The sequence below is a fragment of the Oculina patagonica genome, chromosome 12 (assembly GCF_052425735.1).
Source record: "Oculina patagonica isolate OP01 chromosome 12, crgOcupat, whole genome shotgun sequence".
Lineage (NCBI taxonomy): Eukaryota > Metazoa > Cnidaria > Anthozoa > Scleractinia > Oculinidae > Oculina > Oculina patagonica.
The window spans coordinates 14,858,152-14,922,447 of record NC_135769.1 but is presented as its reverse complement, the minus strand read 5'-3'; the positions used below and the strand labels follow the sequence as shown (position 1 = coordinate 14,922,447).

General features: G+C 39.7%; 3 protein-coding genes across 4 annotated transcripts; 2 read left to right on the top strand and 1 right to left on the bottom strand.

Moving 5' to 3' along the window:
* Nucleotides 1-8,224: 8,224 nt before the first annotated feature.
* On the bottom strand, nt 8,225-23,321 carry LOC144632727 (oxidized purine nucleoside triphosphate hydrolase-like). 2 transcript variants are annotated; one of them, XM_078491446.1, is made up of 4 exons: nt 23,128-23,321; nt 22,617-22,806; nt 13,499-13,644; nt 8,225-8,531 (listed from the first exon to the last, which is right to left on the bottom strand). In XM_078491446.1, the coding sequence occupies exons 2-4, from the start codon at nt 22,766-22,768 to the stop codon at nt 8,359-8,361; spliced, it is 471 nt and encodes a 156-aa protein (XP_078347572.1). In that variant the 5' UTR covers nt 22,769-22,806; nt 23,128-23,321; the 3' UTR covers nt 8,225-8,358. The 2 variants fall into 2 exon arrangements, with proteins under 2 accessions (XP_078347572.1, XP_078347571.1); XM_078491445.1 differs by lacking the exons at nt 22,617-22,806; nt 23,128-23,321 and adding an exon at nt 18,119-18,385.
* On the top strand, nt 22,842-31,898 carry LOC144632688 (uncharacterized). Its single transcript, XM_078491392.1, has 3 exons — nt 22,842-22,970; nt 26,651-27,718; nt 30,350-31,898. The coding sequence occupies exons 1-3, from the start codon at nt 22,898-22,900 to the stop codon at nt 31,159-31,161; spliced, it is 1,953 nt and encodes a 650-aa protein (XP_078347518.1). The 5' UTR covers nt 22,842-22,897; the 3' UTR covers nt 31,162-31,898.
* Nucleotides 31,899-36,375: 4,477 nt separating this feature from the next.
* LOC144632676 (tectonin beta-propeller repeat-containing protein 1-like) lies at nt 36,376-61,376 on the top strand. Its single transcript, XM_078491366.1, has 19 exons — nt 36,376-36,841; nt 38,165-38,305; nt 39,110-39,232; nt 39,459-39,581; nt 43,015-43,192; nt 43,645-43,760; nt 44,126-44,248; nt 44,756-44,942; nt 45,047-45,327; nt 46,209-46,885; nt 47,496-47,672; nt 48,187-48,243; nt 48,493-48,661; nt 54,546-54,681; nt 56,211-56,300; nt 56,794-56,900; nt 57,252-57,341; nt 58,206-58,584; nt 60,360-61,376. Exons 1-18 carry the CDS (start codon nt 36,569-36,571, stop codon nt 58,461-58,463), a joined length of 3,306 nt encoding a protein of 1,101 aa, XP_078347492.1. The 5' UTR covers nt 36,376-36,568; the 3' UTR covers nt 58,464-58,584; nt 60,360-61,376.
* Nucleotides 61,377-64,296: the final 2,920 nt, after the last annotated feature.

The following is a 64,296-nucleotide window of genomic DNA, read 5'->3' as shown; positions in this document are numbered from 1 at the left end:
AAGAGAAGCCTTTCCTCCTTCGCATCATCCTTCGCGTCTTGCAATTTTTATGTAAGAGACGACTGGGGACGAGTCAGCACCAGATTGGCCTCCCCACTTGATTTTTGCAGGGGCAAGTCTCGGCCGGGAAACTGGTGGCCACAGATGGCCTCGATAAACAAGATGGCGTTGCAAACTGTGCTCAGAAACATTTTGCTTGAAAAAAAGGGCTAAAAACGTGTGGCCAAAAATGTCATGCAGAACATAAGATGGTTATCATCCAAGGTAGCAGAGTTATCTTCAGCCACCGAATGTCATAAAAAGAATGGAAATTGAGTAAGTCGATGCGTAGTTTCGTACGGAGTTCGTCGTGTTTTCCTGCGTCTGCGATTGTATGTTACACAAAACTACAAATTGTTAGAATTACATGCATCGAGCGTGGGTATGATACGAATCAAAATTGTTTTATCACTTCTTCGAATTTGTGATATAATTATCGTTATTGCCAGAAACACTAGACGTTTTGACGAGGAAATCGTTGTATATGTATATAGGAAATCACACGATTTCGAGTGCAATACCCGATTCCCTCTATAGCGCGCGCCTGCAGGGAATCACGGTAGTTGTATTCATCAAACCATGCGCGAGACTCAGCAACGATGCACGTTGCTGAGTCTCGCGCATGGTTTGATGAATACAACTACCGTGATTCCCTGCAGGCGCGCGCTATAGAGGGAATCGGGTATTTGGGATAAATCAGCACGAGTAAATTTTTCAAAGGCTAACAAAATTGCACAAGCCCGTAGGGCGAGTGCAATTTGTAGTCTTTGAAAAATTTATGAGTGCTGATTTATCCCAAATTGTACGAGAAAAATCATGTGATTACTTGTTAATAATACACATACAAAAATTTCGCTCGAAGTGGATGACAAACAAAACGCATTCAGCTGTGGCTTACCTTTCCGATTCGTTCTTAAACATAACGGAGTTGCCAGGCTTCGTAAAATCCAGATACCGCTAAGGAATTTTAAAGCTCTCTGTCATGCATTATCAGGTGCTTTTATCCTTATTCAGTTGTATTGTTTGGGCTGAAATTTCCACCTTCAATTCACGCTTGTAATCTTTCTTCTTTACGAGCCGTAAACGATTTTCGTTTACCTATAGTGAAAACAAATGCTTTTTACATAACGGTATTTAAAAATCAAACAAGATTTATTTTTACTTTGCTCGTTCAACGGAAACAACGATAACAGCAGCAACAACAACGACAACTAAGACAAAGTTAACAAAAAAGCAACAGAAACATTAACAACAACAGGTTTGAAACTAAACTGTAACATTATTATCTTAAAAAAACGATCTTAGCATTACTTTGAATTTAAACCTTTCCAATAGATCTTGGATATGAAAAACCATCCATATCCTGCTGCAATGAAACTTAACCAGGCGAAAGCCCATTTAACACAGTTTATGATCTCTCTTAAACGAAGAACGACACCGCTGTTTTTCCCTTTTAGTTTCATAATTCTTCGCACACTCACGTGCTGTATATCTAGCATATCATTAAGTTCTGGAAGATAAATCATTGGCAAGATTAAAACGGATTAAAACTTTCAAAATTAAAACGGATTTTGTTAAAGGAAAGTGGTATCTTACATTTGCCGTGCGTAGGTTTCCTCGAAACAGTGTAAAATGTTCTTAAAATCACTTTCAAAAATGGTCTCCATACTAAAATACCATGTTTTTGCTGTATTTTTAAGTTCAAAACAATAGTCCTTCCACTTGCTTAATGCTCTTCATTTTAGGCTTAAATTGTAGGTACATCATTCTTCTTCAAAAAGCCGTGCGTAGGTTTTAAGATTTTGACTTCAAGCGCCGAAGCAAGTTTTATAACGCTACTTGACCAATTTGAGTCCTTTCTTCTCTTATTGTGTGCGCTCTCGCATTCAAATTTGCCGCTTCGTGGATTATGAATAATTAATGATGTCCACGCATTCTGCCCTATGTTTTAAATGATCTTGAAACCACTCGCAGTGCTTGACGCATATATGGATACAAATCTAATGTTTGCTGAATTATTTCTTCGAAGCAGTCAGGGGTTTAAGTAGGGCCCATCCATTTCCTAATTTCCGTCCATTTCCTGATTTCCTTCCATTTCCTCTAGTAGTGGTGTGTCGCTATCCATAGGTGTGTCGTTATCGCCAGGCAAAACAGGTGCAAGAACAAGATTGTTCACAAGCTGTGGTTGTGTCGCCAGTCCAGGCAGGCTCGTTTTCCAAGCATACGTAATGTTCTCCAGCATTCTCTGCATAATGTCCCAGCATAAAAGTACAGAGTGGGTTTGAATCCATTGGCGAAAGAGTCGCCGTAGCACCGGGTCCAAGGGATGAAATTACGACAAACGCAATATTAAATAAATTGGACGCAGCTTGAAGAGTTATATGATCGCCGAATGTACCATTTCGCGACATTTCGGCTAGATATTGAGGCCACAGAAGATCGGTGAAATTTTGAAGCGGGGTCCCATCACTTGTTGAAGGGTTTGCCTCAATATAATTTTTCTCCGCAATGTTTGGTTCGACCTGAAAATTCCTATTCCCTGAAGTAAATTGCTTATCGCCGAAAATTGGCAATTTCCGTCCTTGGGAGGATCGTAAGAAATTACGTAATGGGCTGAACCAGAACGATCTTCAAATAAAGACCTGTCGTCTTCATATCCTTGCAGATATTTCTGCTTATGGGCCTTTCTTTTCTTCTTTCTTTCGGCCTCCTTCAATGTAGTTTTTCTTGTCTTTTTTTTCTCTTTCCATGGTAACACTGGTTATATCATTTACAGGGATCCATTTATAGGTTAATTTCTCCGAGGTAGGTGATATAAATGCCACCTGATACTTCTGAAGGCGTAAGTTTCTCTTGATAATATCCGCCTCTAAAATATGCCGTTTACTTACAACTTTCTTTGCAGGAGGGTAACGAATTAGAACAGTCTCTCCAATATCGTATACGGAAGGAGGGTTATTTCTCACGTCACGTTTCACCATGCGGTCTGCACACGCTGAATGGGCCAAATTCCTTAACTTACGAGTTTTTCTGGCATGATCTGTGTAATCCTTTGAGCGTGGGTGAATCATTCCCTGATATCTGTTAGAGGGAATATCCCATTCTGGCACAGGCTGGTTTCCTTTTGTTTCTAATATATTGGGTTTGCGCTCATAGTAAATCTCGAACGGAGACTTCCACGCTAGCTCCTCTTTGGGATCCAGATTTAGAGCTCTTTCATATTCCGGTAATGACTTCGCCCAGTTTACTCCAGCTTTTTTCATGACAAGAAAATCGTACAATATTTTCTTTTTGAAGGATTTGTGTGATCTCTCAACTTTCCCCTGTGATTAGGGATGATAGGGGCGACCTCTTATGACTTTTATGCACAGCTTTTTACATAACGCGGCTACGGCTCCAGCAAATTCAGTACCTTGATCATGTTGAATGACCTGCGGTGCTCCATGTTGTTGGTAAACACGAACAAGTTCACGTGCTATCTGGGAGCTCGACTTTCTTTCTAAAGGAATAAACCAGTGGTAACGACTGAAAACATCAATGATCGATAAAACATACCTGAAAACCTTGCCCTGCCCTTGCCTTGTCTGAACAAAAGTTTATTTTTTTCTAGCATCTTAATCATTCAAGAAAAGTTTCGACAACTACAGACAGCTACTTAGATCTACTAAAGCACTTAGCTGGCTTTTTCTAGGAAATTCAACGAGGAAAAAATTGCTGGCCGTAAACAATGCATTATATTCTGACTAGCCGTTTTGATGATAACTGCGATAAACTCGCGCTATTAGAGAGAAGCCTTTGATTTAACAGCAAAGCAGAGTCGCCAAACTAAAATGTTCACTGATAAACAGAACAGCAGCTTGCACGCACGTTTTCGGTCTTAGGGTAAGACCATTATTTTCTTGGAGGGGGGGGGGGGGTTATGAAATATTTTCCTCTAGAAACTTTTTTTAGATTATGCACCTCTGCAAACATTTTTTTAAAATTCAAACTATTGTTTGTTTTACATATTGTGTTTGCAAACAATTTTTTTCAATATTTTTCACACCCCCCCCCCCCTCTCACCCCCTCCAAAAATAATGGCCCGTCCCTTAGCCGTCTTTTTGAGAGGAATATCGCAAACAAGCTCACAGTTTTTAAATCAACTTCAACTTCGGAAATCTTCGGAAGTACCCGAGTCAACTTCGGAAACTTTTGCAAGTGTTTGGTTCATCTTCGAAAGTCTTCAGATTGACTTTGAAAAGACAAGGGAGTAGAATTTGGGATAAAACGTACTGCTCTCGTCAAGTCAGAATCCAAAAATTATGTTGAGTGAACTATAATAAGAGTTATTACATTTTGCGTTCTTACATTTTGCTTTAGAAAGTTTATTACATTTTGAAAGTTCTTACATTTTGCTTTAGAAAGTTTATTACATTTTGCGTTAAAAAGTTATTACATTTTGCGTTAACAACTTTATTACGTTTTGCGTTAAAAAGTTATTACATTTTGCGTTAACAACTTTATTACATTTTGCGTTAATTTTATTACATTTTGCGTTATTATTACATTTTGCGGCGATTGTTATTACATTTTGCGTTAGTATTACATTTTGCGGCGATTATTACATTTTGCGGCGTAACAGGGTTCTCAAGGAGTATGCGGACTTTCTTGCTGACCCCGTGTGTTCAATACTAAATTCATCGTTTGCTGAGCAAAGGCTCCCCTCGCAGTGGAAATATGCTGATGTCACCCCACTACCCAAAGTCAAGCCTGTTACGTTCGTCTTGAAGCTTATAACACCAACTTTGCTAACTGCTGCTCTGTCAAAGGTTGTTGAGGACTTTGTTGTCCATGCTTATGTTAGCCCTGCTATTTTGGAGATTGTTGACCCCAACCAGTTTGGCGCCATACCGAAGTCTTGCGCCGACGCTCTGGTTTCCATGCTGCACACCTGGGCACAAGCCACAGATGGAACAAGCGCTCAGAAGAATTCAACTGGACTACAGGAAGGCATTCGACTTGATCGATCATCAAATACTAGTCAATAAAGTCTTGTCTCTTCGTATACCACGTGGTGTCGCCCGTTGGGTTTGTGATTTTTGATGGACAGACAACAACGTGTAAAACTCTGTACCGACTGTTTCTCAGAATGGGAACCCGTACCATCTGGCGTGCCTCAAGGCACCAAGCTTGGCCCCTGGTTATTTGTCCTCATTATAAATGATCTCAGCCCCTCTGATGTACAGACTTGGAAATACGTCGATGACACTACCCTTGCTGAAGTGATCGCGAAGGACGGTGAAAGTAGCATTCAGGCTCGGTAGCTCTCTGGTCGCGCTGCAACAAGCTCCAACTTAATGTGGACAAGTGCAAATAGCTAACAATACTGTAACAATAGACTTAAAGAAAATTAAACAGTCTCTTGCTCCTATTTCGAATACGATACGTTACAGTGGAATAACCACGTTACGGAAATCATAAAGAAGGCAAACAAAAGACTATATTTCATCAAATTACTAAAAAGAGCTTGTTTCCTAAAAAAGGGTCATTCTTAATTTCTATTGTGCATACATAAGACCAGTTCTAGAGTATTGCGCGCCGGCTTTTCACCATAGCCTTCCCGCCTACCTAAGCGACGATATAGAACGTGTACAGAAACGCGCCCTATTTATTATCGATCCACACGCATCATATATTTCAGGATAACCTATCATCTTGTGTAACCTAAGCTCCTGCACAAGAAACTCTTCAATAAGATCATGCTCGATAGTAGCCATAAATTACACAAGTTGTTGCCACAGGAAAATGTAAATACCCATAACTTAAGAAGTCAATGTCATTTTCAAGCATATAAGGCTCGAACCAATCGTTTTAAACATAGTTTTTGTCCTTCTATGGCAAATTTTTAATAGTTATAATGATAGACAATCAGTTCTGCAGTTCTTCGTCAACAGATACCTGAGATAATCCACTGGCCAGAGGTAATAAGAAATGAAGAACTGTGGCAAGAGCCGAACAGAAGAGTATCAACATCCAGATAAAAAGGCACAAGTTGAGTTGGATCGGGCACACCCTAGCAATGTCACCAGGCATGCACTGAGGCGGAAACCACAGGGGAAGAGGAGACAAGGCCGTCCAGGAACAGCTGGCGGAGAACCGTGGACGATGAGATGGGCAAGGCAGGATACACCTGGAGACAGATCGAGATATTAGCCCAAAACAGATCGAGATGGCGGGCGGTTTTATACTATATCAGCCTTGCTGTTTTTCGTTAACAGTGAAGTGGGCCACGGGCCAGGGGTCTGCATATAGCAAAATTGTTCTAGGCACTCTTTATACACCATCAGACGTACTATCATATGACCCGTGCGGCCTTGCGCGCCACAGGGAGCCCTCAAATCAAACTGGTGTCTCTCTCCTCCGCAGAGGCTCCTTTAGTGGAGGAAGGCGAAAAACACACGGGGAGGAAGACGAAAAACACGAAAAATGAAAAATTGGGGGAGCGCGGGGCTTTCACCTCTCCCCATTTCCCAGCCCGTACGAAACACGAAAGAGGCCTCTGCGGAGGAGAGAGAACTGGTGTGAGAATATACTAAACATAATCTTACCTGCTATTGACGCGTCTCTTGTTTTAAATCATGGAATTAAATTTTTAAATTACAGTATTATTACACTTTTTTTGAATTTTTTTTTTGAATAATTTAAATCAAAATTGAATACTTTGTACGCATTTCGTACATGCAGTTCTCTGGCTCTACTTTTTAGCTCTCAATTTAAGTAAATTATTCAAACCTGCCGCATCCCCAAGAGTATTTTGTAATTCTAATGAAAATCCAGCTTTGCTTGCATTTGTGCATTTCTTTGTGCAATGAATGTCTTTGAGAGCAAAATACTCTTGGGAATGCGGCAGGTTTGAATAATTTTCTGTTAGGTGAGGGGTTTCCAAAGCGCTTTAAACTGAAAGCATAGTCGAGAGGTGGCTATCTTGACGAGCCCAATTCGACGAGTTTCATCGAGACTTCACGCTCGAAACTAGATAAGAGCGTTTGTTTATATGTTGGATTTTTGCATACTAAAAAATAAAAGAAAAAAAATCGGTAGTTTTTTTTTTAATTGAAAAAAGATTGAATATTTCTTAGTTTACAATTTACGAACCGTAAACAACTTATACTTCATTTGTTTATAACTTTTGCAGAGAGTTTCCGATCGTTTCAGATTTTTCAGCAGTGTTTTAGGTGGTATGGAGCTTTCAAATTACAGAAGTGATCTTAGCATTAATTCAGCGTTGTTGCAATAGCTGGCGAAAATACCCAACAACAATATTTTGATGCGAAAATTCAACAGTCAACTGTAGAGCACTTTCTACCCAGCCGATTTAGTTGAAACTTGCTCACACGAAACCAAAATTTCAAGCTTTCAATGTTTAAAATCCTTAAACTCGCCATTTCGGAACTTATTTCGGCCTCCGCCATGATTTAGCAACCCACGTTGACTCACTGGGACACGTAGCACGAAATCCAGGTTAGAGTTCAAATTCCCCACCCCACATGCGTTGTGATCAAATTCCCCACCCCCAGGGACGGCAAAGGCGTCAGATGCCCGAGGTATGCCCCCCCCCGGGGGGGCATACCTCGGCATCCCCGGGGGGGATGTTGAACCTTCGATTTGACTGATACATAATAGTCATATTAGGGCAATCGGAATCCTGATAACAGTTTATGCTCTCCTTGCCTTGCAAGTAGTGGAGCGTTTATTGATAAGTCATTAGAAAAGCTTGGTGTAAAAAGCACCGAGATTAAGCTACTGCTGACCAGCTTGCATGGTACACTGGATTGTTGGAGACATATCCAGAGTCTACTCTACGTTAGACACATTCCAGCGACCAAGAATGGCAAGATGACAGGCCTAGACCTCACCCCACACAACCCCGAACTTTCTTTTTTCCCGGTTTTCTTTTCCAAAAAGAAAACCGGTTTTTCTCCAAAAACGCTTCTTTAGTAGTCGACTAGCTTACTTAGCTGGATCCTCGTGTTGTGTAGTTTGTTAAGAAGAAATCTTACAGTGGCTCCAGTCAGGCTTACAAATGTGAATGATCAGTTAACTGTTGGGACAACATAACCAAACGAAGTGCTATGTACGAAACTGGAGTAAAGTCGGTGAAGCCACCAGCATAGAAACAGATAGACACATGATTACAAAAGAAAAGTTTGGGTACCACGTCGTTTATTAATTGAAGTTATATCTTGTACAGATTAATACGCCTTTTTTATTTTAAAATATTTACTAAACACGTAAAATACCGTGCATCGTATTCAGCAATCTTGAATAATAAATTGTTGTTTAATCTGAGCTGGATGGCTCCAACGTGTAATCAATTATTTCTGAGTGTCCTTTGAACTTAAAATATCCTGAAAACCTCTGTCCTTTTAACAGAAATGGAAACCACAGAATGTCATCTGGCCACATGTCATCAAACGGAACCTCCGAGATTGGAAACCACTTAGGCCTCATTTCTGAAATAAGATAAATGACAAGAGGTTACCACTTAAAAAGGCTGTGAATAGTAATAAATTAAAAGTATAAGAAATCAAAGTCTCTTCGAGATATCGACGTTTTTGCATGAAGTATAAGTCGAAGGTTTATCCTGTGCATTGTTCTTCGAACTTATCATTACAGTTTCTTTGTAGTTTAGTTTAACAATTTCCTATCTTCGCGGAGGAAATGCAGCCATATAATTTTGTCAAAAATGGCTCGTCCGCGCCGGGTATTTATACACATATTCCTTAACATTACACAAATAAACAGTGCAAGTTTCACCGAGATCTGACAATTCTATACTTTAAAATTGCAAGGACCTTTCGAGGCAGTCGATTACGGCAGCGAAATTAGCAAATGAAACAGCAAAATATGCGTTTGACGCTTTGTTTTTGCGACGCCATATTTGAATTGTTATAGACCGCTGTTCAATGTGTTCAAGGCCGTATCGTTACGATTGCTCCACGAAAAAGCACGAAAAAAATACGGATATTTCCGACTACTGTCGGAGAAAACATTGCGCATATATTAAATTGCGGCGTAAACAAATCGTTACACTCAAGCTGCGTTTTGTCTAGGCTCTGCGAGGGTCGGATATCAAGACCCAGGATTAAACAAAAGCCATATATACAGTGAATGCTTTCGAATTATATTTGAAGATGAAATACGAAAGAATTTTGCTGTCTTTGACTGAAATTCCACTCGAACTGCGTAGATACGATCGCATGTTGTAAAGCCGATTCATGCAACATTGCTGTCATTCCCTGTCAACGCGAGGTCACGTCCCTAACGACCTAGGCTGATGACGAAATAGAGTTGCGCTTGCATGTAGCGACCAAATTTGGCCTAAATTTTAACCGCTCCTAAGCTAAAAGAAGCCCCCATCTCTTGCATTTGTTTAAACTTCAATAATATCTTTAAAAAGAGCGAGTTTTTTGGTATGGTTTATTTTTGACGTTTGTAATTTTTAAACGATGTAAGTGCTAGTGATTATTTATTCGTGTTTTAGTTACGCAATCAATTGTTTGTGCGACGCTTTTTATAGATCGCCTTTCAGACACACGTGCGTTGAGATAAGAAAGCTGACATGTCACTTTTAAAATTGTTATATAACGTTTGTAAATGTGACAAGTCACGTTTTTTTCACGAGATCGCAAGTGATCACCCACAGCGGAAAGTAATCCCTTGAGAAATTAAAACAGTCCCTTGAGAAATTAAAAAAGTCCCTTGAGAGTTTACAAATATGTGGTTCCAAATTTTGTTCACATAACCCCTATTCTACGTTTTTAGCTTGTAAACAAGCAAAAACGTCGAAAAAATGAATATATAACTAGATTGATATTTTGTTCTTTCCTAACTACTTAGCGTTCAAGTACCGGTAGGTATTTGAATAATCGTCAAAATGTTGAGAACTTTCCCCTTCACTTCCCCTCGTCGTACTCTCCATTTCCTACTCTCCCTTCTATTTTCCGTCATCTCTTCTCTTTCCTCTTCCCCTCCTAATGCCCCCTCCCCCACCTCTTCTCTCCGCCCTCTCTCACCTCACACTCAACTCCACGGAAGTGCTGAAACTCTTATCCCCCCTGGGTATCCTCTGTGCCACCTCCACTCTACTTCTTTTTCGCTCTCCCGTCTCTCCTCTCTCGTCTTTCCTCTCCTCACTGGTTTTCGCGTCGCAGTATCTCCGGTCGCTCTTCTCCTCTTCTTCTCCCCGCCGCCCCCCAGGGGGCGCGGCTGGGTGTTTCTTTGTCTCTCCTCTCGTCGCTTCTTTCCCTCGTGACCGTGCTGCTCGTGCCCGGGCGTCCTTCTGCGGGGTGCGTGGGCTTCTTTGGTCGTCCTTTTCTCTTCCCTCCGTTCTCTCTCTCTTTGGGTCGTCCAGGGGTGGTACTGAGGTAGCTCTGACGTACGCCCCAACCGCACCGTTTCTAGTCTCGTTGGGTCCGTCCTCGTGGGCCTTGTGCGCGGGTTCTGGGCTCTGGTTGACTGGGTACTGTCCTTGCTCTCCGTGCTCTCGCTGGGTGCCTCGGGCTCCGTCTGCCCTTTTTCCTCTTTTTCTTTTTGTCCTTCGCGCTCTGTAGCGTCGCCCTCTTGTGCGTGGTTCGCGGGGTCCGCTCGAGGTCGCCGGGTGTTCGGTCTTTTTTGTCTTTTCTCCTTCCGCGCTGCTGGGCCTTCCACCGCTCTCACTCCTCCTCCTCTCTGGGTCGGCCGGTCTCCTTTGTGTTTCTTCTCGCGGTTGGTGACGGCGGCTCTGGGCCGGTCCCGGGGCTCAGGTTCTTGCGGCTTCGGCATTGTTGCCTTCGCTGACTCTCCTTGGACTGTCTTCTTTTCTGCGGGGGTGTTCCTTTCGCGTCGGTCCGCTCTCGCTCGGGTCGGTCTGCTGGGACTGGTGCTGTTGGTGCATGGGTCCGGGGTTTCGTCTGGGTGACGTTTTCTGGTGGTCGTCCCTCCGTCGCACCTTCCGGTGTTTGGCGCGGGTTCCTGTGGCTCTTCGCTTTTTGTTCGACACTTGCGTTTCGCGGCTGTCAGTGTGTCTTCCTTTTCTTTCTTTTCTGCACTGTTGCTTGGCGTTGCTGCTCTTCGTCGGGTTGGCGCTCTTTCACGCTTTCCTGGACTTCTTCTGTTTCTTGTTCTGGCTGTCTTCTTCCCTCTGGACAGTGGTGCCACTTGTGCAGCTTGTGTGGCGTCCTCTTCTCTTCGTTCCCTTCCGCCTGACTCCTTCCTTCACTCTTCTGTTTCTGCCCAGCTTCATGCATTCACCACCGCCTAGCAGGGGCGAGGGGCAGCCCAGGCACGCGTGACCTGTGTTCCACTTCCGAGGTTTCGTCTCCATGACGGAGTGCATCTCGTTCACTCTCTGTTCGTCTGTGGGCTTTCTTTTTCCGCTCTCTGGGTGGCTTGCGGCGTCCATACTTGTTCTGTGGCGGTCCTGAGTACAACGTCGTTCGGGCGGAGACTCGGCGTCGCTCGGGCGGGCATCTCTTCTCATCTTGGTGGTTTCGGCGGACTTGCGTTACGCACTTGTGAGGGATGTGAACTCTTTCTCTGGCTGGGAAACAGGGGGTGCTTTTTCGTCTCCTTCTCAGCTGCTCCTGAATATGGCGTCGTATTCGACAGTTCTTCCGTTGGAGTTTTCTGGTTAGGTTCTTGTCGCTTGGGCTGCCTTCCTTGTTTGGGGCGTGGTGGTGATTGGCCTTCCGGAGGTGGTTTCACCCTCTTCGCGCGTTTTTTTTCTTCGTCACTTTCTGGTCTTCTCTTCGCCCGTCTAGTTGCTTTCGCTTCTGGGTGCGCTAACTCTTTCCCAGGGACAGAACATCCGACTTGGTGAGTTCCGCTTGGGTATTTCTTCCCTTGGTTTCTTCTTCTGCGTTTCGCACCACGTGACCGGAGAGCGCGTTCTTCTTTCTGTGGTACTTTCTCGCGCGATTGGGTTGTCTCTCTTTCTTTTTCTCTGTGCGTGTGTTGAGTTGTTTGTCGTTTCTGCTTTTGTGCATATTCTTTTTTCTTGGTTCGGGCTGCGTTGCTCCCGGCTCCTAATCGTGGTGCTCGCACTTTGCCATTACTTCTATACGTGACGGAAACAAACCTTCTCGACTTTTTGTAGTCAGCACCCCTCTTGTAGGTGTTGGCTGATTAGTTTCTTTCTGGGCGTATCAAATGACGTGTGGTGACGCTTGTGGCATTGTTGACAGGCGGATTTGCTGGGACAAAAGACAACGCGATGGTTTCCTGTGGTGCAGTTGAAGCAGAGACGTTTGTTGGGAGAATTTGTCTGCGATAGATTCATATTCTTTTGGTCTTCGCCGCAGTGCGCAGGCCCCACGTGGTTTTGATCGGCGCCAGCGACTTCTTCTGGCGTCGTTCCTTTCCTCTCCCCGTCCCTTCCTCTTCTCGTCATCCCATCTTCTCCCTCTCTCTGTAACTTTCTTTCCTCTCGGCGGTTTTTTATTTCCTCGTTTGGCTTTGGGGGATCATCTTGGCTTTGCGTTCTCTCTTTTTTTCCCGTGTTCCCTCTCCGTGAGGGCAACGCCTCTATCTCGTTACTTTGGTCTAGTAGTTCTCTGGTGGGATTCGTGATCGGTTGGACGCTTTGCTTTGCCCCCAAATTGCCAGTCCTGTGGTACCATCGAACTTCGTGATCATCAGTTGGCAGCTTGGCTTGTATGTCGTTGGCGTGTCGTCGCTTCTTGGGGGTGTGGCGCAGCTTGGGCTTGCATCTCTTCTTGCTTTGTAGTATTCTTCTTCTTGATCTTTTCCCTTCTCTTTCGGTCTTTTCCTGTCGCACTTTTCCCTTCCTCTCCTTTTCCTTTGCTCGTCCCTTCCCCCTCGTGGTGGCTCTCTTCCTTTTTTTCCTTCCTTCTGTCGCATTCGTTTTTCTGGTGGGTCGTGATGAGAGTCTCTCGCTTCGGCTTCCTCTTCTGTGGTTTCCTTCCTCTCATTTTCAACTGTGTGACCTTGATCTCTTCGTCGTCGCTTCATCTCCGGATCGGGCTATTATTTCGTCGTCTTTCCTTCTCTCTCGTTCCGGAGGTGCCACTTCGCGCCCCGTTCACTAGGGTTTTCTGACGAACTAACTAAGACATCTGGTCTGCGTTGCTCACTTTTTCGTTTCACTGACACAGTTGTGCAGGCTACTCTAACATGGAAAAGAGGACGCTTGATTTTATGCTAGTACATTAAATATGATTGGTTGTTGCTAGGCGATAATCAGAAAGTCAATCAATTCTACTGTAAAGTGTTATTGTCTCTGAGTCTAGACCTACTTTTAACATCTGTCACTGTACTGTCACGGAACATGAAGTCTCCGACAAAAATTGTTGGCTTGTTAAGTCAGTTTCTGACATGCAGAAAGCGAGAACTAAACTTAGTTTTATTTTTAGTTATAAAATAAAAAAAAATCTCTTGAAAATGTCAGGTTAATCTTCTAAGAAGTTTTTGTTTAACTTACCTTCTGATTCTGTTGGTGTTCCCTCATATTTGTTCGTGGTAAATACATGAACCTCCAATATCTCTGGTTCACCAAGAAATTCAAACTTTAAAATTCCTGCCTCTTGAAGTTCATTCACTGTGAGACCTGACTCTTCCAATAACTCCCTGCAATGAAATGTATTTTAGTAAGCATGTGTCTCTCTTTGTGCACTCGTGGTTCTTTTTCTTTGAGAGAAAGGGAAGTTCCATACTAAAAACATAGTGAAATATCCAGATATCCAAGATAATGACCAAGCACATGGCATATTGTAGCCTGTTCCAGCTCAGGCAGCCCAAGTTCACTACGTGAATTAATTATTTATAAAGTGTAAGCGAACGTGTCTCTTGGTTTCGAGCGGTGTTTTGTTACAAAGTTGCGATTTATAAGGGTTTGTAGGGGAACTCATCGATTGGGTTCAAAAGGTATAAAATTAAGTATTTTATAAATAAAATTGACGTACCTTGTTTCCATGTTGTATTCTTTGTTGTTTGCCTGCGTGTCAGGTCGTTTTAAAGCGTTTTCGGCGAGTTGCGCTGCCTGGTCAGGTGTTCCACTAACAACGCTTTAAAACGACCTGAGACGCAGGCAAACAACAAAGAATACAACATGGAAATTAAACAAGGTAAGTCGATTTTATTTGTAAAATGTTTAATTTTATACCTTTTGAACCAAAATAGATGAGTTCCCATACAAACCCTTATAAATCGCAATTTTGTAACACAACACCGCTCGAAACCAAGTGACACATTCGCTTACACTTTATAAATAATTAATTCATGTAGTGAACTTGGGCCGCCTGTGGTTCCAGGCTCTTGGTAGTTGTGGGAGAGCGAAAAATGTAGGTGAGCAAGGAAAAAAAGGAGGGTGAACTATGGACTTGAGCGGCCTTAGTCCCACTTTTTTGCTCTCCCCCAACTACCAAGAGCCTGGAAACTGGCCAGGTACACTGGTACTCCAGTGATAATAATAAATATTATACAATACAGTATTACATAAATCAGACTCAATTGGTAGTGCAGAATGCAATGGAGCCGAACAGTTGAATTTCAATTTATTTCACTCTCAGTTAGACGTTGAAACACCAGTTGTATTTGTTCCCAGGTGTCTCTTACGCTTTTCTTACAACCGTAACACTATTCTTTTTTCCACATCAACATTGATGGTAGGTTGTTTTGCTTTTTATAACCAGAAAACGTAATTGGTCCCTGCGACTTGTCCCATATTTTCAAACTTCAGATGGTAAGACTTTGGTCTGCTACACACACTTTTACATGTCTGAGCTACCACTTTTGGCTAATCAGCGCAATCCACAATAGGTTGTTTTGTTTTTCTGCATGACTGAGTTTTAACAGGATGTACAATGTTGCAATTGAACTGTCGCGAAAATCGTTTCTCAAAAAGTAATAGACGGATCACACTGATGCTATCAATTTTGGTTTTTGAAGAATAAAGAATTATCTCACACAGAGCACTGCCACACCACAAAATCTAATTTAATTATCTGCGGTTTTCACTTGGCACCACAGAGTCTACAAGAATCGTACCACAGCAAAAAAATCGCACCAAAAATCCTGGTACAATGTAGTTGCTTTGCTTTCGCTAATAAAAAAAGATATAACACAGATATCAATTGATTAATGCGACTTTTCAGTTTATGAGACATGTAAGGTCACCTTTTCTAAGGAAACACTGCCGCCGTTTCGCATCAAGAACCGTTTCACATGAACCCTTTTGGCATTTAAGGGTCTAATTTAATTAATTTGCGGTTAACTTGCTGCCACGATATCTACAGGAATCCTGCTACAGAAAGAAACAAGCGATGTTCGTGAGGGTTTCAATATATAACATAGACTCATCTGCGCGTGTGTTTGGCACAAAGTAATTCTGCACCAGAGAGAATAGGAGAGCAAAGGGTTATTGGAGACAAAAATATACCTTTAATCTTCATTTGAAAATAGTGTAGATATGCTCCCAGTAAGGTCTGATGCTCCCCACCCTCTCCACAGGAATAATTAACTGATAAATTGATCTTAATCAATTTTTTTTTCACCTTTGCAGTCTTAAGAAAAGGCATGATGCTTAAGAAACTGAAGACATGATCACTTATTTAATAGCGACAAAATCAAAGGTTAGTTTAGACCCCTTTTTTAAATGAACAAGTTTTAACTCAGTTGAAGCAAAAGGAAATCAAAAGGCCACTTTGGGCTAATATTGTGTAACATCTTTTCCCCTTTTGCAGTTCACTTCTTAAAATGCCTGATCCTCTCAAGCTGTCTATCCCTATCTTTTCTGTCAAAAGTGGTGGCTAGCTAGTGAGTAATGAATTAGCAAATGCTGCATTTTTCTTTGACTACATACATGTTATCTGTTCAGACTTCTTGTTTTAAGGACTCATCTCACAGTCCTCTGTGTGAGTCAACAAATCTCCCGGATGCAAAGGAAAGTGCTTAAAACACATATTTTAACACTTATTTCGGCTGATTCTGGGAGAAACAGTAACAGATATCCTGCGATGTAAGTAGGTTGCCAAGATTTGTTTGAAGTCTTGCAAAGCACTGTTTAAAGGAGCAGTGCCACGGTATATAATGTATTTTAATATTTTATAATAGTTTATTATAAGTAGTAAGTACAGGTGAAGAGCCACTTTTTAGAAGAACTGTATTCAAGTCATTATTATTATTATTATTATTATTATTATTATTATTATTATTATTATTATTATTATTATATTAAGTCATTTTTCTGATAATTTACTTACGAAAAAAATAACCAAGAATGGCGGTTTTGACTGACAAAGAATAAGAAAGATTACAAATGATAAACTGTGAAAAATGTGCCAATATTTTCAAGATGCCTTGTCTGTGACATAGCTCCTTTTTAAAGGCCAAGTACTACGGCAACATTTTTGTTCAACTTGTGGCGCAATGTATTGTTGCACTGAAAGTTGAAATGGGTTGTTGCCATATTACTATGGCAACAGATTTCAGTTTTGCAAGTTGAAAAAATTTGTGGCAAAAGGATTAACTCAGTATAACTCGGTTAAACTTTGTGCAACAAGTTGCTGCAACTTGCAACACTGAAATTTGTTGCATGACAAGGTTGTATAAATAAAGGGTCCCCAATAGTTTTTTTGGGATCCAGAATTGGCTTATTCGAAGGCCAAGATTCAGGATTTTAGGGAAAAGGGAGCAAGATTCGTGATTGAAATTTTAAATGGGACACGTGTATTGGTGAACTTACAAGGTGGGATTCAGGAAATGAAGTCCGATAACAAAAAAGTGCTGTACTTGTATAGAAAATCAAGTTGTGATCTTTGTGAACGCTGAAAAAGCCACACAACACGTTTATTATGACTTACAGGAGGTTACCCATGTTTCCCATGTGTCAGCTACACAAAAAGAAGGAAAAAAGCTTATTGTAGGTGATCAAAGATTAAGACCAGTGCTTGGAGGGAATACACACCCACTGAAAGGCATTTTTTAATTGAGGCAAGGATCAAAAACAATTTATGGTCAGGTTGATGGTAAGCCGATAAACACCGGGAAAATTTTAGCTTGGATGGTAGGATCCCAAAACGACCCAAAACCCTATTGGGCACTCTCTAAATAGGGGCAACAACTTTTTCAACTTGCAGTGCAACAATGTTGCACGACAAGTCGAAAGAAAATGTTGCCCGCAATAATGTTGCATGTTTCGTTGACAAATTGCCGAATAGTAAATCAATTATCCTGCTCAATCTTGTGACATATCATCTGATTTTAGCCTAGTCATGATCAGCCTACAGGCAGGTTATGGCATTAATATCAGGCGATATTCCGCGTGATTTTACAGGATAATTTTAATTATCATTCTATGTAATTTTTTCTTCCTTTTCATTGGCCGAAAGCCCACCATGTGATCTGCAAATAATTGCCTACAAATAATGGTCTGCTTGTGCGCATTAGCGTCTGACAGTGATTTTGCGGTACAAATAATATTCTGCTCATGCGAAAAATGGCAACTTGTTTTTCAGAGATGAAGAAGAACGGTTGGATTTGTCTACTAGGCCTGAAAAAACAGCGAAACTACAAAGAAGGCAATGGAATTTCCTCTTATTGTATTTCGGTAATATCTGAAAGAAAGAGAATTGGATGAAGACCCGCTCGTGTTGTCGAAGGTGAAGTTACGCTTTCGTCTGCATTAATTCAGCAAGAAATAGTGCAGTTTCCACGCAGTTCCCGAAGGTAGTTTGTGCGAAACAAATTCAGTGATCGAATGATAAAACAATTATTGAACTCAGTTCTCGCAAAATATCGTGATTTGTCAGTGGCGAGCAGATCAATTATTTGCCGAAGCCGACAAATCACGATATTTTGCTCAACCTCGTCCAATAACTGTTAAACTTAAATATTTGCAGTTCAAGCTATTCAGTCTGCAAATGCAGACACCGGTGTAGTAGAAAACGGCAGAAGAGGTCTATACACGTACCCTTGTCTATTTGCTATTTTTATGTATCCTTTCAAACATCCCTATGTAAGCCCCCCTTTAGGCCTTAGTTATGTTGGCTCTGATATCATCAACCTCGTTAAAACCCAAAAGGTAAATAAAATGTGAGGATACCTCTTGGCAGCTTCCAAAATCGTTTCATCTGAGTGCACTTTCCCGCCAAAACCATTCCACCGTCCGACACCAAATCCTCTCTTTTTCATTCCAAGAAGAATATTGTCATCATTTCGGATAAGAGTCAAGGTGTAAAGCTTATTTTGAACCATTGTATAGCTTAAATTTTGCTACGATATTAAATTAAATCACGAAACAAGTACGGTGGACAGTGAACCATAACATGACTATTACACCACATACCTATCGACAACCCTCGCGTGTGCAAAACATTTTTGGGATCACTTTCTTGGGGAGCTTGGAAACCACGCTTGATTTGGTAGCCGAGCCTTCTCCTCACAATATGAGCTCGTTTACAGAAAACAGCGAAATTTTCGCAGAATATCCACTGAACCTTCTTGAGAGTATCAGATGTTTGTTTTGAAATATCAAGCGATTCCAAAAATTATTTTTGTTTTCTAGTTGACGAAATATCCGAACTTCGGTATACCACAAAATCGCAATGTTCTCGACACTTAGAACAATTTTGGCTCAGCCCGGAAGTAAGAAATATATTGAAACAGCAAACCTCACGCAAACGAATGAATAGAAGCTAATAGATGAATATCTATATTTACTTTAATAACCCAATGAGAATCTCGATGTTTGTCTAGAAATGCCAAGCGATTCTTAAAATTATTTTGGTTTCGAAGTGGACGAATTTTTCGAGGTTGTGCATACCATAAAATCGCTTCGTTCATGACACTACACCCGCTCATCTTTCGATGTGCTATAAACACGAGACGGATCGAAATCCGCCAATCACAGCCCACTAGCACGACCTTCTGAACTTGTGGGCTTATTTGCATGAAACCAACACCGGTTTTTAAGTGTCAAAAACGAAGCGATTTTATGGAATGCACCCCGGGGGGGGGGGGGGGGCACTCAAAAAAGTTTTATACGGGGAGGCTCCGCCCCGAGCTCTTACCCCTTACCCTTTTATATACCATTTTCACAGAAATTGTACCCCTTTCGTATACCTTTTACTGAAAAAAGGTACCCCTTTCATATACCTAAAAGACTTGGCATAGACTTAGAACAGGACGTTTTCTTGTCATTTTCATGTTGCGCTTTATAAATTAAAATAATACAGCCATAAAGTGCGTCTGTTCGAAATATTTTAATTCAAGGCCCTTTATAAAACCTAAATTACGGATTTACATACCCCTTCATATACCTAAACTTGTGAAATCCCTACCCTTTTATATACCTAAAGCCTGAAAAAGGTACCCCTTTCGGGCGGAGCCTCCCCGTATAGGCCATTATATGGAGTACCCCCCCGGGAATGCACAAGCTTGTAAAATTCGTCTACTTGCATTGGGAACCAAAATAATTTTAAAAATAGCGTGGCATGTTTACAGACACCAGCGAAAAGAATCGCTTGAAAACTGTTTGCTACTTTGGTTAATTTTTAAAATGTTCAAAAAACGTCCGGCAAAAAAAAAAAAAATAGGGCCCCAATGGGTCCATGTGTTTGCTGCGGCTCTTGGGAACATGTTGTGGTCTCCACTAGTCACTGTCACCCCTTTGTTCTCTTCTCTAACTCTACTCTCTTATCTCCTACCACGCTCAAACAACTCCCTCCTCCCCTCAACCCCCCACCCCCCCCCTCCCCCCCCCCCCTCAGTGCTCGCTACCCCCCCCCCCACCCCCCACCCCACGCTCACCTCCTTTCCATAGCTTCTTTTATGCTCGATAGCTCATTAGCGGTGCAGCTACAGCATGGTTTTCCTTTCGCTGTCTTGCGTGCAGTACACGTTCATACATTTTATTTTAATTGAGTTCAGAGTGTCGTTGCTGTAGCAGGGGGTGGGGTAAGTTTTTAGCGGTCACGTGCACTCGTCCTTTGGAGATATTTGCCTTCGGCGGGTTCCAAGTCTTCGCTCTTTTCGTAATGATGACTGCAGATAATTTTTCTACTGGAGTGGTCGCGCCACGTGTTTCTTTCCCAATGCGATATCTTTTATCGGTTTTCTGTTTTCCAACGTTCCAACGTGGTTCGTTCTCGCCCGTAACTTCGAATGCGATCAGCGCTACGGTTCATTGGTTTCGATTTTGTTTGTTATGGTTTTTGACATCGGTAGTTCAATTTCTCCTCTGTTCGGCACTCACCCGCCTTCTCTCATTCTGCGCCTTGCGGCTGCAGCAAAAAAACTAGGATGGATGCTCTGTAAACAAAATAAAACAGCAATGTTCGCGTTCGTGTTGTCATGACTGACGTACTGCTGTTTCTAACAGTGGAGGAGGACGTTTATAACCGCGGAGGACGTTGGCGACATTACCGCGCCGTTTATGGACTCATTGGTTATGTCAGTCATACAGCAAGAGGCAAACTGTACACTTGTTTTATTGACTTCAAGAAAGCTTTTGATTCGTTTTGGCATGATGGACTATTCTACAAACTTCTACATTATAAGATTGGTGGAAATTTCTACGATTTGATTAGAAATCTTTACTCAAAAACTAAATGTTCTGTAAAGTATGGTGACCAAAGGACTGAATTTTTCGATTAACAGAAAGGTGTACGTCAAGGGTGCATTCTTTCGCCCATGTTATTTAATTTATACTTAAATGAAATCCCTTTTTTACTAGACCGAGAAGACACAGATCCTATCGCTCTACCTAACGGCTCCAATTTAAACTGTTTACTTTACGCAGACGACTTAGTATTAATCTCTCACTCAGCTAAAGGTCTGCAGAAGGCACTTTCCATTCTTGAAAAATACTGTAACGATTGGCTGCTGTCCGTTAATCCAAAGAAAACGAAAGTTGTCATCTTCCAAAAGAAATGTAGGAAATCTTTACTCGACAAACATTATTTTCAAATAAACAATGACAAAATTGAAATTGTCAACAATTACACTTACCTTGGTATAAATTTTTCTGCAAATGGAAGCTTTAGACTGTAAATCAAACTTAAAAGATAAAACAAGAAGATCCATCTTTGCTACTCGTCGTTACTTGGATTTTTCAAAATTGTCTCTTAGTGTCACTAATAAACTCTTTGATTCTCTCTTTCTCCCTATTTTACTGTACGGCTCAGAAGTTTGGGGTATCTACGATAAAGATGATTTCAACAATTGGGAGAAAGATGACATCGAAAAAACACACATATATTTTTGCAAACAATTCTTAGGAGTTAATAAACAATGCCCACTTGAAATGTTGCAACCAGAAATGAACTTGGAAGGCTTCCTCTAAAATTAGCCATTGAAACCTCCATAGTAAAATTTTGGATTCATCTTCAGAGCTTACCAGAAAATAACATCGCTAAGCAATGTCTACAGCTTTCTAAGGAGATGGCTGTTAAAACCCATGCAGACAGGTCTAATTAATATAATGCTTAAAATTAATCAGTTATGCAATAAATACAACTCGGGCTCTATAATATTAAATGAAAACAACGGAAAACTTTTTACTTCTTACAATAAGCAAAACATTAGCAAAGCGTTAATAGCTCATCAACTAAAACTAATTAGCACAAACAGAAAATTACAATTTTATCATTCATTTAAAACAGATACCAAAAAATCTGGTTTTCTGGACGCAATCAACAATCCTCACACAGAACTGCCATTAGCAAATTTCGACTAGGGAATCACAAATTACGTATCGAAACTGGTAGACACACAATACCCAAGACTCCTATTAATTTGAGAATCTGTTCTTTCTGCCATTCGGATGAAATTGAAAACGAAATGCATTTCTTATTTTCATGCAAGCTATACGAAAATATACGTTTAAAATTCTTTAATGAAATAACCGCCAAATATAGTATTTTTAACGAGTTTGATATTAATCAGATTAATGCAAAATCTTTATTTCTTTGTAACAGCATTGATCCTGCTGTTTGTCGATCAACTGCTGCTTTTGTTTTTCAAGCAATATGTCTCTTAGACATGTATGAAACTTTATTTTCCAAATGATAAAATCGCATTTTTGTTTTATTTCAGATGCTATGTTATATATCTTTGTAATTTCGCAAGTGTAAGTAGGTAATGCCATGTATTTTCATGGAAATACCTCAATAAATTGTTGTTGTTGTTGTTGTTGTTGTCATGGTTGTTTATGTTCTGTTTGTAAGAAATCTTGATTGCAACATGCACGTGCCGTATGCAGTAGGGGGGGGGTTTTTTTTTTTTTTTATTTTAACCAGGGGGGCCCCAAAAAATTTTTTTTAAATTTTTTATTAAAAATTTTATTTTTTTACACCCTACAAAAAAAAAAAAAAAAAAAAAAAAAACCGCTTCCACCCCCGATGCAGTAAACAATGCTAGACTTTGTCCAAAAGCCTGCCAAAACCATCAATTTGTAGTGGAAATGTTCCTTTTTCTGTAGGAAAGGTTCGGTGGACGAAAATAAAATATTACTACAGCAATAACAGAAGAATATATTTTTCGGCCGGAAACTGTTACCGACCGGAAACTGGGCAACACACTGTACCAAAATCTGTACCTACCTTTTGGCAGCTTCCAAAATCGTTTCATCTGAGTGCACTTTCCCGCCAAAACCGTTCCACCGTCCGACACCAAATCCTCTCTTTTTCATTCCAAGAAGAATATTGTCATCATTTCGGATGAACGTTGAGGTGTATAGCTTAGTTTTAGTCATCCTAAAGCTTTATTTTGCTACGATATCGAAAAAAATACCTATTAAAGCAAGACAAACTATTAGCTAATATTATATATGGCTGTTACACCACGTAATTGTCTGAGGAAGCGACGCTGATCAAGAAGATCGATGCCTGTGGCGCAACAAGTAGCTTCATCCAGATATTGTTTCACTATTTACGCTTCAAATATGGCTTCCCAAGGTAAGATGCCCCTTTCGCATTTGTATAACAAAAGAATTCAGCGTGGATGTAGTATCTGCCACGTTGAATTTTATAGTGCATAGTGATGCAAATGAGAAAAGTACCGGTAGCTAAAAGCAGCTAAAAGTAACGTGCAGTGAAAAAGATATAAGCTTACAATGGAGGCTCACAACAGTTTCCAGCACTTTCCAGCTCTTATACTTTGATGGGTTAGTGCTACAAACATTTATCAGTTATTGCTACACAAATTGTATTAAACAAATACCCAATCATTGATAAACAAATTATGGATATTTTCGTGATCTCAATGGTTACCATAGCAACGGTCATAATTTTAGCTTTAAGCGTTTATAACTAAAAAACCAGCACTGTGATGCCCATTTTCTAATTATTGAATAATGATTAGCATGTTAAGGTACAACTTTTTGCAAAGCTAAAAAAATTTCTCCGGAGCGGTTTCAGAGCCGCTTGAACTTTTTAAAAAAAATTTGCTTATTCATTAAAAAAGTGCAATTTGTCAAAAAACCCTTCACAGGTTTTCATAGCAAAATGGAAGTTTAAAAATATCTCCACAGCAACCCTAAAAATAGAATGTTGAATCTGAAATCTGGAAAACGGAATTGGGCTATAAATAAAGTGCCTAATAAAAATAACGGCGATTTCGATTCACCATTTTGAAACAAGAATTCTCTGGATTTGGAACTTTTACAATGGTAACAACTAACAGAGGTCATCCTTTGACTGAAGGTACCAAAAGAGCAATAATAAATTATTAAGGTCATTTCCCTGTATTGCATTGTGCAGAATTTTACTCATAATTACCGTGCACACATAAACAAAATGGCGGCTTTTTCTCTATGCAGCTTAGTCCGCGAGAAAAATAAGTGTCTCTTTCTTGTAAACGAGTATGGTGGCCTATCAATTTTTTCTCATATTTTGGGTGTAACGATCAAAATCCTTTCTGTAAAACGAAAACAGAACATTCCTATACCGTGGAATTCCGGTTATAAGCCCTGGGCTTATACAACTTCGTAAGGGGTTTCGGGTGGGCTTATAAATGGAGGGGCTTATATCCAGGAGGGCTTATAGGCAGAATGAAAAAACGTTTCGAAAAGAGCCACGGGAGTGTTGATCGAAATATGTTCTTAAGTTTAAAACGCATAATAAAACAACATTTACCCCTGTCCAGTACTGTCATCCGGTAGAGAGGGGCTTATATCTGGGGGGCCTTATAATCCGATGTATTTTTTTGTTTCCAAGTAGATGGGCCTATAACCGGGGGGGGGCTTATAACCAGAATTTTATGGTATATGTTTGAAAAATAAGTTATCACTGAAAATGTGCAAGAGAATTACTAAGGAATTATGTGGTATATACAAGGTCCTTGTGCTCCTAAACAACTATGGGGACCACACTTTTTTTTATTTTAAAATTTAAGTTCCCTTGAGGTTATCAAAAAGAGGCGCAGTCACCTAATGGTTAGCGGTTTGTGTTCTTGGGCAAGACGCTTTACCCTCATAGTGCCTCTCTCCACCCAGATGTATAAATGGGTACCGGCGAAATAATGCTGGGGGGTACCCTGCGATGGACTAGCATCCCATCCAGGAGGGAGTAGAAATACCCCTAGCTGCTTAATCTTAAGGTCACGCAGGACCCTTGCAATCATTAGTATGTATTTATTTAAAGAGTATGCACGAACTGCCGGACTGAAGCCGACAACAAACAAAATATTCATGAGAATGTTTGTTTTTAAACTCTTTTGTACAAGTAATTACTAGTAATTGTTCTCAGCTTTGTGCACGTGCGCTGGAACATAGGGAATTATCATAATTAGATTCACAGCTTTGAATATATCACACGTTGTTGTAAACATTGACTCGGAAGGTCTTCGGAAGCCTCAAAACCTGCAATTTTGTGTCCAAGTTTTCTCCGCGGATATAGAATTTCAAGAGTTGATTCGCGAGGAACATAAACTTGGTGTACTCTATTCCCAGGGGGGTACTCCGGGATCCAAGTGACGGGGATGTGCGAAGGATTTTTTTGGGGTCGAAATTTTCGATTCCGGGATTTTTTTGGGTAGGAGAATTTGGCAGGTATTTTTTTGGGTGACTTGATTTAAATAGGGGATTTTTTTGGGTATTAAATTCAAACTAAAGTGCCTTGGCGCGGCCTTGGCAATAAAGGGGTAATTTGACTAGGGATTTTTGGGGGTTTTTTTTTTTGGTCCAGGGATTTTTTTGGGTAATGTCGGGAGACTTAGGGATTTTTTGTCCTGAGTTTTGCCTCCATTTGATCATCCCCGTCACTTTGATCCCGGAGTACCCCCCCTGGGACTCTATTGTGCTATGACTAGAGCGAATTTTTAAATTTCCTTCTCCAAATGAAGATAGCACGTTTCAAAATTTAGATTTTTCACATTTTTGCTCCCTTAGAAGCCATTAACTTGTAGCAGTTTTTGAAATCGAAAATTTTGTTCTAGTCATAACACAAAAGAGGTTATGATTTATCACTAAGCTATATAATCATTTAATTTGGTGCGCTGTTCTAGCTGAAAACTTGGACACAAAATCGCATTATCTGCAGTGAAACTTTTAAGGGCTTGTAACATGACAGACAATGGCCATCTCTCAGTAAAAGGACAATCATGACGTAATTCTATCATCCCCGAATATCCTTAATTGTTAAATTTTAGAGGAATCGATGTTCAAAATGTAGTGAATTAAAGCTTTACAAGATAGCACTCCGTCAAGAAATTTGGCTAATGAATTTATTAATGAGCTAGGGTCCCGCACGACCTTAAGGAAACCGGGATAAGCTCCAGCAGTATGCGCCACTTTGGCTCAAAGCTGCCCTTTTTTGAGGTAATCAAAAAGTAGGCAAATTAAAGTAGACAATTTTTTTTCTTTCAAACTTTCCTTATTGGTTGTTCATCTTAAGGGAACTTTGTTTTCGCATATTTAAAAAATGAGTGGTCCCAGTATTTGTTTAGGAGCTGCAGGATCTTGAATATAACCCATAATTCCTTACAATGTCAGCCTTCAGAAACATTTTTTATTTAAACTGTTCCTAGAAGCAGCAAAAATGGAGAGAAAGCAAAACATGAAATATGAGGATAGATGTACTGCATTGACTTCAAGGAACAATATGATATTGTACATGTACAGCCTGCATTAAAAGTTTGCTGTGTTAAAATAACAATATGCGAAACCCAATACTCAGGCTAACCAGAGTGTCATTTAGGCTAACTGGAGTACACCTTGCACTCTGGTTAGCAAGAATAATGCTCAGGTTAGCAGGTTTGTGGTTACAGTAGCTCTCAATATTTATAATAATAATAATAATGATATGATAATAATAATAATAATAAAAATAAATTATAATAATAACAATAATAATCACATCAATAATGTGCAAATTCCATAAAATGTTTAAATGCACATGACAATTAAGATTAAAAACGGAATACAAACACTTAAAAGCTAAAATTAAAAGTAAACTTACAATGTGTTTTGTTTCTTTTGCTGATTTTGTTTTGTTTTACTCATTTTGGCCATTTCAGTTGTTTCAGCTGTTTCATTTTGGTGGTTTTGTTTCGCTCATGAAATCTTGAAAAAAGTTTTAGGATTATCATAATGTATTTCACTTAGTCATATTATTATGATTGTTACTTGAATTTACAGATTGTTTTGCTGATTCACCAAGTTCTTCTGTACAGACCAGGGAGGCATCTTCCACCTGTTGTGCCAATTCCAATCTAACTTCATTTCCTGATAACAACAGCACACCAAACCATGACAATGGGCATTGCACCAGCAACATGCTTGTACTTGATTATTTTTCTGCTCAAGACAGTAACCATGTTCAAGTTCTTCATCACTGTGGCTATATGTTAGTTTTAAACAATGACAACAGCAATGAATTGCCACTAATGTTGTTAAATGGAGCCGAACCCAAAACAGAACTGTTAACTTCAGTGAATGAAAATATAGAATTTATCCAAGTCACAAACAACAATTTGGGCAAAGATGTGATTGGCACAGTTACTCTTACATCACAGCATGAAAGGTTTTCAGACCTTGCTTGTACTGCTTCTGTTTCTAATGATGGACATTGTTACTACAAAGATGTAGATTCTATAGATTACCTTGCTACAGAAATCCCATCTCCTGCTAGTAACACTACTTTGCCTCTTCTCACTGACAATTGTACAAGTAACAAAAATGAAAGCCCAAGGTCATCATTGGATGGCTACAATGATGCATGTGTTATGTCAGCTCATCTGCCAGTTGGTGTCTTTGATCCCTCCAGTAAAAGGACCACCTTGTCATTTGGTAATTTGAAGGAAATGACACCACACATGAAGGGCCATGTTGAAGGAAGCTCTTTGCAACCAGCAGCTTATGCAGAACATAATAGTGTTATCTCCAAAAGCCATCATTGTTCTAACTCCTCCAGGTTTAGTGTCCTTTCCAACCATAGTTCTGAGCCTGAAAGAAGTGTTAGTTTCCAATTCCCAATTGATAACTATAGTTACAGATGCCCACATTGTTCTCAAAGATTTGGCACAGAAAACGCTTACAGACTTCACATCCACATACATGAAAAGAAGTGTCCTTACTGCATGGAAGTGTTCAGCTCTGCCTCTGGTCGATCTTATAGAAATCTGCTGAAGCATGTTGTTTTGTATCATAAAGACAAAGATCCTTGTATCGTGGCTCACAGGCGCACCATAGAAAGTGCTTTGCGAGGTATGGAGTAAGTGTTTGACTGCTACATGAACATGGTATTACCCTATAGGAAAATAACGCTTCATGAAATAAACGCCAATTTCAAAAATACGTGTTCAGTGTTAGACTACTGACTAAAGTTAAGGCAGAGATGACTTTAGTTAGCTATTTCAGTAATGTGGCCTCTTCTATGTTCATTCTAACAGTATAGTTAGGAAATATGCATCAATGATCCAAAACAATACAAACCAACTAAAGTTATACCCAAGCAGGATCATGGTTTAAATCGTAGTTTGCAAACGAACAACCAATCAGAATGCTTTGACGTTTCTTTTGGCACGTGTACGTGCGGGATGAACAAATATATGCAAAACAAGTGTAACAAGCAGCTATTTCAAAAAGAATAGTGCTTCGTTTCCAGATCGCGGAAGGGTGAGAAGGACGTTTGAGGAGAGGTGTGAGAATGAGTATAAGTGAAAGTTGAATGGATCGTTGAGGGCATTTTTTATGATCGCTTGTTGGGTAATTTCGTTTGTTTATTTGGCCTTGAAAAATGTTACATTTTTCTTACGACGCAGTATAAAATGATACATTTCCCTTATGATGCCGTATAAAATGATACATTTTTTTATGACGCAGTATACAATACTTTGTTAAAAAATTGGTAGTGCGGTCTCACTTCACTAAAACAGGATACGATTTGGACATGAATTTGCAAAGAAACTGTTATTGCATCTATGAACTCTTTAATATCAGCGTCAAAACAAAGAGGGATGTGAATTTTGTAGCCATTACTTGAATGCGCACTCTACGGTTTTATATGAGCCAGAAATGTTTTTTTTTTAAGTTCCAAATAGCAAAAAGAGGTTGTGTCCAAAGCTATGAATTTTCCTATTAATACAAATAGAATAGTGCAATCTCCCACTTGCCCATTTTCGAGCGTAGCACACGCAAGCCCTTCCGTGCGAGCAAACTCGAGAAACGCCAAGTCATCCCGTTTTTGTTTGCGCTTGCAAACACTCTGATTGGAATTTTTACTTAAAATTAAACGCTGAAAGGGCTTACTCCGATTTTTTTCCAATACATCGCTTTAATCAAACTTAAAACCATTGCAGTCGTCAGATATTTGTATTTGTAGGGAATCTCAATATTTTTTCGTCATGCTGAGGATTATCTTTCCGATATTTGAAGAACATGTTTTTACAAAATTAATTGTCTTCGGTCAAACGTATATACTTTGTTGTTACGAGCGTTTTTCTGATTGGATAGTAGCCTCCATTGTGTAAATAGTTCACATTGAATCCAAAACAATACCGTATCATTTCTGAGGAAACGAAGCAAAAAAATAACTGGACGAGGGTTGAAAAACAAAAAGCAAAAAACGAATTTTGCATTCTACCGTGTCAAGCATCCTGTTTTGAATTTTTGACACGGTTTCCCGCATCAATATATATGAAACAAAAAAAAAAACGAAAACCAGACGAAGCTTTCTCCGGCCAGCCATATTTACATTTTAGGGCTGTCACGAACTACTTTTAAGGTCATTCTATTGAAATAGAACTGGCACTGATAGTTTTTCAATCAAACTTTGGGTGCCGTTGTTCGTTTAGGAGCAGGAAGACCTTGAATATACCCCATAACTCTTTTCACTATCAGCTTTCAGAAACATTATTTGAGCCATTCACTTCACTTTCAAAAAATAGAGAGAAAGCAAAACACGAAATATAGCTGCAGATTTACCAAATTGACTTTAATAGAGGAACAATTTAATAAATTTTTCGTGATTAAGGCACACAGTTTCAGTCGCCACTGATTCAACTTATTATTTATTTTTCTACAATAGAAACTTGTTAATATTCATTTTATAGAATGAAGGTGATTGCTAGAATCAGAAAAAGAGAAAAAGATGTTAGGTCCCGGTACTCGTTTATGAGAAAACAACCATTTATATCTCTTGCGAGAAAAAGCCAGCATTTTCTTAATATGCGCACGCTAATCATGTTTAAAATTTTGCGCAGTTCGGGATGCACAATGCAATACTGAGGAATGACTTTAAGTCTAATATGTCAACCAAAAGGTAATCAGAACTAACTGTAGTTATCTGTGTTGGTGTGACCGCAATGTCGTCTAACCAGAACTGATGGCGTTGATGTGACCACAGCCATTGTTTAGCCACTGGAAAAGCTCTATTTAGTTCCCAGAGAGTTTATTTTCTATTTAAGTCCTGCTTTTGAGGGGGGCTTACACACTGTGTTTCAAATCATATATCAGATAGGGTACAAATAAAGGAAACACCGGTAATGTGGATTTTATTTTTCATTGTTTGAGTGCTGTTTAGTACAGCAATAGTATATTTCACAAAATAGTAACAGGGGAGAGGGTAAGGCTTTTTAAAAAACTTGCATTGCTTACCGGTTAAAGCATGTGTGAACTTTAAGATTCACGTACTGATCCAATGCCCAATCGTTGGGCATTTATTTGATACCATTATTATAGCGGCATCAACTGGTAAAGATCTGTAGTACTGACCCGTCAAAGTATAAGAGATGGAAAGTGCTGGAAACCGATACCAGACACCTTAAGCTTTCATACACAATTCGTCTTAATTGTTCAGAGTGATAGATTTATGCTTTTATTCTCTTGTTTCTCCAGGTGCAAGCCCAGGTAACTTTCGTTGTTGCCACTGTGGAGATGAGTTTGATTCATTAAGAGCCTGTTTAGAGCACAGGGTTTACAGCCATATGGTAACAGAATGTTGGATATGTCAGAAGACATTTTCCAGTGGGAAGAAAATGCACGATCACGTCAAAACTCACACTGGCGAGAAAACTCATGTGTGTAAATATTGCTCCAAATCTTTTTCAAACTCACGTGCATTAGGAGATCACCGTAAAAGGCATACTGGTGAAGTTTTGCGTTGTGAACATTGTTCTTTTACCGCCGTGAATAAATTCAACTTAGAAGTTCATCGAAACACACATACAGGTGCAAAGCCATACAAATGCCAATACTGCACCAAGGCATTTTCTCAACCATCTCGCCTTGTAATTCATGAACGGTCTCATACTGGTGAAAAGCCATATGCTTGTGATCACTGTGATAAAGCGTTCATTGATAAATACAGCCTGGTCAGACATGTCCGCACTCACACAGGAGAGAAGCCATACAAGTGCAGCTACTGCAGTAAAGCCTTTGCTCAGGGATGTCAGTTGCAGTTCCACGAGAGGACACACACAGGTGAAAAACCTTACGAGTGTTCACAGTGTGAAAAGAAATTCACCCGTCGGCAGGAACTTAACAAACATTTAGCGACTCACGAGAAAAAGAAACGGGAGTCTGGAACAAAGAGGAAAATGACCGAAGATGATTCTTACTCGGATGTTAATTCAGATGATATGGAAGATGTTAGTGAACAGGACAGAAATAACAGGCTTGCAAGTTTAAGAAGTGCAAAAAATATCTGAAAAAATGCTGATAAGTTCCGTTAAAGGGGTGGGATCAGAAACTCGTGAAGGGAGCGCTGTAATATGATAATGCTCAACTTCATGTTACTCGTGGTGGAGCCATTACAGGAGAGCTAATGCAGTGTAACAACAGTAGATTTTTTCAAAGTACATGTTTCTATGATTACGGGCAGTGAATATTTAAAGATTCAAATGCTGTTTCGCAGCATGCTTTCACCCTTGAGATGCTACTTTAATTTCTCCTGTGTAAACATAATTTTTAGACTTTAGAATTTATAAGCAAACAATTTTCTGTGTGACATCTTTTTTTTAACAATCTATCCAACTAACCTAAGTAACAGACTACACTTATTTGTGATTAACACAAAAGGTTTTTTTATGAGAAGTTAGTTGATCAGGAATTTGTTTGCATCAAGTGAACTATAGTTTAGATAATAGTTTGTTGTGTTTTCTTGAAACAATGGACTATTTCAATTTGATTTTCAGTACTGTTTATGTATTTATTTATTTATTTATGTATTTATTTATTTATTTATTTATTTATTTTATGCACGTACCCCCTTTTATATATAAATTTTATGCGTGAGTACAATAAAAATGTTAACTCTTAAAAATGTCAAATGTGATTGGTTCAAACACTGTCGGAATTCTCACGATCAAAACATTGCTGTAATGACGGGTTTTTTTTTTTTTCAGGTGACACAGACAGGGTCAATCAGTGACAGGTTTCGGCAATTCTACTTTTTCGCAGAAAAATCAAGATTCTGAATTCAGTTTTCAAAGGCCAAAATGCGAAATTGTCGGCTCCCGAAATGAGCGAAGCGAGCCGGGGTTGTCTTTTTGTTATTGTAGTCGATAAGGTTGAAAGTTAAATAAAGGTACTTTTTTTCAAAAAAAAAAATGCTGGTATTGTTAGCTTTTAATTGCTATTTGCATATTTGCATGTCAATATTGTCCGCTTTTTATGCATTTCCTACTTTTTCAAAACAAAGCTTTAGATAAAAATGCCCATCTTTGTATTACCAAGAGGCAATGTCATCGTAGCTACAAAAAGATAGCTTTTTGAGGTTATAAGCGACCTTAGCAAAAGCACGATAGAGGCACCATTTTTACACAAAGAAATAATCTTACCATAAGTGTGAAAAGGGTACCTTGTTCGGGGGAAATGGCGTTTTTTCATGCTATTGGGATTGGTGGGCCCCTGTTTAGGTGGCTCGACCCAGTATTTTTGTAGGAGCACCTTTTAATTTGAGCCTCCCACACCTAAACAGCTTGATTTCACTTACATATCCATTATAAGTCGTGGATTATCTATAGACTGAACTTCAATATGATATCAATTTTTAGAGATCTGTATGAATATCACGTGACAATGATGTCACACTTGTTTTAGCTCTGAATCGAATTTTAGCCCTTATCCGCATTTTTTCTGGAAATGCTCTATGCTTCTTATACCTCGGATGTTTGCCTTCTGCTGAGGGAAGTTTCATGAAAATCTTTTTTTATGTATACTGACGGTTTTTGCAAAATTTGTAGATTTTTTCGTCATGACTGCAATTGATCAATGCACTACATAATCCCTGAATTTCATTTTCATTGAAAACTTCTAAGGTTGTACTGTCTATCATAAACGCAAAATTGAGTAAACATTAAAGCGATGTCGTAGTTTTGGATAATTTTATGCCCTGGAATTTCCTGTTGTCTAGAGCTTAGCACAATATTAAATTCCTGTGCACCACGCGTGAATTTTATGTTTTGACCATAATTGAGCGCGTGATTCAGGAAAGCAGATGAAGGTCATGCATGATTGGTGAATTTCATGCCGGCTATTTAGATTAGAATGGATTAAGTAGTTGACGCGTCGAGACGCGTAACAGCGCTGTACGGGTCTAACTGATCTTAATAAGAGGTACTATATTTACATGTAACTATGCTTAACCCTTTCAAGACTGTGTCATCACTGACAGCACAGTTTGACTTATTGCATGAAGACATAAATGGTCTTAATTTATAGTTCACGCAAGAGCCCAAGACAAATAAGGGCGTTAACAAAATCAGGATCGGATCGGACCGGATTGACAAAACCTGGATATCAAATTGCGCATTTCTGGTGACCGTCTCTCAACCTCAATTCACTACAAATCCACTGATACCCACAGCTATCTTCATCATGACTCATCACATCCTCGCCACTGCAAAAAAAGCCTCCCGCACAGTCAGTTTTTACGCCTACGACGCCTCTGTTCCGATAACGCCGACTTCTCAACCAAGCTCATGAGATGGCTTCTTTCACTGAAAGGCGTGGCTACAATCCGCAAACCCTCCAACAAGACCTGGAGAAGATAAAAGATCTATCCCAGACCGACGCCCTCAGAAAGAACATCTCAAAAGAGGAAAAGGTGAACAGGATTCCTTTGGTTCTCACATACCACCCTCTTAACAACAAAATCAAGCGAATCCTGCTAGACAACTTCAAGGTAGTCACTGACGACCCTGCGACTACTCACATTTTCCCTCAGCCACCGATGGTTGCGTTTCGCCGAGATAGAAACTTGCGTTCAACGCTGGTACACACAGCCTCCAAGCAAGCTATCACACGCTCAGGGTCTTACTCTTGTGGAAACTCCCGCTGTCGCACTTGTGACCACATCTCTAGCAACACCAACATTCAGGGCCCAAAGGATTCTATTAAGAGGACTCATTTACTGCATCTCCTGCCGCCGCTGCCCTGCCATTTACATCGGCGAAACTGGGCGCACTCTAAGGGAACGTTTTGGGGAACATCTAAGAAGCATTACCAAGAGTGCGCCTGGCCTCCCCGTCGCAGAGCATTTCAGCACAAACGGACACAGCTCAGCGGACGCACAGGTCCGCGGCGTCAAGCTCTGCGGCGGTAACAAGCAAAGAAAGCGGCAGGAGATGCGTTTAATTTTCCAACTTGGCACCTGCCAATCGCGCGGCCTCAACTTAGATTTCCGTTTCTATTGAGGTTCTCGCGCGCGCGCGTGCTAGAGACATGACTTTAAATAAACACTAAAAACGATAATGTCCTGCGCAGCGTTAATTTAAATGAACACATTGGATTAAATGTAAAGTTTAACGCTGGAAAGTTCAATGTAAAATACTAAACGTTTCGGCAGTGCTGCCTTCATCAGTAGTAGAAGTAAAAAAATGTCGTTGCTCACGCTCACGTATGCGACAATAAACGATGGAAATTCAAATTAACACAATTTGGGAACTCGCGCGTGCGATGGAAGCGCGCGCGGGCAAAGCTCGCATACGAGTTACTTAAGCAAAGCTAAAGTCTTGGTTTAGCCCGCTCGGTGCCAGGGTCTTGAAATTGAAGATGACTCGCATTTCCTCACGTCTTCTCTTTGCTTGGTCAGCCAGGTTTGCTCTTATCACTGCGACCATCATGTCGTTTAGGTTGTGGCCTGGTTTCGTAAAATGTTCAAGGAACCGGCAGCTCAACTCTCTTCCGTATGACGTCTAAACGGTGCTCTCTGAAGCGATCTCCGAGCCGACGGCCTGTCTCTCCAATGTAGACCATCCCGGGGAATTTACGGCATGAAATGCAATAAACAAGTTGACTTGTGATGCACGTATAATGGCCCGTCGGTTGCATTTGTAAGTACCCACTTGAATCTGGGGAACTGACGGTAGGCTAGAATGTACTAGTAAATCTTTGAGATTTTTTGCACGTCGAAAGGCCTTTAGCGGCGGCTTGTTGTAAATGGCGCTCGTGCTTTGGTCATCGCGTAAGATTGAAAAGTTCCGCTGTATGATGTTGCAAACATCGACGTTCTTAAGTGGGTACTTACAAATGCAACCGACGCGACTGCCGAACCTGTCCTTTTGTAAACTCCAGTGACAGAATAAGAACTAACAATGGACATATCAAAATCTCGGGCCATTATACGTGCATCACAAGTCAACTTGTTTATTGCATTTCATGCCGTAAATTCCCCGGGATGGTCTACATTGGAGAGACAGGCCGTCGGCTCGGAGATCGCTTCAGAGAGCACCGTTTAGACGTCATACGGAAGAGAGTTGAGCTGCCGGTTCCTTGAACATTTTACGAAACCAGGCCACAACCTAAACGACATGATGGTCGCAGTGATAAGAGCAAACCTGGCTGACCAAGCAAAGAGAAGACGTGAGGAAATGCGAGTCATCTTCAATTTCAAGACCCTGGCACCGAGCGGGCTAAACCAAGACTTTAGCTTTGCTTAAGTAACTCGTATGCGAGCTTTGCCCGCGCGCGCTTCCATCGCACGCGCGAGTTCCCAAATTGTGTTAATTTGAATTTCCATCGTTTATTGTCGCATACGTGAGCGTGAGCAACGACATTTTTTTACTTCTACTACTGATGAAGGCAGCACTGCCGAAACGTTTAGTATTTTACATTGAACTTTCCAGCGTTAAACTTTACATTTAATCCAATGTGTTCATTTAAATAAACACTCTCGTGGCGTATTTTTAACGGTCGTTTTTGCTTCGACCAATTTACCACTGATGAAGGGCTAAGCCCGAAACGTTTGGTTTATAATAAACTTTTTGGCACTTCCAAATAACTTTTTTTCGCAATATTCACAATTACAAGTGCCACGCAGCGAACGAAGATTTTTTCTTCAAAACTACTTGACAAAACCAGGACCGGCTTGGACCAGACTGGATGGGATCAAAACCCGGACTGGATGGGATCAGACTGACAAAACCCGCACTGGATGGGATCAGACTGACAAAACCCGCACTGGATGGGATCAGACTGACAAAACCCGCACTGGATGGGATCAGACTGACAAAACCCGCACTGGATGGGATCAAAACCCGCACTGGATGGGATCAGACTGACAAAACCCGCACTGGATGGGATCAGACTGACAAAACCCGGACTGGATGGGATCAGACTGACAAAACCCGCACTGGATGGAATCAAAACCCGCACTGGATGGGAAACCCGGACTGGATGAAATCGGACTGACAAAATGGTCCGATCCGATCCTGGTTTTGTCAATCCGTTCCGATTCGATCCCCCCCCCCCCCCCCCCGCAAAAAAAAAAACACTTGTCAAGTGACCGTTGACAGTTTCAAAGTGTCCGTTGTCAGTCCTCATTATCTGGGTACATTATAATTACCATATATGAAGTATCTACGCAGCCCAGAGTTTCCCAACGACCTACCACTGACCGAGAAGCTGGTGGTCTCAGGCAGTACGAGGAGGAACGACCCCTGGGACGCCTGGTTGATGTTGTAATTTTGCTACGAGGAGTCTGAATGCCAGTCTGAACAATTTTGCGTTCTTTCTCTCGTCGTTTCTGAGCTCAACGGCAGTTGGTGTTTTACGTCTGATCATAAACAACCTTAACCTGCAGCCCAAAATGCAATATTGAGCGTTTTACAGGAAATGGGAACAAGTGATTTGTGGGTAATCGATCGAGATGGACGTGTCTTTCTGTTCAGTTTACGTGACAAGTCTTGGCGGCAGATTTCAACTCCAAAACTTGGTTCTAGAAACTGTTTCAAGCGTATTTCAGCCGTCGAACAGTGTGCATGGGCGATCAGTGCCAGCCAGCAGCCCTACGTGTTCGTTCAAGCAACTGAACTTCCGATCAGAGTCAAAGTAGAAACGTACGAAAATCAAAGATGGGGAATTGTAAATGGTTGGTCACAGAAGTCGGTAAGCTCGTTTGTCTATAACACAGCACCTGAGTTATCATAATCAGCAGATGTTACTGTTATTGTTCTTTGTACACAAGTTGTCACTGACAGATCCAGACAAAAACAATTTACACTGAATACTTCCGGGTATAGCAAACGAGTGATACAAGAGGGTAGTAAAGAGGGGGTCGTGATCCCGTTTCACGAACAAATTTTAACCAAATTCACGTGTCACATATACTTGAAACAGCAGAGTTCATGAATTACGTTTCTTTTCTAGCTATTTTCACGCATCACAGCCTAATTTTTGGCCTTTTTACATGTCACGCGTAAACCCTTTGCTACCCTCATACAGCCACCTGTGTCTGAAAGTCATTAATTAAAGGTGTTTTTCTTGTGAAATAGTGGAAAAAAATAAGCAGTTTGATTTGCTCCAGGAATGACGTCGGGGGCATGGCCGGCTTTTCTGCATTCTGGGGTTCATATTGCAGTATTTTAACCGGGTTGACAATTGAGCAATGGAGGCAAACCGTGCTAGGGCCATCCTCTTTTTTCTCCATTCACCATCAAATGCATTTCCTTATTTTGGGCCAGTCATGCAGATTTAAAAAAAATCCTTTAAAAAAATCATAGCAATCTACTGGAACTAGGACCCAACCACGATCTTATATTCCTTGAGAAACTCTTGATTGAGTGTATACCTGCCTGCCTTGATTGAGTGTATACCTGAGTGTATACCTTGACTGGGTCAAAGGCGTGAGAATTTTATCCTGAGAATGCCAGGATTTCCCAAGACAATACAACCATGTTCGAAGACATCCGAAGTTTCCCGAAGACGTTCTGAACATATCCCGATCCCAGTGCGTGGATGTGTTTTGCTAAACACGAACTTGTTCCCAATGCTGTTCTTGTCAAAACTCTGAAATTTCAGCAAAAGTGTCATCAATTACTCATTTTATATGGTGTCTTCGTTTCTCTCATTGGTTTGAGTTTACAAATTTTTGGAAAGTGTGTTGGTTATAGTTGTAAAAACTCACATTTTTCACAAGGTGTGAGAAATTGGTTCCTAAGCGTGAGTTTGGGGTGAGAATGAAGTTAATTCATTTTGCAGGCATGAAACTCACCCCTAAGGCATAAGAGTTGGCTGGTATATGAGTGTTTTATCGTTTGGTGGAACGATTAATGACGTCATCACTTTCCTCCTCAAAAACCTTAATATCTCTAAAACTAAAAAAGATATTTCAGAACGGAAATGCCATTCTTCTTTATTTTTGAAAAGCTTCAAAATGAGCAGCAAAATGTGATTGTCATGTTTAGTGAGTCATAATTAATTCGATTCCAGATGCTTTTTACTGATCGTTGGGCATGGAGCAGTAAAGATGGCAAAGAGCATCTTCCTAAAGACTCATTTCAGTTACCATCAGTTGAATGGATATGGGAAGCAGATTGGTACATAGATCATGGAGTTGATGGAGATAATGATGTAATGGTTTTGTTAATATCTAAATTCAATACTTTGTTAATGACTAGTACATGTGTAATAATTTATCTCACTTAAGTGACTATAAGAATCTGACATTCTGATTAGTCCAGAAGCTCAGCTTGTATATAACACAGACTATATTTATCACACAAGAGGTCAACATTTCAGTTAGAAATGTTTGGAATAGATAAACAGTTTATATTTCAAGCTTCAAAATTACAGTTTTAGATCAGAGCTGAATTAGATAAACCTTAACAAAAAACAAAAAATAAAACTTAGCTTGAGCAAAGTGATCCAAAATAAAGGAAAATCTTCTTTGTACAAATGTGTGGTTCCAGAAAATATCCATACTCCCCCCACAGAAGGGATTGGAAATTCCGGAGAGGAAGGGGGGTCACAAAGACCTAAAAGTTAAACTTTAAAGCAATGTATGATGAAGCTAAATTGGAATTTCCAGAGGGGTGGGGGGTCATAGGGCAAATCCCTTCCATGGGGGGGGGGGTATGGATATTTTCTGGAACCACACAATACTATAATAAACTATTCTTTAGTCTGTTTGTATTTTGTCTGTGTGTTTAATTTTTGGAAGATAATTAGGCAGTGTAGGAAATTGCATTCTGATAAAAATGTACAACAAAATTATGTATTCTTTAATATCTGGTTAGCGGTAATTGAAATTTGAAAATGCTCACAACAGTGAACTTTTACTTCAATCTAAAAACTGCCTAGTATGAGTAATCAAATGTAACCCAAGTGGATGTCATTATTAATTATTTTTTAACAAATATTTTGATTTTTATGAAGGGTTGGCAATATGCTCTTGACTTTCCAAGAACCTATCATTCAAAACAAAGTAAAACATCTTGTGTAAGAAGACGTCTGTGGTCAAGATACTACAGATTTGATGGCTATGACCGCTGGATTAAGGTTAGTGTTGTTGTAGTTCTCTTATTTTTTTGTAAAATCACTTGGAAAAATCAAGGCATGAACTTTGATTGAGTTGTCTGGTAGTTAGTTGGTTTTTAGTTTTGTTTTGTTTTGGTCATGTGAAAAAAGTGAAAAAAAGGAATTCAAACAGTGTTTTGTACTACTAAGAATTACATTTTGACAACATTGGATTAGCAAAAATTAATCAATGTTGTTGTATAAGTAGGTTCCTGGTCTTACTGAAGATCCAGTTAAGCAACCCTTTCAAGATATTGCTATTGGTGGTACAGCTATTCCTGGTCAAGAACCTGGCTACGTAGCTGTTTGGGCCGTCACTTTTCATGGAAAGGTCAGTTCCTGTTTGAAACTTCCATGCATGTAATGTGTCCAGCAAGAAAACTATTATTATCATCAAATATGTTAGCAAGTAATAACAAGAAAACAATATGTTTAGCTTTTCATTGTTCTCTCTTTTCTAAAAGTGGCCGCAGTTGCACTAAGGCCATCCCAATAAAATGTTTCGTTTCCCATCGCCTCGTCTCTTGTGATGGTGGGTCGGTTGGTCGGGCTAAAAAAAAAAAAAAGAAAAAAGATGGAACTCTTGAAGGAAGAAAGCCTCGGGTTACGAATGCGAAAAGGTGGCTATTTCGTTCGTTATTTCCGTTATTCTTTCTTTAATCAAAATTAAAGGCAAGGACATCACATAATGTCAATTGTTGTTGATAAAACAAGATCGTGTGCTTGTAAATTAAAGTACTTGCTTCTTTAACTAGTGAATCTGCTTTTTTTTTTTTTTTACTTTTTGAAAAAAATGGGTCGGTTGGGCGATGGGAAACGAAACATTTTACTGGGATGGCCTAAGCGAGTTAACCTGGTACATCCAGTTAGTCAATTAATGTTAACTGAGTTATCAAAACTGTCTGATGTGGCCACATATTTCAGTTTGAAAAGTTAGCCGACTAGCTCTTAACCAAGTTAGCAGTTCTCATGGAAATTAATCAAAGAACAATAGATTTTTTAACCAGGATAAGTTAATTCTAAACCACCTTTCTGGGTGGTTTTAACCAGGTTAGTGGTTTCTTATCAGATTCAACTATTGTTTCTATTGTTAAATACATGTATGAGAATCATCACTGTGTAAGATGATATGTTGTTTTCTGAACACAAATTATGTGTTGCTTAATTCCATAATATCCCTCACTACAAGGGAATCTGAGAACACAGCCTGTTCAACAGGTAATCAACATGTTTGAAAAATCTTCATTTGAAATTTGCATAGAATGCATTAGCAGGAAGGAAAAGAAAATGTGACTAAGTTGAAAACACATTGAAATGAATCTAAAAAGCAGGAAAAGAATCAAGCAAATGATAACATGATCATGATAGCCAGTTATTTTGCTTGTTTACATACTTTCTTAAGTGATGCCTAATCCTGACATCACTTCAGCTGATCTTAACTTCACCGAGTTAGGTATTGTACCCATTCTTTAACCAAGTCTAGTTGTGTGGAAATATTTAACCAGGTTTCTAAAAACATTACCCAGTCAACTGTCTTAGTGTAGCCACAGCCAGTATCAATTGAATTGGTTTATCAGGTAAAAAATAGATACTAGCAGTATCCTTAGGATCCGAGTTATAATCTTGGGACTATTAATGATTTGATAACATCATGCACCGTCAGAGTTAATCTTCTTTAACATCTTTTTTTTATTAATTACATGACACGTAATAACATAATTGACTTGCAGTGCTGCACATTATTGCTTTTAATTTGTTGAACTTGCCACTAAGAATGCAAAGTTTTCAAGTTACATGTTTGCCCTCTTACAACTCTCAGAGCTTCAACTTCCTCACTTCTGCAAATTTGATTGGCCATTTGAAACATAAGCCATCAAAAGGTTATCGAAAAGTTATAAAAAATCTTTGTCTAGCGGCAATGTAACAGTAAGGCATGCAGTACTACTATGAGATTCAGGCTAAAACTTTTTCATTCAAAAATTATACTTTTAACAACCTCTCTTTACTGCACAATACTCGTATATTATACATGTGCATGTAATTTGCAGTAAACAGAGGTTACTGAAAAAAATTGTTTACGGTCAAATTAAAACAGCTCAAGCATTCTGACCTGTCAAGGGTACATTCTGGAAGTGATCTATTTAATGTCAAAACAAAGAATAATGATTCCAAACTTGAATGTTGATGGATTATTTGTCTGACTTCATGCAACAGGCATGTTAGAATTTGTAACTGGACAACCATTAAACATCACACTGCTTTTTTCTCAAATGACGCACTTTTTAATTACCCTCTGATACCTCTCAGTTGGCTAAAATTAACATTAGTAGCAAACAAGTTGTAGATTCCAATGTCTCTACAGTCACCTCTGCTAGAAACCGCAGTTCTTGGTTTGACTCCAAGCTTTCAATGTCTACTCATTTCACTAATTTGTCTAGTTCTTCCTTTTATTATCTCTACAACATTTGGTGTATATGGAAATGGAAATATCTCTAAAGGCAGTGCAGCGAGACTCTTGTGCATGCATTTGTTACTGCTAGGATTGACTTTTGCAACAGCCTTTTGTATGGACTTCCTACTACCATCTAAACAAGCTACAAAGAAAACAGAATGCTGCCATCCGACTGGTCTGCCAGCAAAGGAGATATTGACATAACACTGCTCCTTTTATTTACAGTGTACATCAGCTCCCAGTGAAATTTCAAATGGAGTTCAAAATTCTTAAAGTAATTACATTATAATAATATGCTATAAATCCTAATATTAATTGTAATTTCTGAGAATTTTGGATTTTAAGTTACCGGTAAGTTTTTGTAGTATTTTAGGGCTTGTAGCTTTTAACTTGTAACTTAGTTTTTTGAAGTTTAATTTTTACGCTTTACTTTTAACTTTAAGCTTGTAACTTTTAGCTTTTTTAGGTACCATATTTTTAACTGTAATGCACATTTGAGCAAACTCACATGAAATTTGCACGCACTATTGTTATTATACCAAAAGAGAGGCATGACATTTTTGTGAACTGAAGAGGGACAAAATTGTTAATGTTGAAGACAAACTGGGGAAAAATGTTATTGACCCAGTTTTTACCGAATGGTAATGAGGTGTAGTGATGATTCGCGAACTTGGTGACGTGTTCCGTCACTCCATCTTCCGCAATACATGCATCGTGCTGAGGCGCCATAGCACATGTCATCCTCCTCCTCTCCAGGGTCTCTCTCGGGGCGGGATCACCGTGAGGTAGAATTCGCTCTACGAGCCGAGACCCCGCGCCCCCCGGACAAAAAAAATAAAAAAAAAAAGGCGGCCCTCACGAAATACCAAATTACCATGAGGTTGCTTGAAGAGCCTTTGATTATTTTTGTGACGACAGACAGACATTATGAAAGCAACGTTTTAGTTTGTTGAAATAAGGTCGTCATTTGAAGATTAATGTATTCAATTCAAGGATAGAATACTGAAGCAAGAATGAAATTAAATTTCCATTGATAAATTAATTAAATCACCCTTGGGGAAAACACTTGAGCTATTTTTACTGTAATAAAGGCTACAATACAAGTCCACAGCTTCTACATTTTTTCATTTGTACCTAAAAAGGTGATTGGGAATAATTTATAACTTTGTGGGTAAAACTTCCAGTATTCAGGCAGTAAAGCCCTGTTAGTAGGAGACTCTAGTGTAAATAATAGATTCATGCTTCACTTGGCCAGTACTAGTACATACATGTTCAACCACTTTGTTATCTGTTTTTCACTTGTCATTTTAAGGTTATTTACCGTTCTGGTGTGTCAGAAAAATGCCCTGAAGGTGACAAGTGGATAGAGATACCCTCCCCCCAAGTAAGCATCACCCAGCTGTCTGTGAGCCCATCAGGGGTGGTGTGGGGAGTTACCTGGGAGGGTGTGGCTGTTGTACGGGTTGGTGTCACTTACTATCAACCAACTGGTGAGGAAGAAATTTAGTTAACATCACATTATACCATTGATATTGTTTTATTACATGGACATAATTACATTTGAATTAACAAGGGAAATGCTTGCAAGTAAATCATACAGTGAATTGACCCAGTTGATGCAAATAAGACAAGTTAAAATGCCAAATAAATGTGTGATCAATGTTGCCCCATGTGTGTGTTTTCTTTTTGCTGTTGGCCAGCACAGTTTTAAACCAAGTGCTTCAACTGATTATTATGAGACTAGGTCCATTACTTGCTCTTTGTGAGACTGAATAACATCTACAAGTATATATAAATGTCTTTAAATGCCCTTATAACAGTAAATATAATTAGTTTTATATTGAATCAAACAGAAATCAGAAATAGTCAGCAGTATGTCAAGAGTATATGTGTGTAATCTTATTAAAAACAAGGTGTGACTGGTTTGAAAATGTTACTTCAGGTACAGCTTGGGAGAAAGTTGCGTCACCTGTTGCATCACCTGAAGTGGGACCTTGTCAGCTGCTGCAAGTGTCTGCTGGTTTAAACAGTGTATGGGCTCTAACAAAAGATGGCCAGGTAAGCTAACAGTCATAAAACCAACTTCAAATACAGCTTGTCCTTTGGGCAACCAACTCTCAAGTTTTCCTTGCCCTGGGCACCTAATTGGTATTCTTGGTATGTTTTTTTGTTTTAAAATCAAAATTAAGTTTATCAAAATTTATAGTGAAGTGCTCAGTCATATAGGGTAAAAAGAATTATAAGTCTACAATGGGAGTCAAACCCATGCCCTTAAGCACACTGGTCGGAGCAGTGTGCAGAAGGTCGTGGGCCCAATTGCCGTGTGGGACTCAAAATGACTCCATAACCCAGTGCAAGTAATGCACTTACTACTACAGTTCACATTTGTAGTTGGTATTTTATGCATAGTTTCTTCTTCACAGGTTTGGTTTAGAAAAGGCTTGTCAAGAGCAAAACTAAATGGTGAAGAAAATGTTGTGACTGGATCACGATGGGTGGAAATGGTTGGAAAATTTTCTCTAATTGCAGTGGGATTGAATGATCAAGTAAGTGCGTGCATGAAAATATGCAGTGTGATAGCTTCTTTTTAGTAGTATTAAACTAGTTATATTGGGGTTATGTGATCTACTACTTTGACAGACTGCAATCTCGTATTACGTAGTCGCATTGAACCTTGATCGCGCTGATCAATTCGTTCTTGTCGCGTGTAGCATCTTTCGATCCGCTTATAGCTAGTGGTATTAAATAATTTTTTATTAAAATTTAATAATTTTTGTGAAAAGACTAGGATGGCCATTGGCTAATTGTAATTTTTAAAGTAAATTGACAGGTTTAACTTGTGTACTCTTTATAAGTGCTCTACCTTGACAGTTCTCTGTGCACAATAGCAAAATTAGTGGCAGTCAGGAAAACAAGCGGCTCACCTGCAATTTGTGCAGCTGCTGTCACAGGCACACACAAAATAATAAAGGATATTTTCAGTTAATGGTTTTTTTACATGTAATATTTTAGTGAGGGGAGTGATGAATGCTCAAGATTTGTTTCTTTGTCAGGTGTTTGCCCTCAGTACTCTGGGAGATCACATCTATTTTCGTACAGATGTGACACCAAATGAGCTTGTAGGAAGAACATGGAAGGTTGTACATATGAGCAGACCAGTGATATCATGCAGTGAAGCCACCAGCATGGATACAGTCAGCTCTGAAGGCAGCAGCAGCTACAGTGAGACGGCTAATGAAAGTAAGCTTTGTTATTTGTTTTACTATTGGAAAAGCTGCTCTGTGGCTCCATACGTATTTACTCTGATGCTCTTCTCTCTCCTTTTTTTCTCTCGTATTTGTTAGGTGTATTTACAGAGTCTGACGATAACTACAGTCTTCAAAGCACCTCCAATCTTCCATCCAACATTGAATTCTTGACCTGGCTAAGTAGCGGTGCTTGTGAAGCGGACTCTTCGATGTTTACAGAAATCATTGGTAGCCTTTTCTCCTCAGCGAGCAGCATGAATCTCATAAGTCTAAGCAGTAGGGACGCTGTGTGGAGGAAGAACTTGATACAGAGACTGCGCACGAGAGATGAAACAGAAACAGGCCGCTATGACCAATACGAGGAAGCTATTTCACAGGTGTGTTAAAACAGGGAACTGCTGCTGTACAGCTCTGTGTGTGTTTTCAGTATAAAGTAACGGGCATTATGCATTGTCGCATTTAGCAATGATTCGTTAACTTGTCTTGCAATTTTGTTGAACTGTAGTAGTTGGGACCCAGTTGCTCGAAACACTGTTTAGTGTAACAACTTCATTCTGCTTCGGGCGATGCCTGCTACAAGGAAACCCTAACCAGCGTTTAACTGCCAGACAATTTCTTTTTAAACTTGCTTTGGGAAAAAGTTGCGCAACTTGCCCAGATTGTTAGCGCCAGCGTCTAATTGAAAATCCCGGATATGCCGCTTCATTCTGGGTGATGTGGTGTCTTAGGCCAAGGTGAGCCAGCGTTAAGGTAAAACAACAGTCAGCGATAGCAAGTGACAACTCAGCTGACTCGTCTGTGTCTTGTCAAGTATACTCAAGACACAGTTCATTTCTCTACTCTAATGTACTACAGTGGTACAGTCGAACCTCGTTAATACGGACATCATAGGGACATGGAAGATTTTCCGTTTTATGGAGGTGTTCGTATTACAGAGGAAACGTTTATATGAATTTTGTTCTCTTTCGGACCAAGTGAACTGTCCGTTTTCTAATCGAGTCCGTTTGTTCATGAAAAAGAAATGATAGAGGGCCCGATATATTTGAGATAACGTATTATATATACGGAGAAATATAGTTAAACAAGGGAAAACTCTTAATCTTTCGCCCGAAATAAAAGGGCACTAGAAACTCTGATCGCGGTTTTCACTCTTGCCAATGAGTGATTTTGTGCCCAAAACGTGTCTCATCTATCCCTATTTGCCTCAAAAAACACTTATATCAGAACATGTCAGTATCCTTTCCTTCGTACTTTATAGGGCGAGTGGTGTAAAAAGTCTCGCTTCCAGATGTTGTTTGATGCGAATTCTAACCTCTGGTACGAATGTGTGGTAAAACTCGACCAAGGAGCCGAGGGACGAGAAGGAGCATTACTTTGTTACTACGAAAAAAACTCTGTTTATGAGGAAATGCGAATCGCTTTGCGGGACATAACATGCGTTTGCGTAATTCACAAAATGTCGCGGAATCATTGCTTTGCCATTCACACTCCTGTCCGGACTCAGGAACGTAACCCTCTGGTGATCCACACAAGCAGTGAAAAGGACCTTAATGACTGGCTCACATCACTGTCAAGGGCTACTTCACGGCTGCATAAGTGTGAGGGGCCCGCTTCACCAAATGCCATCTGGGCGACATCTCTCTGTGGCGACGTTTTCTTTTGCGAGCCGCTTCTACCTGAAAGTGAGATACAGCCAGCTCAACTATTTTGGCGCCAAATTGGTGGGCACATGCGCAAAGTGGAAGGCGGAGTGGCTGGAGTGGTGTGGGCGATCGGTTTTGATGGGATGCCATATTATTACTCTGGAGGGTACGGTGGGGGTATATTTACCGGCTTTGACAGCAGCGTGTCTGGGATTCATCAGCAGGAGGATTATGATTGGCATTATATATATGAGAATCAACGATGGAACCCGTTAGAAGGATACTCCGATAGGTGAGTGTGTGTTAGATTAAAATATCAAAACGCTTAGAGCAGAAGTTTTTTACAATTTGTGCAACCGAAACGGTTTTACTCAAAGCGCGAAAATGTCTAGGATAGAAATCTCAGCCCGTTAAAAATAAAGTTCTTCTTTCACAATCCATTTTGATGTAATTTAGGTGAATATCGGTGATCCTTTTTGGCTTCCAAGTGTTTCATTTCTATTGCCACCTTTTAAACCGTTATTTTAGAGATTTAAATGCGATTTTGAGGCCAGTTTGTATGTCAAAGAATGGTGTAGTCAAAAAGCATGGCCTAACCGTTCTTCGGTCTCAAAAATATTCTGTCTTATTCTCCACTGATACTCTGAACTCATTCCATCGAGAAAGCTTGAGCTTGTAAGTTACTTCACTTCGCACAGAGAAGTGTATAGGCCTGAAACTTTGCATAAATGGAAGCTCTGTTCATATGAAAAATAGGTAAAGATAGTCAGCTCTGTGTAATCATAAGGTTTGAGATTTTGCTATGGCTTTCCGGATGCAAAAACGTTCCCGGACCTTGAAGAAACGAGCTCTGGAAGACCTTATTACGTATAAGTTCGCCTTGGTTTATTTCTTGTTCGCAGACGCCTTCCAAGTGACCGATGGAACTGGAGCGATGAGAGCGGCGTGTATGAACGAACAAGAGAGGGATACGCACTTCCATCGAGTCAGTGGCAATGGGCAGATGAGCAGTGGACAGTGGAGACCAAGCCTAACATAACTGACAAGGACGGCTGGCAGTATGCTGTGGATTTCCCAAGGTTGTCAATCCATGCAGTTTTTGATTGGTGTTTAGTAGGTTTTTGATGGGTTTCCCATTACATGGCCAGTCAAATTGAATAAGACGTCAAAGTAGCTGCATGCCGATAAATACTGTAACGGGTGCGGCGGGATCAGAAACTGTCAAAATTCTTCAAACTTCTTGCCGGTGGTAACTTTGATGGGTTGTACTGTAATTTATTCACCATGACTGTATTTGCGTTGCTGTTCAGAAATTAGTGGATAACCTAAGAGAACTTTACTGAAGCTAAGCCAACCTCCACATTTCATACTAGCCTTTCTGTTGCTGTCTAATGTCACTGTGATGTACTGCAGCTTTAGGCCTAATTTTGAAGCGGACTGAAAGAAGTGGATGTTTAGAAAGGAAAAACAATTTATGAGTAAATGTAAAAATTGATAACAACTTCGAGTCCAACGTTTGTAGCGATGAACCGGGGGGGGGGGGGGGTTTGTCGTAGTTCAGCTGCTTTGTTTAACATCAAGTTCGTTTTTTAGGAGTTATCACCGTGAGCGAGGCTGGAATGACTATGTGAGGCGAAGGCGTTGGAAAAGGTTTGGTTTGATTTGTGTAGATAGCCCAGTAGCAATTATTAAAACAAACCCCTAAATAGGCAAATCACACCACACGTAAATGGCACAATATATGTTTCCGAATATCCTTCCACAATCTGTATACCTAGGGGAAGTTAAGTTTCAATTGGGAAGAAAGTTCTGTTCCTTTCTCCTGTCATCACCTGATAGACATTGGTATATATTTTTTGTATTTAAACACTGACAGGGCCTATTTTTTTCCTTTCTTAGACGATGTAAACTGACAACAACTGGTCCATGGATTCAAGTGACACCTCAAGTGAGACTACGTGACGTATCGATCCAAATCGACCTGGCAGATGGCTTGATAGCAGTGTGGACTGTGGGGACGAAAGGTGATGTGTTATACCGACACGGAGTCACAGGGGATTGTCCACAGGTAAATAAAAGCTGCTACTCGTGCAAGGTTGAGTTTACCGAGCCAGCTGTATTTAGTTGAGACTTTGCTAGATAACATGGCGTATACTGATGGCGACAAGCTAACGCGGTAACTCTCGTTTCTGATTGGTTTGCGGGCGCTTAAATCTCCGACTGCAGTCGGAGGTAAAGTTGCGTAACAGATAAAGATAAAATATCCAGTCTTGTTGAAAGGCTCAACAAAAACACGAATTTTCGTTTTATCGTTAGTCTAAGTCCCTTATATTAACATTTTACAAATCTCAGAAAAGAAATTTTACGGGTTTCCATAGTCTATTTTTTTGAGAAGTATTTAAGGTATCACGGAAGGAAAATTGGCGTTTGCATTCCAAGTAAAATTGTGTGCAAACCATCAATGGTAACCCCAATAAAGTATATATTTTCTGAAAGCTTATTGAATAAAGATTGTTATTCACAAAACAAATCAAAAGAGGATCAATTATGGTGATAAATGAGAATAGAATTCGCTCAGAGCAATAAGCTATCAATGACCCATTCACGTAAGAAAACATTCGAAGGCAAATGAAGTGAGATTGTGACATTACTGATAGCAGCTATAAGCTACATGCAGTTACGCTTGCCATGTGACATGTTGACATCCACACAGCACGTTTTTGTTTCGCGTCACGATCCGCTGCTCAAAATAACGCTAAATGCGTGCTGACAGAAAAGTAAACTTATTCACAAAACACTTGCAAAGGTTATACTTAAATATTTTGGTGGTGAAAAAATAGAATTCGCGCTACGAAACCCATGGAAAAATAAAACATTCAAAGGCCAATGAATTGAGATTGCGTTACATTATTGGACGCTTATTTGGAAAAAATGCGAAGGTCGGCCCTTCACCGAATTACCATGAGGTTGCTCGAAGAGCCTTTGATTCAGTCAGTTTACAAGCTTCGCGTATTTCTTGACTTTTTGAGGACCGGCATGGATATTATTATGCCGTTAAGATCTGTCAAGCTTCATGTGAATGACGCGCCCTGGATAACAGCTGAATTCAAGGAACTCATTAAAGCCCGCAGCAAAGCTTTTGCTCGAGGAGACACTGAATACTTTCGCCGCTTGCGTAACGATGTCAATCGCGAAAGGAAGTTATGTCGGAAAAGATACTTTCACTCAAAGGTGGACAATCTAAAGACCACCAAACCGAGTCGGTAGTGGAGTGAAGTAAAAAATATCGCCGGGATGACTCTTGCTACGGGCGGAGATGACATTAGCCTCCCACACAGTCGTTCTTAGGGGCGAAACACGATCGCCCCTAAGAACGACTGCGTGGGAGGCTAAGATGACATTCGATCGCAGCTCCATTTGGATGCTATTGAGAACAAGTCACCAATGGAAATTGCGCCCTGCTGGAGCCTGAGTACTATCCTCTTGAGACTCCTCCCTCCGAGATTCATTTCGCCTTCGGCGAATAATTGTTAATTATTTTGGATTTTGTTTTGATCATATAGACCATAATAAGCAACGTCAGCATTTTGTTTGCAATTATGATGCTGCGCAACATTCGGTATATTTCAGAACACATTTACGTGAGAGCCTAAACTTTTATGTGAAATTTGATCTACATTTATTGGTGTAAAAACGGTGTCTCAGATTTTTCTTTTCTTGCTCCTTAGTAATTCTGAAGAAGTTCTTGTGATATCGCATAAAATATCATTTTTATTTGCAACGCACTATACGTTTTCTATTAACAGCTGGTTGCTTGCAGTAAATTATGTAGGCACGTGATCAAGTGGTTTTAAAAAAAATTGTAAATTCTTTGTAAACACGCGTAACAGAGCGGTATTGCTGTGTTTTTTTAGTATTAAACTGAAAGTATCTATGTTTTTTCAAAAAATTATCAGGAAACTTACTTGTATTTATTTATTGTTCGCACTGCGAATGACAAAGCAGGTGTTTTTTGAGAAAGGATTCCACTTTATCGCATAATTAAGATTGCTTTCTAGAGTATTCACGATTTTGTCATTACTGAATATGTAATGTAACAGCTCGTTACAATGTAATCCCCAACCATTACATGTGCTATGGAACCTGACAAACTCTCCTGTCATCAATCCCTGGATTCACTGAGGATTCTGGTTCCACGGCTACTTCTCATGAGCTTTAAGAAAAATTAAAATTACCAACGGTAATTAGGAAAAGCGAGATATTCATGATAATTGTGTTTTTAATTTGAAACTTTCGGCAATGAGCCAACTACACTTTTCTGATACGGGAAAAATGTTTTTAGGTATTTCATATTTGACTGTCTCGAGTACTGTGATACTGTGTGACGTCGTTGAACATTCATACATTAAGCGCTCAATAGAAACTCCAGTATATTGAAAGTGCAAATCATTACATATTGCCAGTGTAATTTATTTTTCCACCCTGTGTTGGGACTGCAAGATAATGGACTGAAGAAGAGGTTCAGTGATAAAACAAGAGAAGAATTTCACTCTTTAGATCTTCATGCAGTCTATTTTTGAAGACACACACCTTTTGAATCGTTGCATGTCGTTGCATAGAAAAAACCTTTTTCACATTTATCTAGTATAGCAATAAACTTTAAAATGGATGCGGGCAGTTACGGACAGGAAGTACAAAATTGCCCCAAGCGTTGGATTATATTGTAACGCAAAAGGACTATTGGCTTTAGTCAATTTAGCTCACAGTTTGTAAAAAGTAATCCCACTATCGCCGACTTTACAGGTCACAACGTCAGGTTTTGAAAAGAAACGTAAAATATCTGCCCTGTCAATTGGTTCTCCAAAATACGGCAATTTTGGACGTTTTGTTGTTTTGCAGATGATGGAAAATAGGTATGCCAAGATAAACATGGCTCATGTTGAGCCATTGTACTGCTCATTAAACCTTTTGTCTCGCACTCTCTCGTTGCCGTTACCACTGCGGTTTTCGGAAGCTTCCCAGTGCATGAAATAGAATAACAAACGTGTTGCGGTAAATATTTTATAATTGCTTCCGCCAGTTTTTTAACTTTTCGACTTTTTTCAGCTCTTTCAAGTTCAGAAACACAGAAAGCTGCGAAAGTCGATTTCTCTTTTTTTTCCGGCGTTGTTTCATGTCGCAGGTGAAAATGCTGGTGACAAAAAAGGGAAAAAGAAAAATACTTTTTTAATGTCTTGTTAACGCTATGCAGTCCTTTTGTTTGAAAAGTCGAAGATGATAGAAGGGATTTTTTCCTTTCATGATTCAAGTTGTTTTGGGTGCGCCAAACAACTTGTTTTGAATTATTAAGATGTTTGTAAAATCGGAACGAATTTACATACCGGTATCGCTGTACAGGTAGTGTTAAATGATTGAGCCAAATTTCGATCGTTACCTTAGAAGCAACACATTAAAAAGGATAAAAGCGACGATATTTGCACTGCCACTGAAACGAACAGCTGTCACTCTTCAACACAATAATACAGTCTGTGTTTTGTTGATTTGAAGAAACTTTGCGAAAACCGGTGGATTGTAGACGCTGGCGGAGAAAAATCGCTCTTAATGTGAAGTTACAAGTTGGTGGTGGTATTGTACTCTGAGGTTTGACAAGCAATGGAGATCAACTCGACGTCTGAGAGCATCAAACCATCGTCTCACGGGATACAGTGTCCTGATTTAGAAGAAATCTCAAAGCGTTCCTTATTCTTCGTTGCCTCTTTCGTTTTAATATCTGGTGTCAATGGTGTTTTGCTTTTTTGCACACTGCTTGGAAATGCAGTCATATTGTGGATTCTTCGCGGAGTGTCTTCTATTCATCCTCCATCGCGAACACTGTTCTACTCATTAACAGCCAGTGATGTATGTGTTGGTTTTCTCGTGCAGCCGTTCAACCTGGTCTACATGATATCCACTGCAACGGGCAACGCAGCGCTCTGCTCTAGCACATTACCGTATTTGGAGGTGCTTGGGTTTGCAATGTCTGGCATTTCTCTTTTAACGACGTCAGAGATCAGTGTCGATCGGTTTCTAGCGCTTCGTTTAAAACTCAGGTACAGAGAAGTGGTTTCTGTTTGGCGCGCGCGCTTGGTTGTCGTTATAACATGGCTCGTAACTTTCGCAGCCGGATCAACAAGTCTGTGGAGTCGAGGAACTTTCATAATCCTACAAATAGTGGGTGTGTTTCTTAGCATTGCTGTTTCATCGTTCAGCTATACGACAATTCACATTATTCTCCGCCACCGAGACAAACAACGGCAAGAAAGACAAATCGCTTGGGATCAACCTAGTCGGAGCGTCAATGAAGTGAGCAGCTCAGTGTCCAGTACTCGGCGATATAAGAACACAGTGTCCACTGCTCTGTGGGTTTACTGTGTTTTACTGATGTGCTCTTTTCCTTACATGATTGTCGCTGCCCTTTGGGCGATTTACGGCGGCAATGAAGCGATCCTTATCGCTCACGCTTGCACTATAACACTGCTATATTTTAACTCTGCGCTAAACCCGATGTTGTATTGTTGGAAAATTAGAGAGGTTAGACAAGCTGTCAGAGAACTTTTCAGTCGGTTCTGCTGCAAGTAATAAACTGAGTTCGGTGTCATGTTTTATTGTTTTAAACTGATATTAAACTGTTTCATTTCAAGAATCTTCGTATTTGGTTGTAGTCTTTCTCGTTCAATTTACGTATTTCCCATGTAGCGTTCCCTCTATTTGTTTTTTTTCTTTCACTGTTACTGGCATATTCACTTTTTTTCGGACAGCAGCGGGCGCCAATTGCATTAGTTCCTGAATGGTACGATCTTGTTCTACTGCATAGAATACATCTTTTTGTGTTTCTTTTAGACAAGTGCATGCTTCTATATTTAAGAAAAGGGTTACGTGCGAAAAGTTTGGCTCATGTCCATTTTACAGCTGCAGGAAAATTGAAATGCTTAATTTATATTGTTATTGACGGGGTATTCTTATGATCTTAATATACATGACGTGTAAGTGACAAAAACAATAAGCTTAAAGAGAGTAGAAATTCAAATGTAAAGTGAACAGGAACTCAACCGCTTTGTTTGGTTGAAGATAATTCAGCCCCTTGGTCAAGCAAACAGTGTATGTTTTTGACAGGAGGGGGCTTAGTAGGAAAATACGAGTTATTATGTACGACATGCAATCCTTCTTTCTTAGTAAGACGTCAAATTTAAATGAAAAGTGTACTTGACGCTATTGAATAAGACATATTGAATTTGTGACATGTATTTGTGTTATGTTTACTCAATTCCTTAGACTTGAAGGAGACATAAGTAAATATAGTGCGTTATTCGTGTTATATGAATTATAAAACATTACCAGTTCGAGAGGATACCAGACTACGAGAAGCCTATTCTAAATCCTGGTGATAATTTTACTTCGTTTAATCTTGTTCAAAGGTTAAGGGGCCTTCCGTTGAGAATTCTCAAGGATTTGTCTGTTTCTAAATGTATGACTTTAAATCACACTAAATAGGTAAAATAATTGCGAATGTTCAATAAAAATTCATTTTCTGGTCGATGTTGTTGTCAATTGTACTATTGTGGATGTTGACCAAAGCCAACCTCTTCTAGAAATACCGCCCAAGCCACTTCATGGGTCTGGTCTCAATGTGCTAAGATGGAGGCTGGTTGGTTGGAGACTTGAATCGATTACAGGTTTACAACGCACCTGCAGTTCTCCTTTAGCTCAACCACATTCCAGCCTTTCCTTTTGGTAGACTCTCTCCCAATCTCTTATCAAATGCAGAACTTAGAATTTTAATCTCTTCCAGCTACTAACGGATATTGCTAAAAGAAATTCCCGTCGGTTCTTGAAATTTTCAAAAACTTCTTTGCTGATATTTTCAATAATTATGCATATATGAAGTCAGTCTTGTTGTTTCGTGTTCCTGTCAGGGTACTGCGTGGGAACACATTTTAACGGACCTGCCTTTTATCAGTATCTCTGTTGGATGTAAGAGAAGGGTCTGGGGAATAGCTGAGAATGGCACTGCATACTTCAGGGCAGGCTTTGGAGAAAACAAGATTACAGGTATCCAAAAATGGTGATTAACAATAGACCATATTCGTATTCTCGGTATTGGACTGGAACTAGCGTGCAGTGGAGGCTGATGTGGGTAATCTTTTCAAATGCAAATGACGGGGAGCTCTTTTTAATGATATTCCCCTGCATCAGCCTCCATTGCAAGCTAGTTCCAGTCCAGTACCGAGAATTCGAATATGGTCTATTAAGACGGATTCCGCTGAAAGTTCGAGCAATAAGTGCAAAAATAAAATTACCAAAAATCTTCTCATAGCACGCCACGGTGACATTTTGTATACTGTTTTTAAACATCTCACAGTAATTCATTTCTCCAGTTGACTCCGCTATGAAATCAGTCTAAAGCATTCTCGAGATAAGGTAATGTCAAACTTCGTAAAAAAGCGTAAGGCGCGTGTTAGTTTGTTTTGAACCGACCTGAAATATCAAATCTCGTGCGGGGTCAGCTTAAAAGTTAAAATTTGGATGCGTTCAACAGTGACCATACCATGAGTTTGTTTTGATACCTTTGTTTTTGCCTTTATTGGTCGATTGTTCAGCTAACACCGTTGCTATGGTTACCAGTGACGTCAAGAAAAGAACCAGAATTTGTTTATCAATGATTGGGCATTTGTTTGATACCATTTTTGTAGTGATAACTGATAAATGTGGGTAGCACTGACCCATCAAAGTGTAAGAGCTGGAAAGTACTGAAAACTATTTTGAGCCTCCTTAAATGACAAAAATCATTCTTCAAAAGCGGAACGACAACAAAGCGGTGTCGATACTAGCAAGTGAAAGAGAAGAGAAGACTTTCTTCGGAACTTACAACGCATCCGCGGACTTTCCAACAAGATTCAAGCACTTGGAACGCCTTGGCAAAGTAAATCGCGGGATAACGTCGTCATTATTGTTTAATTAACTGACTCCTTGTGTTATCACAATTTGTTACAATTTCGCCAGTTGATTCGCTGCCAGTAGTTCATTCGCTTGTGGCGACGTTTTGTCGATGCGGTGCGAAGAGTTTTGCTTTTAAAATGTAACGTAGTTTATTTAATAAATAAATTTTTGGTCTAGGGGAGTTTGTCGCCAGTACTTTTCTTTTTTGATATATAGCAAATTCGCTTGGAAAGCGATGTTCATTTTGCAGCCTCGTTTTTCCTCGCGCTGCTGCGTAGTTTAATTGTAATGTTTCAAAGGTGGTTGAATTGGTTGAATTCTCGTTATATCGGTAATAAACAAATTACAGCATAAAAAGTGCTTTGTACGGATTTTATTGACTCGTTGCAAAACGTTATAACTCGTGAATAAAATTCCGTACGTTTGCACTTATGTGACTTCATATAAAAGTTTCACATGGTTTGAATGGGTAAAAGTGAGATCCAAATTTCGAGTCATCTTAATAGCCTCAAAATGTTTCACCCGACAGAAACGTGTTGGGTATATCCATTGTAGTGCATTCCTAGATTGTCTCCAGGACAGTGCAGACTTGTTTCAGCTCAGCTTATGAATCTCATTTTTTTTTTCTTCCTGTTTGATAGGGGACAGGTGGTTTCACATCAGTGAAAGGCCTCCTCATCTCTATCAAGTATCCGCTGGAAAGACATCGGTTTGGGCTCGCGAGAAAGATGGTAACGTAATGGCCACCTTCCTTTAAACTTTACAACTTGTACGCAAGGTTTAAAAGCACATTAAAAGAGTGATTTGGTGAGCCTGTTTACATTATGTACCCTATATCCTTGGGATACAACTTGGAGACATAGATTCCTTAAAATCGTTAGGGTCTCGTTGCTTGTGCATTAGTGTGAAACTTTATCCATGAGTTAGGTGTGCATTCCTTTTTGCTTAGCTATGCAGTCTTATAAACAGAGTTGGTTTAAAAAAAGTAAACAAAAATTACAGCAGGTCATGAAAAAAGCACGGAATGTTGGATTTTAAACCAATTTTTGATCGGATAAATAGAAAAGAGAGACGTTTGGAATCTTTGTATCGAGCAATTACCAGTCATTTTTCTCACGGTTTTTTAATTACAAAAAGACCTTCATGGATAGGAAATGGAGTGTCTGTGTGAACCCTTCTTTAAAACATTCAAAAAGTAATTGATATTTCTTGACACTGAACCAGGTACGTGCTGGTATCGTCAGCAAATCACGGATACCTACCCAGAAGGCACCACGTGGCAGTCTCGACAATTCCATGTGACGTCTCTCTCTGTGGGACCTAACAACCAGGTATATCCCGTACAAATATAATAAAGATTTTCAATATCACAGCGACAAACCGATGAGTAACTTAGTTTAAATGGAAAATATAGACGACAAACTGATCCTGACGGCGTAAGCGGTCAAAAATAAACAAAATGGAAAATCAACTAAAATGTATTGAAAAAACTGTAAAATTATGTTTTGGTCAAAGATTATGTTAAAAACTACAGGATTATGTCTTGGAAAACTTGTTTTTGTTATAAATAAATGCTTGCTTTTTTAAAAAGAATATAAATTCTAAAAGGGGATAGCTGTGGTATTTTGCGTCAGGTATGCTGACCGGTTTTCCCTGTTTTGATGATGTGTGTTTCTCCAAAGGTTTGGATGATCAACCGGAACGCCATTGAACGGCGCTACAAAGTGACAGCATGTGACCCATTAGGGAGGGGCTGGGAAGTCGTCTTATCAGTAAGTTGATTGAATGATCGACCGACCGACCGACCGATCGTTAGATTGATTGATTGATTGATTGATTGATTGATTGATTGATTGATTGATTGATTGATTGATTGATTGATTGATTGATTGATTGATTAATTGGTGGGTCGTACAATGATTTTGAATAAACACAGGTTGTGCAATTCATTTTACGATTGACGATTGTTTGGATATTTGTGGTTGCTGGAATAAAAATCTGAACAAAGGTTTATCCATACTAGAGGGTCCTTTAATTGATAATGGCTGTGTTATTTTGGATTACACAAGTTCGCTAAATTAAAAGAGCCCAGATTCAGATATTAATACGTGGACCGTCCGTATTGCATTCTGAAGCCCTGGTCAAACTGAGTCGCAATTTGAGTTTTGAATTTGTGAATCAGACTTGCACTATGTGTAAAAGTCTTGTCGTTGTTTCCCGCAGACTGATTTGTGTTTTGGACTTGCCTGGGAATTTGAGACCACATGAATACATACTAGTTCTGGATAAACGGAAGCGGAAGTCGGCCAACAAAGTTGCCAAATGCGTTGACGTGCAGCTGTTTTTAATCAGGGAATAAGGCTTAGTCGTGCTTTCCGCCTCGTAGACGTTATTAAATATTCGTACGGAAAGAGCTGTGCGTGTTAATTTCGGTGTTTTCCTAAACAACACAAATTTTGATGAAGCTTTTTCAGGAATCTTACCTCTTTCTCGTAATTCAATGGAGGACTGAAACTTCACCGCGGCATATGTCGTGTATTTCCATTGTTTATGTTACCTGGTCATAGGACGCTGGAGAGACATAAAGCCCAAGTATGTTTGTTTTAGCATTGTTACCAATTCTAATGTCCTTGTAGGACTGCTGGCGGTGGATCAGTGTCAGGGCTGCCATTGGAGTTGACGAAGATGTGGACGAGGCCGAAGACGTTATCGAGGCTGAAGTTCAAGTTTCGGGGCCCAACAGTTTGCTTGCAAAACTTGACCTCAGCGAGGTAGATATTTACAGCATGTACGGGCAGAATGACGTTACAGTGGAAACGCCCGGTAGCGAAATAGAAGAAGACGAATTATACAAAGGAACAAAGGAAGGGAGTGAGCAGGGCAAGGGAAAATAAATTGCAAATCGGGGTTTGTGGTTAAGTCTTCTTATCTATGCTTGTTCAGAAATAGTTTCTTAAATTACGTCAAGTGGAAAGAAATTTGATTACCTAAATATGTTTTTCTTTTTGACTTGTAGTTAGTTAAGGTGGCTCAACTGGATTTTTTAGGGGTAACACTGCTCAAGTTTGAGAATTAACTACGTCGCCATTAACAATGCTATCGAAAAACGATCGCCACAGTTGTATTAGATAAAGATGAAATTTTTTTATGATCAGTGTTATATTGACATCGGAGTTGCCATAGCGACGAAATGACGTCATTACGTCTTTTACTTTCGCTCGTATTACTCAGCACCAGAAGATTTTTACGAAAATCGCTCAAAGGAGCTTGTACCACACATAGCTGCCTCGATGTTGGCAAAGTTTGAACAAATTCTATGAGAGCGTTTTCGAAATATTTGGGGATGAAGTTTTCGGGGCTATAAAAACAGTCAAAAACATACTAACGAGAAAATGGGGTAATATCTAAAGAAAACGACGCGCCTGTGAATTGCAATTTCATCTTATGGTAGTTTGATTTCATTTAAAATCGTGTGTAAAACAGTGGTGGGGATTGCTTTGGTCGATTGCGAGAAAAAAGAATTTGATGAGCGTGCGTTCCGGTGCTCTTGTTGCCATTTTCGTTTATTATTTGGTCTATGCCAACAAAAGTGATAATAAATTAAAAACCGCTCGATGAATTTTTTTAAAATTTGACAAACTCGAGGTTTGTCATCTATTTATAAAGCTTGCAAGTTTCAAGCTCATTGAAAACATTTAAGACAGTAAAATTGGGCCTTCAATATACTGATTTTTTTCTCGCAGATTTCATGTTTACAAGCGAGTGTCCCCCTTATTCACGGGTATTGTTTTCAAGTTTCATATCCACGTGCACGACTTGAGCAAAAAAATTCATTTGCATTAAATAGGACGCTCGACTGCTTTCCGAACAATTTTCCGAAACATGCTTGTATTGCTTAGGAAAAATTGTAACAGCATTAGTCGGGCTATTGATGTCAAGGGCCTCTGTCCAGAAAACGAAAGCTATTATTCTGTAGATATTGTCATTGCTATTCTCGCCCTAAGGCAGATTAGCATGCTTCGGAAAATGTTTCGGAAAGCAATCGAGCGTCCTGTTTAATGCAAATGAATTTTTTTACTGGAGTGGTGCACGAAGATATGAAACTTGAAAACAATACCCGTGAATAGGGGACCTCGCTGTAACATGTCTGCGGACATTGGCCCCTGTCATGGCGCCGCTTATCAATGATGAAAACCTGAGTGTCAATTAAAAATATCGGCGGTTTTTATCACTTTTGTAGGCATAGACAAAAAATAAACGAAAATGGCAACAAAGCACCGGAACGCACGCTCATCAAATTCTTTTTTCTCGCAATCGACCAAAGCAATCCCCACCACTGTTTACACGCGATTTTAAATGAAATCAAACTACCATAAGATGAAATTGCAATTCACAGGCGCGTCGTTTTCTTTAGATATTACCCCATTTTCTCGTTAGTATGTTTTTGACTGTTTTTATAGCCCCGAAAACTTCATCCCCAAATATTTCGAAAACGCTCTCATAGAATTTGTTCAAACTTTGCCAACATCGAGGCAGCTATGTGTGGTACAAGCTCCTTTGAGCGATTTTCGTAAAAATCTCCTGGTGCTGAGTAATACGAGCGAAAGTAAAAGACGTAATGACGTCATTTCGTCGCTATGGCAACTCCGATGTCAATATAACACTGATCATAAAAAAAATTTCATCTTTATCTAATACAACTGTGGCGATCGTTTTTCGATAGCATTGTTAATGGCGACGTAGTTAATTCTCAAACTTGAGCAGTGTTACCCCTAAAAAATCCAGTTGAGCCACCTTAAACTGAAGCAGTGTGTTTCCATCTAGCTGGTCTTAGTGACTGTCATCTTATCACTGACAGCGTTGAGACATCTTGATAAGACGGTGTTGTCTTGTAACTTCCATCTATATTGATATAAGCGAACGAGACAACATTTTGTAGTAGGTATTAATGTAGCTAACGCCCGTTCTGAGACTTTTTTTAAGTTTTAAACTAATGAAATGGCTGTTTTATATTTACATAGCCTGCTGCAAACACACCAACGAGTTCGGGAGAGGAAGACCAGAGCTTACCTGACTCGATTTACATCACGCTATATAATCGCCAGCGCGTTTTCTATTTGTCCAAGTTCTTTGGAAAAAACACCATAACGAACGTTTGAAATGAGTAAAAGCTTGGTACTTATTTCAAACGTACATTTTTATACTCTTTTTGCAAATAGGCGTCTAGTAGTTATTATTAAAAACTAGCAATGGTATATTGCAATTCCTGCGTTTTGATTGGTCAACAGGCAATGGTATATGAGCTCATATACCATTGACCACAAATATGGTAGTCGATACGCAACAACGAAAACAGCTGGGGAGCTCAAATATTGCAATTCTTTGGGCGTTTTTAATAAAACAATTATTCCACTCGCGCTTGTTGGATATGGGATCGTTATAGCCAACTCGGCGCTACGCGCCTCGTTGACTATCTACCATCTCATATCCAACGCGCGTTCGTGGAATGATTGTTAAGTAGCCGATTGATAACGACTAAAAATTAAAGGTTACATTACATAGAAGGTTAAAACAAAACGACGTATTTTCTTAAAAATTATGTGTAAATAGACGTTAAGGAGTAAGTGGTATTTTCATATTTTATAATTATTGTTAAATGGGTTTTGCAAGGTTAATGTTCTCTAACATGCAGATTATAAATGACTTTGGAAAAAGTGTCACAATAACAGAATCATAATATTATCTAAGAAATTCGATGATTACGAAAAGTAAGACTGGATTTTAATTAAAGTTATAAAAACACTTAACTACCGTTGAAGTTGTATTGTTGATTAAGTTGTTTATCGTGAAACGCCAAGTTCACTGTCGTCTACAGTTCGGCCCAGGCCTGACGACTAGTCTTTGGTTAGGGTGGCCGCCATCTTGGATTAAAGTTGAAGTTGAATACGACAAGGGCCTGGCGCCAGTCAATAGGAGTTTTTCGTTGCGAGTTTTATCAATATCTGCCGTGAACAGTTAAATTTTTAATTCTATCGCCGGTCGAGTTTTGCGTAACTATAAAACAACCAATTGGGTTAAATCGACGGGATGATGTGGTCGTTTCAGCTTGAACTAAACAATAAGTTAGTCTGAAAAGGCGGCAACATTTGTTGTACAGTGTTCACTGTGTGAGTTGAATGAAAAGCGAGGAAAGCGAGCGAGATAGAACATGATTTTATTGAGTTCTGAAATATTTCTGACACAATACCCTTTTTACTGTATTAAGTCGTTTATATTCCGTGAAATCGTGAAAAACGACAATGGTTTACGGGGAGATCCGAAATTATTACCTTGTTAAAGGTTATCTCATCTGTAGCAGTTTGCCGTACTCGTTTACGGATCTCCGGCTGTCTTCATCAGAATGATTACAGACCAAGCAGTAGAGAACAAGACCAAAATGTAAGATACTAATGCTACTGAATTGCTCAGCCTAATTTTATGACGCAAATATGTTGTTACTTTCTGACGGTCTTTAGGCCTTCATTCAGCAGCTCTTGTACATGTACATGCACTGGTCCAGTAAACCCGGGAGTTGCTTTTCTTTTGCCGTCGTTATCTGCGTTGTTGGTTGTCTTTGCCTTGAGTTGATTTTCAATTACCGTGAGTTGTTATTTTCCTCTTCTGTGCTGACCTTTCAATGATTTCGTGAGTTGATAGGCTTTGCTTTTAATATTGCTTTGAAATTATTTTGTTCTTGCTCAATGACAATTTTTGCCGTGAGCATATTTTGTTGTGGGGTAAAATATTAACCTTGCACCTTTGAGCGACCGTACTTTTAATATTTTGCTGCGCATTTACCAGAATGCAAACATTATTCAAAAGTCCGGAAAATTAAATAACTGGGGAGCTCTGCCTTTAGGCTATATATACTACTTACTTGAGGTGAAATTATCGGGTATTGACAATTAATATGGTTGTAAAGTATATTGACGAATTTAAGACAAATCCTTCAATTAAATTACAAGGGATTTATGTATTAGGGAAGGACTAATTTGAACTAAATTAGGGAATTATATAGATAGAATCCGTGATTAAATCAACACGTTGCATTTGCTACGTTCGTGTACACACGGCTTCCATGAACGATGAATGGGTGGGCATATTGAATGAAACTTCAAAGCCTCGCTTTCACTGGTTCCGCCAAATTAACTCAACTGGTGGAGCTAAGCGTCGCTATCAGTTTCGCCGAGTTGAGTTTAATTTTTCGAAATCCTATTTACCAAACAAATCAGTTTATAAGACAGTTTAAAGAAGGAAACACGAATAAATTATTCATTCAGACGACCAAGACTTGTTTTAAATCTCTTCTTGAAAACAGTGAAATTTATGTATTGCTTAATAACGGCGTCGATGCATTTAAATTTGCGTTTTTTCGTGCACCAAAAATTAGATTTTGACCCACTCTTTCACCAAAAGCTCGTATCATACTGTTTTTTTTTTTCATCTCCGTTAGTATCAAAGTGTGATAACCTGCTTACAAGCCAGTAAAATAATTATGTTGTGTAGCTGCAGGTGTCATTTGATGTGTTATGTGGGAAAAGAGAAGCAAACTGGATAAGTCCAGACGGTTTGAAAGCTTTTCTGCAATTTCTTAATGCTAATTTAATTGAATAACTAGGGAGAAGAGCATTCAAGGTTTTCCGGCAAGCCTAAATTTTTAGCTGCCGCCGGAAATTCAGGCCAGGTTTTTTCGCCCGCTTATGAGTTGCTAATTGTTATGACCACTTTAAGTTATATTAATAAGCTTGCAGAATTTTCTTGAATTAATTATGATTTAACAGCTTCAATATAACAGGTGTCAAAGGTTTTCGAAATAATGATAACAACAGGGAGCATGAAAACCAACATTGTAACAAATTTAATCGTTAGAAGCTGGATCTTGAACGTCCAAGTTAGAGATTTTATTGATCACGGGTGTTAGGAAATAGCAAATATTTAAATCACAATGGATGATTTAGTTCCCCCTGAAGAAGATCCAGAAAATATGCCTTCGGCTACTGAAGAACTGCTGCAAATCATGGAGGATTTCGCAGACGTTATCGACAAATTCATGTTTGAAATTGTCACTTTCCTGGCTGTTGTTGACTCTGCAATGGGACTGATAAAGGACGTATTGGGACTTTTTGGATTTGAGGGGTGGAAAATGGCGTTTTTTCCAACATTCTCCTTCATTGTTACGACTGGAGTGTTTCTCTTTGGCGCGAAAAAGAGAAAAGGCAAGAGAGACTCGGATGTACCCGAAGGCTTAGCGGACGCCTTTGAGGCTATAGAAGATGTTATGGAGGTCGTTGAGGATGTAGCTGAGGGGCTGGAGGATATGGATGCGGAGGGCGGCGCTTGCGACGGTGATTTAAGCAATGTTCTTGGAGAAGTAGTGGGAAGTAACGTTAATCTCCCGATTGGAGAGATAGAAGAACTGCAAGGCACTGGGGACGGCAATGGAATCGAAGAAGGACAAGGAGATAAAAACACTTCCAACACCCCTACCGATAGCAATCAAAACATCACACGCAAAGTGATTGCGGTTGCTGTCCTTGCAGCTGGTATTATCGCTCGTATCAAGAAGAAAAGAAGTGGAGGCCAGGAAGAAGATGTACAAAGCAAGGTTGCAGTCGGCGGAGGTGAAGGAACATCCAAAGATGATGAAAAACAGGAGGCGGGAATAGGGCTGGAAACACCACAGGACAT

What these genes read in the sequence shown, in the direction of transcription:
- LOC144632688 (XM_078491392.1), top strand. Translation starts at nt 22,898, where the DNA reads ATGCCTGTGGCGCAACAAGTAGCTTCATCCAGATATTGTTTCACTATT. An exon ending in TTCAAATATGGCTTCCCAAG is followed by an intron (nt 22,971 to 26,650) that starts GTAAGATGCCCC and finishes TTGAATTTACAG; the next exon opens with ATTGTTTTGCTGATTCACCA. An exon ending in CATAGAAAGTGCTTTGCGAG is followed by an intron (nt 27,719 to 30,349) that starts GTATGGAGTAAG and finishes TTGTTTCTCCAG; the next exon opens with GTGCAAGCCCAGGTAACTTT.
- LOC144632727 (XM_078491446.1), bottom strand. Translation starts at nt 22,768, where the DNA reads ATGACTAAAACTAAGCTATACACCTCAACGTTCATCCGAAATGATGAC. An exon ending in ATTTTGGAAGCTGCCAAAAG is followed by an intron (nt 13,645 to 22,616) that starts GTAGGTACAGAT and finishes ATTTCATTGCAG; the next exon opens with GGAGTTATTGGAAGAGTCAG. An exon ending in AACACCAACAGAATCAGAAG is followed by an intron (nt 8,532 to 13,498) that starts GTAAGTTAAACA and finishes ATCTTATTTCAG; the next exon opens with AAATGAGGCCTAAGTGGTTT.
- LOC144632676 (XM_078491366.1), top strand. Translation starts at nt 36,569, where the DNA reads ATGGGAACAAGTGATTTGTGGGTAATCGATCGAGATGGACGTGTCTTT. An exon ending in CAGTGAGACGGCTAATGAAA is followed by an intron (nt 44,943 to 45,046) that starts GTAAGCTTTGTT and finishes CGTATTTGTTAG; the next exon opens with GTGTATTTACAGAGTCTGAC. An exon ending in TATGCTGTGGATTTCCCAAG is followed by an intron (nt 47,673 to 48,186) that starts GTTGTCAATCCA and finishes TTCGTTTTTTAG; the next exon opens with GAGTTATCACCGTGAGCGAG.